A 72089-nucleotide genomic window follows, 5' to 3' on the forward strand; every position below is an offset into this window, starting at 1 on the left:
GACCATTTTCTCAGCAGCTGTCTGGCCTACGCCTGAGTTGGGAAATTTTTCGGATCTATTGAGAATGGACGCGTAGAATATCTAAATTCTCTTTTCTTCAACGAAGTTGTAAAATTCATTAAAGAGGCTGATCAGTTTGCAGAGGTGTAATGATTTCCCATGACTATCTGTTTTTCTCTTTCCTTTGCAGCCTTTGCTCTGGGCTCCAAGTACAATGGGCAACTTAACTTATGAGTGCTTGGAAAATTAACTTCGAGTAACTGTGAGTTTTCAGGTGTACACTGAAAATTGTGTACACTTTCTCATTTTGCGATTCAGCAAGTATGAGAATGAGCTTTAACTGTCAAAATTGTGAACACTTCTCTTCCGTAAAACTCACTGAATTTTATTCGGTGAGTTTTGCACTAGGTGTACACTACATTTTCTTGCATTTACAGAATCCAGCCCCAGGTTTTCAATGCCAACTATATAGATTCGGCAAAAATTTAACTCGCTTGCTTATTGTCGGGGATTTTATTCCTATATGATTCTAAAATGACTTAGAACAGCATTTAATGAATTTGAAATGCAATTTTTGTAGTTACAAACTCTTTTTTTTTAATTTTGCTTTAAAATACATTATTTCAGTGCTTAAAGCTTGAGATGCCACTTTTCATTTCAATTGTTTTTTTTTATTTAAGTTAATATTTCTTTTCAGCTGGAAAATTTACAAAATACCAATATTTTGCATATTTAACCACATTTTTATCAGACTCTTTTAACCCTTTCACGACCATGCGACTATATGCAAAGAAATACAATTTTAAATAGCAGACTACAGTTCAACTCGGATAATTTTACAAATTTTAAATTAAAAATTTTGTAATTTTGAATAAGTTATACAAGGGTATTTATGAACCAGTTCTATAGCTAAAAAGTTACAAATAAATGCAAACCACTAAAGTCTAACGCAAAATTTTTGGTAAGTAAATTAATGTTTGCTACAACTGTATTACTTGGTCGTCAAAGGGTTAATGAGCAAATTTTTCTTTTACATTCATTATTAATATTATTTAAATTTCGCTAAAAAATATTAAAGATCTTATTGCTTAGCTGCTTGCTCGTGTTAATTCAACAAATGTGGCAACAACTAACTTAGAAAAAAAAAAACGTTTGACTAAATCCAATTACAGCACAAATAAGGAAGAACAAAGTAAGTTTTGAATTAGTGTGAATTTAACATAAGAGTTGGTTTGCTTGCTTTAGTTCAATTTGTTTTAACAAAAACAACAAAAAAACAAAAACATATGAAAGAAGGAGGAGCGAGCGATGAGCACTGAACTATTTAGAAATATGTAGATGAGAAAATAACGAAAATAAATGAGAAGAGAAGGAGAGAGCATAACGCGCAGCAAACACACTTGAAAAGCGCAAAATTAAATAAATTTGATAGTCAATTACGTATTTACAAAGCGCCATGGAATAAAAATATTTCGCGCTGTATTAGAATTTTGTGATCCGATCAGTTTTTTTTTTGTTTTCAATTGCTTTCTCTCCATTTCCAAATTTTCTTAATTTAGCATTTAGCGACTATAAAAATGTAAATCTTTTTTTTTCTTTAGAAAAATTAAAAACATCCATAGATACGATTATTTAGTATGTTTTTAAAAATATGTATGTACATTTTTTTTTGTAAAACATTGATGTTTCTTTAATTTTTTTTTGTTCTCGCACCTTGAAGCCAAGTAAGCAGATGGCGATGCCGTTGTGGGCGATACGGGCTCATCCAAATCGTCGTCGTCATTGCCGAGCGCATGTGACGAGCGACTGCGCGCCAAGCGGCTGCGTCGCTCCTTCATTGCCAAATAGCGCGAACGTCCGGTGCCATAGCGTGAGTCCGAATCGTCGCCAGTGCCGTTGGCATCCTCATCGAAGGAGGCGGTGGGCGTGGAGAGTGATGGCTGTGATACAATTGCGCTGCTTTTGCTTTTATTTAGAAAGCGGCTTGTGTAGCTGGAAAATTTCGTTTTACATAATTTGATTCGTTTCATTTTTCGATGCAATTCGAATGCTTTGTTTTATGTAAACTTATGAATTTAAATTTTTGAGTTTCTTTTTTTTAATGAAATGCTAGCATAAATTTAAGTGAAAGTTTCAAAGAATTTTTTATACTTTTTTCTTGTTACAAAATCAAATAAATTTGCAGATGATATCGTTAAATGTTGGAAATTATTCGAAGAAGAAAAACAAGCGAGGAGTTCAGCTAACAACATGGAGGGGAAAGTATTAGTAAAGCGATAACGAATTTATAATTTGGTTAAAACACTTACATCTATGCATATAATGTATTGTGATTAAGAATTACCTACTGGTGCACATACTTAGTTATACTAAACATTTAAATATTTAGGCTGAGTTTTAAATATTTTAAAGTTTTTATATAACAAAAGTTTCATGCAATCAACTGTTCATATTTTTTCATTTTCTAATCAAAATATTTTCGTCCATTTTAGAAGTCTAGAACGAGCTGAAGTTCGAAGATCATTTAGGGTTTGAAAGAGGCACTTCCGAGAAAAAGGTTTCAAACAAAAGTTACATATTTTTATCGTCATAATCCGTATCAGTAGTAAAAACGTGTATGTCTAGTATAAAAATATGGATTTTCGGTAATCTATTTTTACTTATTTTGAATTGTAAGATTTTAATCCAGTTCGAATAGTTCACATCGGCCCCTAGTACCAAGAGTATGTATCTACGCCACTGCCTTTCGCATACACCAGCCATCATTCGGGCTCTCTTCAATTGGGCGATCGCCTCAAAGCTTGTGAATGTATGGTTTGATGCTCTCAAAATTGTGACGTTGAAAAATGCTTTAACAGTGCTGGGTAAATACCAGGCCGCTCTTGTATTGAGCAGTGTGACACACAGGTTAAATTTTTGAGGCTAGATTTAGTATTTAGTTTTATGTCATTGCACTTATTCATAATTTAACTTGGACCGGAACTGAACTTATAGAAGCAACTCAAGTAGCACACTGGTATATAACCTGGTGTAAATTTACGAATTTTGGTATAAATTTGTTTAATTATACCAAAATTCACAAATAATCATCAAGTTGTACACTAGTGTGCTACTTGAGAAGTACGCAATGATCATACCAAAAATCCCCAATTCAAAAATTACCATTTACCGTTCAAAAATAACAATGGCTATGCAAGGTACCAGTTCTTTGAGAAAAGCATTTTTTTCGTTTTTTTAGGTTTCCAAAAAAAGGTATTTGAATTTATATTTGCTTTAAACTGTAAAAAATAATTTTTCTTTAGTTGAATGCCCTACGTTATTATTTTCGTAAACTAACTTTCAAAAACTAATACGGCTACATATGTAGAGAGACATCGAGCACAACCTTCAACTCCGTCTAAATTTGGAAGGACCTAATTGCTCCGTTTGAGGTCAAACGAGGTTTCACACAAGGCGACAATACTATCGTGCGACTTTTCAAAACTAATGCTGGAGAGCGCAATAAGAGCGAACAAAATGCAAGTACCAAGTGCAGAAGTACCTGTCTGCTCCAAATATTACTATGGGAAGAAGCAGAAACTTCTTCCATATTTATTTTTTTTTAAATTTGTGCGTTTTTCTTATCCTTACCGAACTCCGTTTTGAATACCTGATAGACGATTTTTGACGAGAAGGATTTAAAGAAAACCGCTCTCGCTGAACTTGTCGGATTGTTGAAAAGCTTTTTAATTATGAACTCACTGGCTTATTTTTATTTTGTTTTTCATTGAATATAACTTTTTCCGAGCGTTTTTCAAAATCAATTTAGCTTCGGTTTTTATGTGGGATCGGAGGCATTTTATATAGTATAGGAAGCATTGCGTTTAGATGGTCTTCTTAGCAGTAAGTGCTCGTGATCTTCCACCGGCGGCGTTAATACGGATCGACTAGTTAATTGGGAATTATCTCGGGAATTAACTGCAGTTGATCCGGATTATGTCATGCAGCTAATCCTTAAATATAATGAGGATCAGGAGAATTTTCGATGACAATACTGCCCAAAACGGCCAGCTTTTGTCTATAGCTCAAGTAAGCCAGCAAAGCAGGCGGTTTTGCCATCCGCTGGGGCGCAGTGATGAGAGCTGCATACTACAATTTCGTAGCGTCCAGGTTCGATTCTCGATTCTAGAGATTGTTAAAAATTTTCTTATATTTTTATTTTTAAATTTTTTTATTTAATTTGATTTATATATTTTATTTTAATTTATTTTGTTTTCTTTTACTTTATTTTATTTCACATTACTTAATTTATTATTAGTTAATCTAAATTTTTACAGTTAAATTTTAAGATTAAAAAAATCAACAACAACTAACCAAAAACAACATTAAATAAATATATTAGTTAGTTATAATTGAATGAATAAAAAGAGTTTAAGAAAATTCTTCTGGAAGTGGAATTCGAACCCATGACCTCGCGGCCTATTAATTCGCATTACTGTCTTCTGTCAAGGCACAATTTTGATCAGACCAACTCTGCCGTTAATTTGGATCAACGTTGCCGTCTGTCTATGCTTTTAGGCCGACCAGGACTTTAGTTAACCTTTCGCTATGAAAGACGCATATATATTTTAAATGGCGCTTAAAGCAGTTTAGTCACTGATTTGGTTGGTCTACGCTCTTCAATTAAGGAATTCGTGAACTCAGCTTAGGATTTGTTATTTTTTCGCAGCACTAATTTTTTTTTTGATAATTTTTTTTTCTGCTTACTAACTAAACTTTCAGCCGGTTTCGCCAGCAATTTAAATGGAAAATGAATTTTTATTTTCTGCCAGTTTCCATATAAAATTCAAAAAATTAAAATTATTTTTGAATTAAATTGCTTTCGTTAAATTGGCTTTTGATGTTTCAGAAGTTTTAACGATTCAATAAGCAGTTATGTTTCAGCATAAGGAAAACTTATTTTTTTTTTTTATTTCCACTTAATCACAATACTCCTTTGATGGGCTACGTATCAAATCAATATTTACAATCAAACTTATTTTAAGGTGTTAGTACAAAATGTGTATTAATAAAAAAAAAATCAAACAGCATGCCATATTACATACAAACATATGTACATTTGTCACATTAGATTCCATTGATTTAGGCTGAATGGTTTAGACATTCATTAAACTTAACACTGAAAACATGCTTAGGGGTCCTTTGACCGATTTTCATATATAAAATTTCACAATATTTTACAGTAAAATAATTAAATGTCTCCTAAATTTTTAAAGCGGAAAGAAATAGCATTTCCTTGATACAAAAATCGGCCAAGAAATGGCTAAGCTATTGAACACTAAAAAAAAAGCTTTTAATACGCCGGTCTTTTAGTGCTAATACAAGCAACTTTACAGTGTTTGGTGTTTAAGCTACATACTTATATATACTTACATAGTACAAATATATAGGTGTACATATGTACGTACACTTGCTCGTTTTAATGTTTTGCTATGTTTAACACGTTCGGTGCATAAAATTGACTTAAGTATAGATGAAAGTAGGCATTCAGCTGCAACCCGAGTAGGAAAAGCTCATTTTAGCAAACTATGTTTATTATAAGTATACATGTACTCCTGTGTAAATTTTCTGAATGTGCGTCTACTATGTGCGTATAAGCGGCATTCAAGGTGTGCATACATACATATGTATGTACGTATGTAGTCTTCTACAAACAAACAATTCTATTTTGTATGCTGTGCTCAAATTTCACACTTTAGCACGTTTTGTTTGTGTCAAAAGTTGGAGAAAATGTTAATCCTTGTTTGTATACATACATCGTTTTTCTTACTTTTTTTTTGTTTGCCGTGACGACTTAAGCCAAAGGCTAAGCCAGGAATTTACTCAGAGCAGCGAAGCAAACAAAGAACTTAGCAAGTACAAAGAACTAATTGAATAAACTCGCAGTTAAATGGAATATTTCTTCTAACATTTTTTTTTTGTTGCTATTGTACTTTAATTGGTTTACTTAGACTTTGGGCAAAAATTTACTTAATGTCGCGACAATTACCACCAAAGCCAACTAATAAACGCACAATATTTGTGTAGAAACGTGACCGAAACCTAAGTAGATATTTGATTGTGCCTGCCTACATAGTAAAATCTACGTGCGTAAATTCGACTTAAGATAAGCAAAGGTAAGCAAAATGGTAAGCATATTACAAGTATCCAGCGAAAGTATCAAATCTGCTATGAAATCTTAGTAAATATATTTCGAAGTAATTTCACGGTGGACTGTTAACTAGAAAATAAATCAGGCGTATTTGAGGTGTAATATAAAAAGTACGATTAGAAAATGTTTATGGATGAAAATGGTAGTACATTTACAAACATATCTACATATGCATGAGTATGTGTGTATGTACAATAGTGCAGCGAGGATATGAAAATCGTTGCTCCTAAGTACTTGGAGACTGGTTACTGATAGAGCCATCACTCTAACGTGTTATCGATTACATCGTGCAAAAAAAACATCAAAACACACACTACGGGTTAAATATAATAAAACTGCGTTTATAGTTTGTCAGCCTGACGGCAGGATTTTATTTTAAGGAATTTTAAAAGATGTGATTAATTAAAAAAATATATATATATTTTTTAAATAATCAGTGCAATATATGTAGAATAACAACATGAGTACGAAATGAAAGAACAAATGCTCTTGAATTTAAAAACATTAAAGATTTCAATTTACAAGGACGCTTTTAGTTTAAAAATTAATAAGTAAAAAAAAATTTTATCAAGAAAAAAACGAAAATAAAATTAAATGAAATTTGCAAAAAATTTTATTTTTTTTTTTAACAACAAGGTCTAAAAATTAAATTAGAAAAAGAAAGCATTAAATCAAAAACAAGGTGTTTAAACAGAATAAAAGAAAAAATATTTTCTTTTTTGAAATGAAAAGGCAAGAAATAAAACAAAACTAAGATCCTAAAAATTAAATGAAGAAAAAATATAATATTGGTTTTGAAATAATAAAATCTAAAATTACAAGAAAATTAAATTAATGGAAGAAAAGTAAATTGAATAAAAAACTTAATAAATGAAATAAGTTTCAAAAAGTTAACTGAAATTAAAAAAACAAAAACTTTTTTAAATAATAAAAACTAAAAATTATGCGAAACTTAAATCAAAAACATAAAAAAAATTATATTTAGAGAAGAACTAAATAAAATAAGTTCCTAAAAACTAAATAAATTAAAAAAAAAATATTTTTCTTTTCAAAAAAATAACATTTAAACATTAAAATTAATTTAGATTGATAAAGAAAAAATATTAAATTAAAGAAAAAATAGTAAAATGGGTTTCTAAAAATTAAAAAATATATCGAGGGCTTACATATATTCAATAGCCTGCACTTTTCACAAAAATTAGATTCTGATATAAAAGTTCACCTAAGACTTAACTGTCATTGGTGATATTAATGATGACCTTGTATAGCGCTTGACAGAAGAATTTACCATTACGGTCATTACGATTGTTGGAGCGACGTGAGCTAAATGACATACAAGTGCTTTCTCTCAAAGTGACATACAAGTGCTTTCTCTCGAGTAGTGAATGAGACAGCTTTTTTCTGCGACTTTTGTAGTAGAATAACTAAAGTATCCGAACTGTATTGCCTTCTGTCTTTCATTTGTCTTTCGAAAGATTTGTTAGTATCTTAGAAAGAAGCCATAGGCAGTAACGGTAACAATAAATGTCAATACCAATGCCGATAGCCATACAGAGAAGGACACTGATAGATGAAGGCAAATAAATGTATGATGACATCATATTTGTATCTGTGGCCGTGTCTGAGAAAATAGTATTATTTATGATGGTTTCTTATAGTTAAAGATCTTAAAAAGAAAGATGGATTAGTCGCTAACATCCTTCTCTCAGGCGCGGTCACATACATATGTGTACATGTATACGTATATTGATAGCATTATTTTAAGATTTTTTGATATCGATAAATATTGATATTATCGGTGAATATATCGGATAACAAACGAACTAAACCGTTTACATATTTGGCACAATTCTAAGTAAAATAAATATGTTTACCATATATCGACGGCTGAGTGGAAGATCACACCCTATCTCAGAAAATGGCTCAAAACCAACCTATCTCAACTGAAAATATTTTGAAAATATGTTGATATAGGGCGTCCTTAAAGTGCCAGCTAAAATCGGGCGTTTTTGAACCGAGTTCTGAAATAGCGCGTACTTGAAAAATTTTCTGAAACATGGCGTTTTTGAACCGGCTGCCAAGATACACTGGCGATCAAAAGTGAGTGCATGATAATTTATGTTAAATTATTACAATGTTTTTCAAGCAACAAATTTTTTGTTATTTCTTTACAAAAATATGGTTCATATTTTAACAAAAACCATATACAGTGGTGGAAGAAATAATAGAAACTTTTTACTTTCACCAGTTTTGGCTATATTACTTTGTTTATTCGATGTCTAATGTTTTTGTATAAAAGACTAGCGCAATATACAACACACACTATATAAATCCATATTTCAAAGTTTGGACAAAAATTATAAAAATTCAACAAACTTTAACAAAATTCCCCAAAAATTTCAAACTTTATAATCAGATTTTTTTTTTTTAAATTTTGGGTATGCAGTTTCATAGCCCATTAAATTTTAGGAGGTAAAAGTGCAAACCGCAAGACGCCAGAAAATCGCATTGATTTTTAATATTTTTTTTTTGCAGACGCTGCTAGGCATTTCCTTCCATATAAAAAAAATTTTGAGCGTGGGTGAGCATACTTTATATGGAAGCAAAAATGCACAACACCGCCAGCCAAATAAATTATTAAAAATCAACGCGATTTTCTAGCGCCTTGCGGTTTGCAGTTTTACCTACTAAAATTTAATGCATACCCAAAATTTTTCAAAAAAAATTTGATTGAAAAGTTTGAAATTTTTGGGGGATTTTGATGAAATTTGTTGAATTTTTATAATTTTTGTACAAACTTTGAAATGTGGATTTATATTTATGTAATTTTTTCCGACGGTGTTTGCGGCTTTTGTACCAAGTACAATTTATAAAAATTTGCGTTAATTTTTTTAGTTTTGTTTGCAAACGGTCTTGCGCATTTTATTCCATACGAAATGCACTCTTATATGGTAAAATGTGCAAAAAGCCGCCAGCAAAAAAATCATAAAAAATAAACGCGATTTTTTAACCGCTCAAACTTTTTCTAAAAATTCAGACTAAAAAGTTCGAAGTTAAGATGAAAATTTTTTGAATTTTTCTAAGTTCTGTATAAAGTTTCAAAGTTTGATCTATGTAGTTTTGATTAAAGCAAGAACCATATTTTTATTAAAAAAAAATTAACTGCAAATAATAAAAAAAAAAAATTACCATGCACTCACATTTGATCGCCAGTGTAGGTCGGTCAGACCTCGATGACTGTTTTATTTTTTAAATGAATGAAATTTATTTCTTAAAAAATAAATATTTGAATATTGTGTGAACGAAATAAAAAACAAAAAAATCCTGAAGCAGTAAATAGTCTATCAATCGCTACTGTCATTTGTTGATTCACGTTATCCACTAAAAAAATTCGAATCAAATTGCTCGATCAAAAAAGCATTCTTCAAAAAATCAAATACACTTCATAGGTTTTCGTTTGCTAAATTGCATATTTAATTAATTATTTTAGTTAACTTATTAGTTGTTACATTAATTTTGTATGTATGTAGATATTTCGAGATTTTATATTTATCTAAAATTTTCGTTTAAAAATATATCGTATTTTGTACAGAAGCTCTCTTTTTGCACTCAACAAATATTTAAATTACAGAAAATCACAATTCAGAAATTAAGTTGTTAGCACAAAAACAAACAAATATTTATTCATGTATCATCACAGGTTAATACGAACACTTATTTAGATAATAAACTATGCCATTTCACAAGAAATGCATTATTAGCGTTTGAACAAAACAATAACAGACGATTATGTAAATGTGTAATTAATTTCAAAACGAAAAGACAACAAAAGTTTGTATTGAGTATGGAAGAATTTCGAAATGGTTCGAGTGAGTTTGTGTGCGCGTGCGCGTGTGTGCGTTGTATTGTTCAACTGATATCTCGTATAGCATCCGCAATCCGCTTTCGGTAACGTGTCCGGGGTCTACTGATATATTGCAAACTAAACGTGGGCATACTCGTACTACAAAAAGACATAAAAAACGCACAAAGACACAATGGCGGTTGGTTGGAGGAAAACGAAAACGGAAACGAAAAAAAGAAGAAAACAAAAATTATTAATTAAAAACTTTTCCAATGAATTTAGAAACTGTGGTTTTTGTTTTCAATTAATTATCGCTTGCAGTTGGTGGTTTCTGATCGATTACGAATTGAAAGCGATTTAGCGGGAAAATGCTGATTGCGGGCGACTTAAATGAAATGGCAAATGTTGAAGGAGTTGAGTAGAATTTTTTTGTTTTTTTTTTTTTTTGGTTTTTTTTTGTGTTTTTTAAACTAAACAAACAAAATTCGCAAACGATGATGACATTTATTGTACAAAATGGCAGTTATACAAAAAAACAAAAAACAATATTAACGATGACATGATCGACATACATACATATTGAGAATTAGAGTTTTTAATATGTTTATGCATTAATATAATAATAATTATTATTTTTTTTTTATTGAAATCTTCGTCAAAAATATAATGCTATTTCAATAAGCTCTCGTCCTTTGGTGTAAATAAAATCTTGTAAATTGTTCGAAAAATGACGCGAACTATGAAGAAAAGTGCCAAAATGTTTAGTCCGAAATCACGCAGATGTACAAAGCTACAACAAACAAGAGAACGAGAATACAACACATTTGACATTTGACAAATTGAAAAGTGATAACAGTATGTAAATTGTTTACAAAAATACGCATACATATGCACACGAAGTTGAAGGGTAGTACTTATTTATTTATGTATACGAATATGCAAATATTTAAGCATAGAATGCAATTTGGGTAAATTAACTGGGAATAGAGCGACCATTAGAGGTTGGAGGCAAGAAAAAAAAAATTAAGGCTATTGTAAGTATTGATTGCTGTTTAGTGCTGGGATTTCTGAATAATAGAGGTCTCAAAATATTTGCAACCGAAGAATTGCAAATTTCGTAACGCAATCGACTTTCGACTCGATAAGTCGCGAATATTTAATGTCGGGTGTTGAGAATGATCAGACGCAAAACTTATAGTAATCATTTACTTTTATGCAAATTAAATGTTTGATTTTTTGTACTTAAGATTGTGTTTTCTTTAATAAAATTTCATATTCCAAATCTAGTTAGCCGATAATCCGAATTTATCTATAATTCGAAACTCGAAACTCTGCAATCATTAGTTCGGATTATTGGGTTTTGACTGTATTTTGAAATGGATAAAGTGAATATAATATTTAGGTGTCCGCAACCCGGCGACACAAAAACACCGAATAAATATAACTTAAAGAAAAATAACTGAAGTATTTTTGTTTTTAGCTTTTCTTCTGTGAAATTCTTGAGCAATTTTTACTACTGACCACAAACGTATAAATAAATAGGAATTAAACCTGATCGTATGAACAATGATCATTGGTTATCTCTGTTCTCAAACAGAAGAGATATTGCCAACCTGAAAAAGGCCGTGAGACTACTGTCAGAATCCCTTAGAAATTGAACCAGCTAATGCGCTTTACATAATAAAAAAACAATCTATAATATTCGCTGAATTGAAAAATCGTTGGTTGGATATCCCAACCTCTTTCCAGACGTACCCTTAGGACAGTGTTCGGTACTACCCCGAATAGTAACCTAAAAGACCAGCAGTAAAGCCAAGTGAGAGCTTTGGATCGCTTTAGATACAGCAACTTTTCTGGCAGATGGGTTTCATTGCTCATCTGGTGTTTACCTCCGAGATGAGTGTATGTAGACTTCAATCTATGAGAAGGCCATAGATATTTCCCTCCCTTTCCTTTCCAGCGATTTCTAAGAATTTCCATCTGCTCAGGGACCCTTACAATGGCCAATGAGCATTTGAATGCCACCTGGTTGCGAATTATTCTGCATCGTGTGGCCACTTTTGACATGGTTCCATTCGATTTTAGATATTTAATAGCAGCCTGGCTCTGGAGGAGCAGAAAAAAAAACGCTATAATGGTCCGGTAAATGGTAGTTTTTGAACCTTTGCTTATCCGCTTTTCAGCTCTCTTCATAGCTGGAACGAATTGAACCTGACATCATTACATTGACAGAAATTTGTCATACAGTTCCCACGGTGGAAGATTAAAAATTAATTCCAGATAATTTTTGCTTGTACAGTGTATAGGGTAGTGCTTGCGTAAAATCATGCCATCCGTCCGCTATATAGCCGCCTTAGAGGCGCACAGCACGTTAATGGCTTTTCTTGAACGATTTTCAATGTTTCACTTCCAGGCGAGTTTCCTGTCTACAACAGTCCCTATGTACTTGACCACGTTATGGAATGAAAAGAGGAATTTTATATTTCCTCGTAAAGAATACCATCTCGGTCTTGGTATTATTGATTCCACATTTCTTACACCAGATATTTACAAGGATGAGGTATTTTATAGTAAATAAGTCAGAACTTACAGATGTTTAGCCGTTGTTACGATTGCTATATTGTCAGCATACGCTATGGCTTGACAAGTGGCCTTGAGATTTTAAGGTATGGCGTTAGTGACAGAGTATAGTACATAGAAGGGAGATTCTCCCGGTTATGAAAAAAGTGTTCTCTGTACGAGAGGGAGCTTAGAAAATTCACCAGCCCCCGATGGACCAAAGCTAAAGGCGGAGCTTAACAACAGATTCGGGATTGAAAGTATAATAATTGGCGGCCGAACATTTTTTAATAGTTGGTACGAATTCCTGTAGCGTGGTCTCCATGGATTTGTCCTTAGAATATTCTTAGGGAGGTTATCAATCTTTAACTTCCGCCGAATATATTAATCTGTAATCTTCTCTAGAGTGAAGCTGCCCTGTTATTTTCGCTTTTGTCCACTCGTGTGTATAAAGAATTTAGAAATCAGATGTCACCGTGTATCCTTAGCGGCTTGTAATTGGGAGGAACATAATCGATTAAGTCGCTCAGCTTTGAATGGTTGGAGCCCATTTCACTCGGTCATAAGGGAAAAATTGTTTATAGAGTCGTCAGGCAGAGCACCTGGGGAAGTGAGTGCTCATAAGGATTTCCTATACTCCGTAATGAAGTCTCCGGATTCCACTAATTAGGTTTCATTTTACCCTTCGGGCCTTCGGGACAGTGAAAGCCCTCAATTCGGAAGATGAGGGGGCGTATTCTGCGATAGAAAGACCATATGAAAAAAGATTTTGGCGTCAAGTAGACGCTGTTGTTTAATTAAATAATGTATATTCTTCCTCTTTTTCGGCTCTGTAACCGCCTAAGCGATTTTGGCCGAACCCAAAACAGTACAGCAGTAGTTTCTCTTCTGTGCAAACGGACGCCAATTGGAAATGCCAAGTGAAGCCAAGTCCTTCTCCACGTGGTCGTTCCAATACAGAGGAGACCTCTTCCTCTTTTACCAGCACCGACCTGTATTGAATACTTTCAGAGCTGAAGCGTTTCTGTCCATTCGAATGATATGGCCCAATACTGCCATACCGGTCTGCCAATACTTTATTTAAATTATTTATATAAAGTCCACGTATGAATAACCTGACTCGGGGTATCAGCAGGCACTTTTTAATAGCCCACTATAAATGGTGGTTGGTTGGTTGTAGTGCCTCCCAAGTTTCACTCAGGATTCAATTAGCTCATAATGGTACCATTTTGGGTATTCCAGTACCACCGCCTGCGAATCATCCAAACAAGCTCCCGCCTTGGTAAATTAGTCTGATCTCTCGTTGCCGTCTATATTGCTATGACCGTAAACCCATACAAGAGAGATAGACACTTACTGAGATGCTGATTTTACTTTTCTAGTAGTATTATTATTTATTAACCTACAAGCCTCACATATGCCCAGGACTTTGGCCTGAAATATGCTGGCATAGTTCCATAGCCGCAGGAACTGAGTGGTATCAAGCTCCTCTGAATATACTCCTTCCTTCACACCGCAGTCCATCTTGGATCCGTCAGTGTAGATACAGATTTATTCCTTATCATCTGCTTGGCCTCTTCTCCATTCCCTTCTGGATGGAAACCGCACCAATACATTCAAGCCAAAATCCTGGATCGATACCGTGTAGTCCGTAGCCTTATTTTCTATTGGACCAATGCTCAGGATTGGGCTATGCCCGAATGTCTTCGTTTTCAATAGTACCTGCTATTGAGTCTTAATTCTGAGTACATCACGATTTCTTTCAGGCATAGAATCAATCGAAATCCTATTGGGGACGACACTCAATGCTTCTGAGGGAAAGGATCTCAATGCCCCAATGATTCCCGAACAACTATGTAAGTCGGCTGAAGTACTAATCCCCATTTGTACAAGCAACTTTCGGTTAAAAGCATCAATCGCCTGGTGTGAACAGCCTTTCAGCTAATCGCTTCCAATTAAGTTTTGATGGCAGCCAACTATTGGTTCAACTATTGATGCCTACAAGTCCAGCTTAAAACTCGAGTCGTAAGGAAGAAAAAATGTGTACTATGTACTATATATTTTAGTGAACACGCGTGTATGTAAGTAATTATATAAAAAGTGAAGTTCGAAATATTTTCATTAGAAAATATTAGATAACCAGCTGTGGAGTTATAAGATTTTTAAGCACTGCTCGTAGTATTCCTGTTTTCTAACATATTTCCACCAAAGGCGTAACTGCAGTTAAGACTTGGTGGAAATGAACTATTAGAAGAAACTCGTGCGGAAACAAAAAAAAAAAGGATATTAAAAAAAAAACTTTCTTTGGCCATTCTGTTTATACACACACGAGAAATATTATTGTTGTAGTACTTGTAGAATATATACTCTTCCTTAGTTCCGCACCAATTAAAAATGAATGTATGTATGTACATATGTGTTATAGTATAAAGGCGACTAAGCTGTTATTCTGTATTTTCGCCTTTAGTGCTTTTTATTAGCTACATAGTAATTCACTTAATACAACTTAACACTTGATAAATTTCAGCGGTCATACATGGCACATGGTTAGGCAAGCAGACGGAAAATTTGTTAGTAGGATCAGCGCAAGAATCAAACAGAGAAAACATCGAAAGCAAATCGAAATGTGAGCCAATCAATTGAATTCAAAAAAGTATATAAATCTTAAGCGAATCTGATAACTTAATTTCAACATCAAAACATCAAATTACCTGCTGCCTGTGGCGGCACTGCTACTGCCACTGCCATAACGATCGTCCGATTCGTGAGCGTGATGTGATGCTGGCACGGGTCGTTGGCGCGTAGAAGAACCATAACCGCTGGTGCCGCTGCTGGACGGAGTTGCATAGCTCGACGAGGTACGCGAAGAGGCGTCATCGCGCGAATTGCGTCTAGCTTCCAAGCGAACGCGATATGAAGATGCGCCACTCGAGCTGCCTGCACCTCCCGATGAGAGTGCACTGCTGCCCGCTGAGCTCTTCGCGGCATAGCTTGAGCCGGCTGTTGCGGTTGTTTTCGACTTATTGTCAACTTCGTCCTCGGATTCTTCTGTGGAGGTTTCTTCCTCACTACTCGATTCACTTGCTGGCTTCTTTTTATCGCTGCTAGCAGCTGCACTGCTATGTTGTGGCAGGAAACGGCTTACGAAGGGTTTCTTCTCAGTTGTTGCAGTTTTGCTGCTGCTGCTGCTGCTGCCGGCGTTGGCGTTGGCCACACTGCTAGTGGCGGCAGCTGCTGCTGCTGCTGTGGCACGCGTACGTGCGGGGCTCTCGCGAACACGAGAACTGCTCGGTGCTGCAGCGGCAGCTGAGCTGGTAGAACTTTCTGTTGACGCTGTCGAATCGCTGCTGCCCGAACGGGTGGTCTTCTTCACGGCCGCTACCTGTGCTGACACTGGCGCCTTAGACTGTTGAATGGAAGAAGAAGTGGGTGGATTTGGAGTTGTGTGAATGCCTTCAACAATAGATTCATCAGCGTCAGAACTATCGCCGCTATTGGGCTTTTGCCGAGCCGATTGTAGCGGCGATTGCGGCGGCGGTGGTGGTGAGTGCTGCTGCTGCTGCCACCGCAATTTATAAAATAGGCGGCAATTGCGACAGACAATGTCAAATTAATTGTTGATATTAACGTGCAGTGATTGTATGCGTTGATGGACGAAATTAATGCAAGCAACAGCGAACGCGGAGCGAAAGAGAGCGTGCATGTGTGCGTGTGCGTTTTTTTGTTTTTGTTTTTTTTTTTTTGTTTTATATAACGGCAGAAATAACGATGCGCGATTATGTATGTATGTATGGATGTATGTAGAGTGAGATGATAGGAGAGAGAAAGAAATGAGAAAGGTATAGAAATAAGATTTGGTAAAAAATCGAGAATGTCAAGTTCAAATAAAAGATTCGCTCGCAACAAGAAACGATGAGAAATTTAATGAAAATGATATAAGGTACTCACTCGTATGTAGATGGGATCGAGCAACGCATTCACATGGCATGAAAGGTAATGGAATTGCCAAATGAGTGGATGGCATTCGTCAAGAAATGTGAAATTTTATATTTACAGTAACCGGGGTCAATACATGAGAACAAACCAGATTTGGAGTCATTTGATTTTTTAGGGGTTCAGTGGATGGGAAGTGTGCATGAATATGTAGGTAAGTGAATATAACACGAAAAAGGACATCAGAAACTGATAAAAATCGAAAAAAATGGCAAAAAAAAAACATAAATTAAGTGAAAGCAATCCAAGGTCCCTTTCTAGCGCTCTTTCAAATAAAAAGCAGCGCTAGAACATACGTAAATTAACATCGCGCCCAAATCTTTTTCGCATTTAAAGCAAATTTTTCGTGGTAGGAATATTTACAAAAATGTACAATTTTACTACGATTACAAATAAAACAGTAAATTTTTGGCGGTATTTTTTTTGCAGTATATGCTGCAAAATAAGTTTTCATTTTATTTCGTTTTTAAATATTTACCTTAATGTGTAATAGAAATATTTTGCAAATCTACTTGAAACACTTTTTACGAACATTCCGCTATCGAAAAGGTACGAGATGTTCAATTTACGAATTTGTATTAATACATATTTATTACATAGTTAGATATAGCACAACAAAATCTAGTATAAGAAAATAACAAATGTAGGTATGTGGTAAGTATTTCTGATGTCCGCTTTTTAAAGGCATACAAATCAATTATGTAGTTGCGCCGTGGGTTAAAATTCAAGCAGCTTTTAATTAGGTCTTCCATGAGAGGGACTAAGTATAAGATAACAGGATAAAAGTAACACGGTGCCGAGAAGTCATTAGTACCCAGAAAAGTTTTATTTTTTCGATTCATTTAATTGATGTGTATGCCTTTTCATTAAATATAAATTATATGTCAGATTATTCAACCAAACAAAGAAAGCAAAATTATATATGTATGTAGAGTATTATTAAAAAACACATTCAAAAAAATTTTAGTGCAAAAAATTTTAAAAGAAACAAATCAAATAAGGTGAATATTAATTATTAAATTAAGGAAAGTGGAAAGTGTGAATGAAAACAAAGAAGAGGACAAACAGGTATATAGGCTTACTTCTAAGGTTTTGGGTAGAAATTGCAAAACGTACTATGTAACAATTAAAATTGAATTAAACAAATATCAGAGACAGTACACGTAAATATACTTTGAAGATGGCCGTGCTAGGCTGACAGCAGGAAGTATAGATAAATGGGTTTAAAAAATAAAAATTTATATTAGGCCGGGTCAATTTGTTTGGAAGATGTTTTCGACTATGCCCTTATAGGATTCTACGTGTGATTCTAAGCAAATTTTACAAAGCAAACATTGGTCTACAATCAATTTGAAGTGTGCCAATTTGCGAAAATATGTTCTACCTGGGGCACAGCTGTGAAAATTTACACATTTTCTTCGAAACCTATTTTCGCAATTCGGCAAAAACCAAATTAATTTTAGGTCCGTGGTTTCTTCGGCAAATTTGCTTATAATTACACGTAGAATTCTCCTATGCTATACGCGCATAGAAAAAAATATTTTCCCGCCCTTATGTACCTATATACAAGTATTTAAATTTTAAAGGATTTTTTCTCGATTTTTAAACTTTATTGTGCAAAACTGGTACTTTCTTTTATTATTGAAAGTATTGCATCTCCCTAGGTATGACTGGTCCATACTTTTCTAGCCCATAAAACTGCACGTCTTTAGAGACGAAGAAAGTATCAAGCAAATTTTTGGTACCTTCAACTGAACTGACGCGTACTGCCGTAAGGGCGTGCTGCATAAACCGCAACAGATGGTGGTCTGATGGTGCAAGGTGTGGGCTATATGTCGGTCGAGCATCGTCCAGACAGCATCGGCAGATCAATGACTCTTGTCTGGTTGCACAGTTCTGCCGCTTTTCCGCAATCTCTTGCTTCAATCGCATCATTTGTTGTCTATAGAGAGCCCCGTCGATCGTCTGACTACTTTTCGGAAGCTCATGTTGGGGTATTCTCTTCTAGTCCCACCAAAGCATTGCATTGCCCGGTTTGCCTCGCCGATGACATAACAATGCAAAAACCACTTCGCTTTGCTCCATTGAATGGGCATTTGGGAAACAGTGACATGCCGTTCGATATCTACTGGTTTGAGCTCGTGAGGCACCCAGTTTCCGACTTTCTAGTCACGCGTAATAATTCCGCAAGCTCTCCTTGATGCACAGTTTAAAATTTATCGAGGTTGCCCTCTTCAAATCTCACACAACAGCCGCAAACTTTCTGTTGCCCCTTTTCTTCAGATGGAAGCAAAATACTAATTTTTTAATAACTAAGTGCTATAACTTCGAAACATATTTTCTAATCTCCTGCACACTTTTTTTCTATGTACAATATACCGCACGCTTAGATACCTTATCTTAAAAGTCAACCTAATTATTTTTAGCTGAAAACTTTCTTCAGCTGATCTTTAATTAAATCCTTCTTCAATTTGTTATCAAAGACCTCCCTCAATCGCAATATTTCTAACTTCCCCTTAACTGCTATTATCATTATGCGCAACACTTTCTTCCTCCCCGCTCTCTTCCTCTTCCGTCTCTTCGGTATCGGTTTCCGTTTCAGTTTCGGTCTCCGTTTCCGTTTCGGTCTCTGTATCCTCTTCTGCGTTCTCGCCAGTATCTACTTGATTGGCCTCAGTTCTATCTTCTGTCACTCCTTCCTTACTTCCACTTGTTATTGCTTCTTCTTGCTTGTCCCCAACTTTTACACCTTCGTTTGCCTCATTCACTGTTCGGCCTATTCCTACACCGTTCTTATCGTTGTGTTCAGTTTTTTCGCTTTCTACTTCTTCCTCCTCTACAGCGGATTCATATTGCCCTTCATCACTCTCATTTGTTTCATCTTCTGTTTCTTCTTTTGTCGCTAATTCTGACACAATAACTTCACATCCAGAATTAGGTACTTCTTCCCTACTCTCCCCTATCTCTTGAATATTATCTATCTCTTCCTCCTCATCTTCTTCTTCATCACTTTCTTCCTCGTCTTCTCGACTTCCTTCAACATTCTTTGCCATATCGTTTTTGTGTCTTGCTCTCTCTTCATCATTACACACTACTACATCATCTTCACTTTCCGTTTCCTCCTCTTCTGTATCCTCTTCTTCCTCCTCTGTCTCTTCATCTCTTGTTTCTTCTGTTCTACCACCAACTTCCTGCTGTACGGCCTCAATCCCAGTCCCTGATGTCAACCTACTTGTACGACTACCGCTTGGTTGTTCTTCTTCATTTGCCTCATTCACACTTACCTCAGCCCTTGGTGGTGGCGTCCTACGCACTGGTGAAGCATGATTAGAGCTGTCACTCTCTTCGCTGGTGCCTTGTGCCACTCCAGTACGCTTGAGTGCGGCTACACGGTCCGCAGGAGGTCGCTCAGATTCAGCGGTCTGAACAGCCGTACTGCCGGTATTAACTGCCGCTACTGCTGCTGCAGCGCCACCTGGTGTGCTCTTATTCTGGCGCTTAATGCGTCCAATTTCATCGTCTTCGGATACTTGTCGTTGCGCGGCCGCCGCCTGTTGCCTCGGACGCTGCATCGACGCTTTTTGTGCTTGAATCGCCGCTTGTACAGCTGCCTGTGCGGCAGTATCCACCTTCTTCTCTTTTTTCTCCTTGCCAATATCCGCCAAACGTTGTATGACACGCGCACAATCACTCAAGCGAATAATGCCACTGAGTTGTCCCCGTGACACATCTTCGCCGGTTAGTACGCGATCCTTCTTCTTCTCCAACTCTTGCTGACGTTGTGTTTGCTGTTGTTCACTGTCAGAATCCTCATTCTGATGAGAGCGCACGAAACGGGAACGAAAGCGCGAGGACTTTCCTGCGCGGGATGTTGGCTGTTCGTTGTCAAATTCATTCTCGTAGTCGTAGTCGGCACCGCGACCATAGCGACTATTGCCGCCATCACCATATCGCTCGTTGTTGGCACGCACTGGTCGTTCGCCGAATTTGCGACCACCCAAAACCGGTTCGTCATTATAGCCGACACGATCCTCTTGTTGACGGAATTGCGTAGCAAGGCGGTGATCGCTCTTCGAACGCATCAAGCCTGGTTGTAAGGCAGATGGTGGCGCCAAATGTGAACTGCTCAACGAACCTGCGGGTTGTGAGTGCGGTGCTATGTTCAAGTCACCAAAAGTGGCTAGATTCATTACAAGCTGGTTGGGGTCAATGGACACTAGAAAGCGCACACGACGTGTATAGTCCGCATTCTCATATTCGAAGTGGCGTAGGAACTCAACCGTCTTGAGGAAAATCTCTTTCGTGTCCATCAATTCACAGTCATCCCATTCGACTGTATCGTTCATGTACTTATCGACAATGTCGCAATTGCTATTAATATTCTGTATCTCATGGTCAAGATTTTCCTTGAGCGTTGTCAGATTGCGCATCTCGACTGTCAAATAGCGGTCGACTTCGCCCCTTAGCTGGTCAGAGCGATCTTTAATTGCCTTGGTTATACGTCTATAGATCTCGTCGATCTCCTCGCTCACTCCCACGCAATTGGTTTGCAGGCTAGTCGTGTTTTTCTCAATAATAGCAAGTGTGTCTTGCAAGCGGTGCAAACTGCGGCGAATCTATAGAAGGAGGAAGAAAAAAATTTTGAGCAAATTCTTCATGAATTTATAAGAGTTTGTATTTACTCACTTGTGAATTGAATCGGGTTATCTCACGACGCAATATGTCCATATGGGCGCTCTTGCAGTCTTCGCAAATTTTCTTCTCGCAATGCGCGCAAAATGAGAGATACGATTTCTCTGAACAAACACTGCAGCGCTCCATAATTTGCCCTAGAAGAGGAGTGTCAATTGGAAATGGTTATTTTGCGTGAAAGTTTTGTCGTTTTTTAAGGAAATTTTTAATTATCTAAGTAGTAGTATGTAGGTTAGAGACCGTGTCACAAAAATTTTTTTTTTTCTGCACCCTGTAAAAACTCCTGAAGCACTCTCATAGTGAGTATTCAATATCTTCTATCTCTTTTACCCATAAACGTGACAAGGTCCAATGTGAATACATACACATTTATGTACCACATAAGGCAATGAAAGTCTACTAACCTGATGTCGGATCTGGCAATTCACCGGTTATCTCGATGTGTAACTCAAGGAAACGCTGCAAGGTGACATTCGTTGGAAATGCTTGTACTCCATTGTATGGGATGCGATGTTCTGCACGGCACTCAGGACACTTTACCTAAAAATTATATACATGCATGAATGAAATTTTTTAATCAAAGGATGGTGAACAAATTTATATCGGTTAGCATTAAAATATATGGAACTGATGAAATCACGCAGAAACGTCTTAAATGCAATGCACCGTGAGCCCCAAAATCAAAATCATTTCATTTTATTGCCAATGCATGAAAACTAAAACCAAAACAGACAGACGGCCGGTTATTTTCTATTGAAATAATTTAGGCCAAATGGCGATTTTAAAATTTGCCTTGAAAAAAAAACAAACAAAAAGCGTCCATCTTTTTTTTCCTACGACGATTTTGAAGGACCTACCAAAAGCAGCGATGACAAATAAATAATATTTTGTTGACTTTTTTCCAGCACTACTACAAAGTTAGAGATGCCAGATCGAAATAAAAATAATCATGCAGGGTGGAATCGTCAAAAAATAAATCGATCCCTCAAGACTACATGGGCAGCACTCCATATACCCACACAATTTTAATAAATTTCTTGTAAAATTGACTTCATAATTCTACAGTGATAATTTTGTAATGACAGGCTTTTTCCATGTTGTCAGTGACAATTCGATGTGTGGGTGTTTTGTTTCATAAAAACCATTTTCACCACCTCTTAAATTCCATGAGAAATTCCATTGGAAAAGTGACAAATTGTCATTGTCGGGGTTTAAAATTGTCGCTGACAAAATTTTCGCCAGTCATATGAAATTTATATGTAAATCATATGTAATAATAATCTATTTCTTCTTTGTCGAACCTGTCACTTTTATGATATAGGCCCCAGGTCAGTCGCCTACCCAATATAACTTTAAAATTTTGGAATAGTTAAAAAAAACAAAAATTTAAATACAAAATTTTTAACTCTAGTTTTCGTAACTCAAATTTAAAAAAAAATCGAATCTAACAGAAAAAAGTACCTCTTAAATAATATTTTTTTACGTAGTGATACATATATTTATAAACATAATTAATATTTATTTGTATGCATCTATAAAAGCCAAAAAGTCATAATATGTCCGACTTAAAGGTATCTTGAATGCAAATTTGTTTCGTCCCTTCACGGGTCAGAAGTTACAAAATACTTTAAGATAAATGCAACTCAAAAAACCTGGGGACATACATACAAATATCTACTTACAATATTTTCACCAATAAACACAAGAGAACTGATATCGAAAATAACCAAACATCGGCATTTTCCGTTTTTCTCTGATCAAAAAAAAAAATATTTATCATCAACTTCTTACTTAAACTACTTGGTAATCTTAAATGCGTCGAAGCAACACATTGGGTCTCATGCATTAAAAGTGAGCCAAAGCTCCGACTTGAGCTTGATCTCACTTGATCAGCATGCAAAATCTAATATGTTATTTGACTTAATCGAATGTTTAATCCTAGGAACTCACATCACCATGAAATTCTAAATAAATTAAAAATGTTACTAAATAGCTCGCAGTAGCGCCCTCTATATTTCTTTCTCTATTAATCTGATTAATTTAATTTAATACATACTTGTCGTCGAACATAATCCACTAGGCCTTCCATACATGGCTCCATACAGAATGAATGTTGGCATGGTAACAGTTTTGGTATGCGATACCGATCAAGGCATACACAACAGGTCAGTAATTGCTCAAATTGCTCCATTTTTCACTGTAATTAAAAGAAAAGAAATATTAAAAAATTAAGCTCAGATTCCTATTCAGCGCATCAAAATAAATAAGGAAATTATAGTCTCAACCCCGAAATCCAGCACTGTGGACGTATTTAAACGCCGATCTACTTCCACATGTAATCTGGAGTGCCAGTACCCGAGAAGGCATTGTTTCTATTCGAATTTCCACGAAGCTCATCAAATAGACATAGATCATTACAGTATAACGTAAAAAGGTCGCCGTACACCCCTGAGTCTAAAGTATTATTATATTATTTCCCTATAAATAAATAATGTATTTGCATGTCATTGAAAAGGATTATTTGATTTTCTTAAATATTCATCTGCACATCTTCTCGGATAGCCAAGTGGCCATTGCGGTACTCTCTTCTACCTCTATTAGATCTCAACTAGTGGAAGACTAAATTTGCAAAATGTGCACTAAATGTGCCCCACGCGGTGGACATGGGTGCTTCGCTCAGGGACATAAAAGCGTCGATTACCGAAATTTATCACTCGAAGGCTAAGCAGAGGTGGAACCGTACAGGATCGTACAGGATTACCCGGCAGTTCTGGGTGTCCTACGACCCACTTAGACCAAAGCTCTCTTAGCAATGAGCAACCCTATCACGTCAAGTTCGTGGTCAGTTGAAGGTCAAGTAGGGAAAAATTCATTGAATAAACCTAAAAATGCAATACAGTTCTTCTGAATTTAATTTTGGCATGACATATAGATAACCTTGAGGAATTATGGGGCCCCCATGTTGGGATTCAGCGACAACAAAAAAAAAAATTTATTTGTTTTATTGAATAAATTTTTGGTCTTATTTGACCCTCAAATGAACGCGAACCTGACATTATAGAGGTTAACGGATCTCAAATGCGGGTTCAACGATTCTAAAACCCCATATATGAATTTTCAGGTTTATTCAATGAATTTTTCGATGGCAAAATACATATGTATTTAAATCTCTCTGCTGTCTTTCCGGAAAATATTGGTAGATTTTAAACCTTTGTTGGTAAAAATGGTAGAAAATATATGAAAGCTAAAAAAGTTGGTAGATCTACCAATAAAGTAATGCAATCAAGCTTTTATTTTGGCCTGTAGCTTGGCAGCTTCACAAACAAAAATATTCACATTAAACTTATGATAGGCGCCGACTTATGAAAATATAAATAAAATACATGCACATACATATATAAACATGAACAAAAATACCAACCGATAAGCGATTGTTAGGGCAAAAACACGTTGGTTCATTTTAACAATTTCAAGAGTTTCTACAAGTGCATTTGTGTTAAAAAAAAAAAACACCAGAAAGCTAAATACTCGCAGTGGCCCTTGAAATTGAAGGATAAAGAAAATACAATTGAATGAATAAAATGAAGAATCAAAGTCAAAATTTTACTTTACACAATTAGCAACGCATTCATTCAGTTAGGAGAAGTGATTCTTCTTTATTGCATGCATAGCCAAATGCATAGATACGTGCATATACATATATGTGCATTATCTTATTTATCATTTAATTTTTTTGCTCACACAGAAAGTGTTTCCACATTTTTTTTTTTTTTTTCAAAATCTGTAAATTCCCAAAAAAAACACTGTATTTTCGGCCAAAAAACTGTAACCTTCAAAAACAAAGAGAAGTCGATGAAGCATAAATGACACAAAACTATTCATTTAAAATAACTAAACAAAAATAAGTTTTATAAATAACTTAAATCACATTTTGTTTTAATGAAGTTCAAATTCAATATTTTTTACATAAATTTCGTTGTTAATTTTTTAACAATTTGAATCGATACGTAAAGATTTTTTATTTTAATAATTACTTCTTAAAATGCCGGAGAGTGCTGGAATTTCTAGTTCATTTTCTTTGTTATTCAATTTGTTTGGGAAATTATTTTTTCCACATCTGATTTTGCAACTAAAATGGAATGGAAACGCCGCTACCTCATCGTCCCGATTCATCCTAAAAATTTTGACTTCCAAAAAAGAAAGAAAAATTTCGAACCACTGTAAGCATGTCGAAAAAAACTTTAAATCTGGCAACATTGCATACAGTGTGCATAAGTACATACAAACATATGTACATGCAGACGTCACAGGTTTTTCTTTCTCTATATCTACATACACTACCACTGATCTACATATATCTCTCTCTGTCTCTCTGCTTGACTCACAGTAATCAAATTATAACACAATTTTCATTTTATATTTTTAGTATTTAATTAAAAGCTGACTACATTTTACTTTAAGCTATGCAAGTCTTATTTTGCCATTTTTGCAAAAATTTTAATTTTTGGCAGAAAAATTTTGCAGTAAAATTTTTAAAGAATCATGAAAAAAGGGAGCATGCCGTAGCAAAGAAAAGCTACGTACAAATTAGAGGCAAATGAGAAAAAAAACATCAGATAGACTTATCTGTAATTATATCTATATATGTATGTATGTATGTATTATTGTGCATATGTATGCACCTACTATACATACATAAATTTCACGTCGGTTTGTGAAGAGTATGTATTTTTAAATCATGACGGACTAGTACAATATGGCAGTGACCGGAAGCTTTCGCATTGACGTCTGCTCTAGGAAATTAACAAAATAAATGCGTTTAAAAGTTGAGAATAAAATATACAACATACGTACAGTACATACATACATATGTATAGATGGTCCCAACTTGTACGTTGGCAGATAGTTTTACTTTCGAACGAATTTTACTAAAACAAACGTCTTTTTTATAGAGCCATTTTGTCTTATGAATCCACACAAATTTTGAAAATAAAACTTATGAGAGTTCATGGCATCACTAAGGGCCGCCGTCATAATTTAAAGCACAATATAGACATAAATTCGTATGTATGCAGCTATTTTTTTAACCTTGCAGACACTGCAGTCAGCCTCTTCAGAGAGTCCCATCTTACGTCATGGAAAATTACAGTGTTTAGTCAGTTAGCAGGTAAGAGTATTCAGGGTCTCCTGGTTAAGTTTCAGAACTCATTCAGCAATTCTCTAGAAGTAGTTATGAATCTCTTCGATCAGTTCTCTTTTTGTTCCGCTAGGTCCAACGTTTTCTGGAGAGTGTCGACCATGTCCAGAATACGAAGATTTCTGCTAAAAATATGATCGGATAAGCTCATTGGTAGCAGGCAAATGTGGTAGTAAGGATCATATGAGAATTTTAAGCTCCGAATTCGGATTGGGCAATGATCCGGCATAACCCCCAACAGAATATATACTTAGTCTTGACTTTGTAAGCGAATAGAGCTCCTTTGAGGGCCTCCGATCTTCACCGGCTAAAAGGACCTTTCAACTGCTCATGTGTTAGTATTTTCCCAGCGCAGGTTAAGCTAAGAAAATGACATCCATTCCAAAAAGAAACCCCGGTAGTCAGTGACGCTCCCACCTGCTCGTTTTCCAGTGTTGTCGTCTAAACATAAAGTCTAACGAGAAAATATTTTGACTAGATGGAGAAAGTGGTCAGCTACTCTCGAGCTAATTTTGAGTTCTCATTTTCGGTTGTTGGTGTTTCCGACAGGGTAAGAGTATTATAGAAAGTGGAACGTAATCGCTTGTCAAATTTGGTTTGGAGACAAACCGGTTTCGGCGTTGTGCCATCTTCAGTTCATTTTTCGTTCTTGTTAATTTTGAGTCCTCATAGCCGGTCTATAATCAGAGTATATGGCGTGTCGCATGCGCAGCGCACAACCAAAAAATTTTCAAGAACGCATTTTGACGGTACTTTGGCAAAATCTCGTATCTCAGAAATCACTACTACTTCGTATCTCATAAAATTAGTTAAAAACAGGCATACAAATACTACGATTCACTAAATATTATTCTTACCTAACTAAAAAGTACTTAATATTTAGTAAAAAGTTACTAAAAATGATTTCGCCGTGCAACAAATACAAAAAAAATTTTCGAAACACATGAAGCAAACAATATACTTACGACATTGTGGGCCACATATAGTAAAACTACGTTTTTAGTTTCTCTTTCTGACGTCAGGATTTTTTAAAAGGACTTTGCAGTTTCAAAGATATGATAAATTCCAAAAATTATTTAACAAACTCATTCCAATGTAGAAAAACCAAATAAAAAAGAAAATTCTGTAGAATTAAAAAAAAATGAAATTGCCTGGTTCACAAGGACGAATAAGTATTGAAAATGTCCTTTTAATTAGTTTTACATTTTTAAGCGAATAAAATTAGAAGGACGAAATTCGAGCATGTGATCGAGTGCATATTAGTCCTTAACATATAATTTCTTCAAAAATAATTATTGTCAAATTTCCAGGATATTCAATAATGAAATGTGAAAAGGACATTTACAATACCCAATCGTCCTTATGCACCAAAAACTATAGTCGGCCTTAATTATATAGAATTTTCTCTTTAATTTGATAGTCATACTTTTTTCTAAATTGCACTGAATTTTTGAATTATTTTTTGGAGTATTTATATTTTTCCAATTTCAAAGTCCTTCAAAAAAAATCCTGGCGTCAGTGGATCCGAATATGTCGGAGTGGTCCCACAAAACATTTCGTACATGGGCTGCTCACGTTGTCCAGAGCACGCGAACGGGGACGCAAAAGTTGAACTTGTGTATAGTCGTACAAACGTAACTGCATACCCAGAAGAACGAACGACTACACCCAGTTGCAACCACTTTAGGCTAAACGCGCTCCAACGTTACAGAAACCGAAACTTTTATGGTTTTTGGATATCATGTGATTCCAAAGGCCTCCACCATCCATTTTCAAACAGCCCTATTTTCAATTATGACTAGGGTAGGTATGCTTGTTGTGATTCCCAGCTGCGTGCGCCATATGGGGAAGCATTCCCAGGATTACGCCAAAATCGATTTGATTTACCTTTTGCAACCAGTCTAGTGCCGCGTATGAGAAAATAGTAATCGGTTCTAATATCGTATTGAATGACCAATATATCAGTTTTCGCGGCGCCCCTTATGTTTTACTATGAAGTCTGTGATATGAGAGTTTCAATTGACTCTTTTGTCCAGCGTACGAAGTCTTCTTATAATAATTAAAGCAGATACTCGGTAAACTGTAGCAAATAATACCGTGTAAAAAATTGTCTGCGCCGAAAACATTTTTTATTTTTTTTGCCTTATTTAATGAAAAAATTTCAAATGAAACAAAAATGGTTGCAGCCTTAAGCTTTACCCAGAATTACAGCGGACGACAGTAAGCGGTCGGCGGTAAGTGAACAGCTGAACAGTTTCCGCAGTGAAATCCGTCAGAGTAAACACAATTGCGGCGCACGACAAAAGTGACTCTCAGCGGTTCTACCTTACTATATTTTTATCATGAATAATTACTACAATCAACACTCAATCAACATTGTGCGGTCCCTGCCGGGCGGTAAAAATATAAATAAATTTAAATCGACCGAAAAACGTCGACGGTAAAAACACTGCCGCCGCTATTGTGAGCCACTTAATATGCCTTTGTGAGTTTTAATTGTGGCAGGGGTTAACCTTCGACCGCTTTACTGTCCTCCGCTGCAATTCTGGGTGGAGCTTTGGGAAAAGAGGTTTTGCTTGGATGGAAAAGAGTATAATTTTGTAACTGGCAGTGAAGAAAAAGTATTGAGCAATGACCTACATAGATCAATTTATAAATAAAAGCAGTTTAGCCTTTTTTAATCGGGTTTCCAAATTATACAAAATGGTGGTCAAATTAACGTAACTGTAGTTGAAGAACTCGGACGAAAGGGATTAACCTTTTTGGAAAACATAGTTTTGTCTCGAACTGCTCGAAAAGACTCTTTTCATAGCCAAATAGCCATAGAGAAAGGTTATCCACTCACTCACTCTATAAATATAAATATTCACTCTATAAATACATTTATCTACTTTAAGGTACAGTTTTTCCCTAAATTAGGCACAATTTGAAAATTCAATATCCCGGAACCCAGAGAACCAGAAACAAACAGCTGATTGTTATTTGTTCAATAAACATACCTCAAAGTAAAAACTAAACATACCCAGCAGGGTTGCATGAAAAAATTCATTTAATTAGCACTCACTAAGCACTTTTAAGGCAACTAAGAATTGAAATGTTGTATGTTAAATGGAGCTTACTTAGCGCCCTAATTGAGAAAGCTTTAAAGCTACTCGGTAGTAGTATCATTTATAACGACAGAACTATGACTCTCCGACGTCTAACTTCACGTAAATTACTTGAGCTCATTCATGGACAAACAAGGGCGACCCTTAAGTTTAGGTATGAGTTTAACTTAATCTTAAGACCAATTGCAACCATACTTTTAAATATTTTTTGAGAAAAGCTGCAATAAACTTTCAAATAAAAGATTCAAGAAACATTCCACTGAAAATTTGTTTTACAACGCTCCAAAAACATTGGATGTGACTATTTTAGGTATATGTAATTCCGCAACGTCCTTATAGCGGGCCCAAGTAGAAGTAAAGATCGCTCGTTGAGAGCTCCAAAAATAGTAAGTTAGGCTTATAGCTTTCAATGGGGTTCTTTGGGATATTTGATGTCATGAGAACAGAAATGGCCTAACATAAAAATTTTTGTTTTTTGTACTAACCATCTTAAAATAGTCTCAAATGTGAAAACTTTTAAAATAAAGGTCACTTATTTTTTGCATAAGGTACAAAGCTACATTGCATACCACAAAATTAAGGAATAAGCGACTTTATTTTTATATTAAAAAATAATAATAATTCGTGGTTTAGTCAACTTCTCATGGCTCTCATGTCTTCATTTTTAGTTAACCGGCATATATGTACTAAATAGTTCATAAGTCTATGTTTACATTACCAAATGTCGTGAAAACCGTCCAAAACTTAATAAATCTACTTACCTACTAAGAGGAAAAAATCTACAAAATTTGGCAGGAAAATACCAAATAAAGCAACAGTGTAACAAACCCATTGGATTTCCGCCCGGTGACGCTAAATCTGTGGTAAATTCTTTCCTATAACGTCAATAAAAATTAGCATTTAAAATGCCTACACTTTTGACTTTTTAAACAGTTAGCTTAAAAAAAAAAATCTACATACGCATGACCAGCATCATGAAAATGAAAATAAATTTCACCACTCATCACTGTTGCATTCTAAACAAAAATAACAGCTTGAAAGAAAAAAAATAATTAAAAGCTTTTAAACTGCAAATTCCTTGCATTGCTTTAGCAAATTAGATTTCAACTTCTGTGCCATTCCATTTTTATCCATTTCAGCGCAGAGGAATTTTTGCATTGCACTGTGCATTGCAAATAACTGCACTAAAAGCAGGAATTTGACACTAATAACTGCAAAAATATTTTTGGCACACATTTGGTAAGCGTATACGTCCGCTAGCTACATAGTCCCCGGCAAACACAGCCGGTCTCAGCAAGTCGAATTCATACATATTTTTGTGGCGCCATAGTCCGATTCAAGCAACTCACCAATTTTAGTGGCCACATCAAAATTCTGCAGCACACTGTGCACGTTCGGTTTTTTTTTTTTGTTAACGCTATGCGGTCTTTATTTTTTGCTCACAGTACTTCAAAACTAAAATTACCGCTAGATTTTTACTTAATTTTTTTTTGTCTAATACTAAATCACAAGTAAATGTTGGCGTTCAAAACGCACTTTGGTTTAATTTTTTTTTTTTGTAAATATTTTTAACTACTTATAACAGTGCATGGGTTTATTTTCGTTTTTAATTTTCGTTTTAATTTTTTTTTTTTCTGAATTTTATCACAACTTTTTAAAGCTTTTAATTTCAAACACCCATCGCTTTTAAATCGATCGATTTTCGTTTTACGTTTCTACGAGTGCATCTCTTATGTTTTCCATAAATAAAGTGCAATATTATTTTTTTTACTTCAGCTAAATTTACGGTTTATTTTTTAAGGTTTTGAAACAAGTATATATATATATAAAAATATGTAAAAATAATTTTTTGGCTTTAGTAAAACTTTACTCGAAAACATCCGCACGCGCACGAACTGTTTCAATTTAAAGCATCAAATGAACTGGTTGGTAATTTTTAAAAAATTTCGAGCGCATCTGCGGCTCGTTGCTACAAAAATATCTTTTTGAAAACGAAAAAAGTCCGAGAAGAACGTGAAAGAAAATGAGGAAATGGAAAATCAAGGAAAATTAATGAAACATCAACTGCGTGTGTACACAATGAATATAGACTATGTAGACGATCCAAATACATATAGACGTATGTATGTATATGTATGTACATATGTAAATTAGGGCGGAGCAATTTAATTTCGAAAAAGGTGTATGGCATATTCGAATTCTTCGTTCGACCCTGCCAGTTTGAAAACTAATATCAGTGTACTCAAATTTTTTTCTGACCTAAAATAATTTTTCCTTTACAAATTTTGTGTGTTTCTTCTTGCAATATACTGTTTTTCCTTTTGAAAATGGGAAGGGTCAAACGTCATTTTTGGTATATAGTTTGTTCACAATTTTTGCTTAGAATTAATCGTAGAATTTAAATTTGCAATACTCGTTGTTTGAACATTTTGCTCCGAAAAAATTACTCCGCCCTAATGTCTGTACATATATACATATATATGTATATATGCGTAAGCATGTGTAAAATTATTTACATACACACCTGAACGTGTGAGTGTGAGTATGGTTGTAAATAAGTCTAAGAAATTGCATAGATATTTACTTGTGCGTATTTCGGGAACAGATTTATGAGAAGCTGGCCCCCGCTGAGAAATAAATGCTTGGAAAACTATTTCTACGCATCAAATTATTTCTCTTTTAATAAAGATATTAATTTAAATTATTAGGAATATGTTTAAATTCTGGCAACTGTCTTCCAACTATACACAGTCTTTCGAAAGACAATTGTCAACTCTGGTAACTATTTTAAAAGCTCTTTACTCTGTTCCGAAAGACTAATTAAAAGATTTCCTACCGAAGAGATCTTAGCGTTATGCTGTTCGCCTTTGAGCAAAAAGTTTTTAATAAAAATTCAATTAAATTAATCAACAAAACATACTTTAAAATAATAAAAAGGAAAAAATAAAAGAAAATTAAGTTAAAAATAGGAAAAAAAATATCAAAAAAGAAAGAAATAGTACTTATAAATTAAATTCGATTAAAAATATTCTTATTTAAAATACAAAAAAAAAAACAATTTAAAAAATTTAAGAAACTCCAAAAAATTGAATGAAGTAAATAAAATATATTTATTTCTTTTTCAAACAAAAAGCTCAAATTTGAAAGAAAGCGAATTTACCAAAAGAATAACAAATTAAATTTAAAAAAAGAGAAAAAATAAATCAAATAAATTGCTAATAAGTAAATGAAATTTATAAAAATTTATATTTTTGCAATAAAATCTAAAAATTAAAATAAAATGTAAAAAGAATGTTAAAACCATAACAACCAAGCCATTAAAGAAAGTTTAATTAAAAAATAAATAAACACAAACAAGTTTCTAAAAATTAAATTAAAATATATATATCCTTTTAAAAATAAAAAATCTGAAAGATTAAACTAAAAAAAGTAGGTTTAAAAAAAGGGAATTCCGCTGCGCCAGCACTGATACTCGGATCTCCCGATTGGCATGCCTATGATTTGCCGCCCACTCGGCCATTGCGACTGTTTCAATCACAATAGCTTTTCACCACGAATGGTGAATGATAGAGTTTTTTCCTAAGACTTTTATGCTAGAATAACAGAAATCTTGTGAACTATCTTGCTATCTGTCTTTCATTTGTCTTACTTAGTCCTTGGAGAGTGCGTATGTGCGAAAGAGTACAGGTTCTTTCAATGATCCAGGCATCTGAGAAAAATCTGACTACATCTAACCTTCGCTTCTTTTAAGTCAAAGAAGGAGTAGAAGGTTACTACTTTTACTGAACGCTTCGAAGCATCCATTTTTACGAATGGATAAAAAATTGAGTTTGGCTTAGGGAGAAGGTTTTTCCAACTGCACTCCAAAATTCTAATTTTTGCCGCGGAGCTGGCTATTTTCCAGACCAGTATGGAACATAAATAGACGGCGAACGCTTTATATGCATATAAAGCTCTAATCACAATAGACGACCAATTTATTCGCCACTCGATCCTCAGAACGTACGTTTCAACAAACCGACATATGCGGGCAGTAGAACGGCATTACCGGCACAGACGTACCGCTACTAAAAAAGTAATCTGATTTAGCGAAAATATGTATTTTTTCACACACAAAGGAAAATTTTGCAATCTAATTTCTTTATGTTGCAAGCTTGTCACTTCAATGGCAATTTTTTAAAGAGTTCCGGATGTTTTAGTTGCTAATCACTACTTCTCATTTAACATACATATGTACATACAAACAGTAAACCATAATAACATTCAATACATACATACATATGTACATAAACTTTACTTTTCAAAAAGAAATAGTGACAAAGAATTACATTCACTATTTCCCTAAGTGATGAGCAGTAATCGAGAGTGTAAATTTTCTTAAATATACCAAGACTTGTTTATTTTCTTTGAACTTACATACAAATGTATGTATAGTAGGGTGGTCCTTAACTGTAGGAAGCAAATTTTTACATCAGTTCTCCTAAGCCTCAATCCCTAAGTCGATGCTACTATAGTCGAAGATATCACATATAAATATTGGCCTCGATTGGAGTCGGTTGAGGCGTGGCGCATAGGGGTATAAAATTCAGATTACCCTATGATGACGCCTTAACCGACTCCAATCGGGACCAAAATTTATATGCGATATCTTCGACTACGGTAGTATCGATTTTGCGTAAGAGTTGGCAAAAAAATTAATTTTAATTTTTTGAGTCTCTATAGAGGAATCTGAAATTCGGCCCCTGTGCGACACACCTTAACCGTCTCCAATCGGGATCATAATTTGTGTGTGACCGTGGTATTACCGATTGAAGGGGTGAGACTGAAAAAAGTCGCATATTTGATTTTTTAAGGACCACCCTAATGTATATACATTAGACCATACCAACTTACAAGCAAACAAAAAAGTCGCCTTGCACTCCTGAGAGTTAAGTCATTAGCAATAAGTAGTAAAGCAATTACGAAAAAAAAGATAGTTTAGCCGATCCTAGGTGTAATCTTTTTAGATTTTTCGATGGCAATTATGTACATACATTCGGAAATAAAAACTTTTTTTTTAATAAACATTTTTTTATATCCGTTTCGGTCCGTGAAGCGATGCGGAAGGTTCGGGAATCGAACTTAGATTTTTCCTCCATTGATGCATATTAAGCAACGTTTTTCCCTCGAAAATCTATAAAATTAAAAAAAAAAAATTGATTTGCGACTGAAAATTACGAGGGCTTGGCACATTCCACCTTTACAACTTTAGAGATGAAAGACGACAGAATTCATAACCTGCCTCTCATTCTCCTCCAACTACGACGTTTCTCAGAGAAGCCTATTGAAAATAACTCTACATAAAATGATGGGTAACCAGATAAAGTAAAACTGCGTTTTTAGTTTTACTCTCTGAATTCAGGATTTTTTCAAAGGACCTTGAAAATATGACTGCTTAAAAAAATTAGGTGCAGAGAAAAACAGTATTGGTACCAAATTAAAGAGAAAATTCTGTAAAAGCAAAATTCCAAATTTTTTTTTATTTCGATCCGGCATCTCTAATAGGTATACTATTTCGTACGCGAATAATCTTGCAATTACGCATTTGTTAAATGGGTTAAAATGCCATACGAAAACTAAATGCAAATTAAAGCACCTCTTCAGCTCCCATCATCACTGAATCCGACATGAAATCACTGTTTCATCGTTCAGTACTATTTAGTACTAACCACTTTGTTAATGAGATTAGCACGCGCGTGTCCTAAGCACTGAGGCCTGAGGCAGTCATTACCCATCAGCTATAAATTCGCAAATGATGATTTTTAAAATGAAAATATTATTATGATTTACGAATATGTACTACTGAAGTTGATAAAATTTCTCGTAGGAATATTCTTGGAAAAGCAAATATAAAACTAGAGTTCACTCTTTAAGGCAAAGCTGTGTGCGTTTGAGCGAAAGTGCGAAATTGTGTAATATTCGACAGTTTTTTACAACAAACATATGGCAACGTTTCGCACAGCTGAAACTCTGACTGAAATTCAAAGAGCGAGAAAACTATGCTGAACTAAGCAACAACACTGTTCACGCTTTTGTGCAAAACAAAGCGTTCATTTTTGCCTTTCGCATTTTCGCATCAAAGAGTGACTTCTAGCAAAATGTCACAATAAAAAGAAAATCAAAACATCACTGATGTTGTAACTTATGATAAGATAATTTTTTAGGCAAGCCAAAGGTTTTTCAAATTACCTCCTAGTACAAATTATAATTTTGTTCAGTCGTTTAGATTTGATATAATTTTTTAGTTAGTTTAGTTTTGTTTTTTCATGAGAGATTTTTACGATAAAACGGGGCAATGGAGGTCTAACCTTTTCTCTTCTGGGAAAAAAATTTCAGCTGTTTTTTTTTTCATTCCAGTAGTCACAACAAATATTGAAAGAATATTTTCCTAAATCAATTTTCATAAAACGAAATCTATACATACTAATGAAAAATAAAATTTTAACTGGCCAATGTCTGTACATTATAGTTATTAAAGTAAAATTGATATAGGAGTCTCCATTAGAGCAACAGAAGATAAATCAACAATTTTTTAAATTTTTGTCTGTCTGACTGTCTGTATGTTTGTACGCACATCACCCGAAAACTAATGCATGAAGTCGAATGCAGTTTTCAGCGGTGCATTATTAAAGGTATAACTTAAAATATAGGAAAAAATAATTAGAGAGTTGCCACTTGTTTAAAAATTGCAGTTTAAGTACATTGGTAGGATAAAGTAAATATTGCAATACGGCAGCCAAACGAAAGCGCTTCAAAAAGGTTTACAGCCAAAACTATTTCTGGGGATGGTTGCCTGTTTTAAAATTTTAATTAGGTTTAATTGATTAGATAAATTATAAATTGCAAGCTAAAGAGGTTTATGAGGTTAAAGTGAAAAGATAAGGTAAATACTGAATTAATATACCTCTGAAGAAAGTGCACTTTATGTGGAATCGAGTTATAAGATTACAAATTAAATTTCCAGGGTTAAAAATCTTCGAAAATATATCAACTACAACACCCTTATTAAAAAAAAGTAAAAATAAAATATGTTTCATAAATGGAAAAAAGTTAAAAACTTAATTAAAAAACGAATTGGAATTTCACCAAAACAAACAATTCTATATACAAATGTTGTTATTTGTTTTACAGTTTTTTGTTGCAAATACAAGTTTTTGTAGGAAATTCACAGTTTTTTGTAAAAAAAAAAACCCTCCTATTTTCCAGCTGAGTTAAGCAATGAAAAAGCCATCGCCAAGCCATCGAAAAATCCATTAAGAGCCATCGTTCTCTGAAAGCAAAACATCACAGTCAAAGTGGGAGACATTAATATGATGCAAAGAGAGAGTATGTATAGTGTCATGCTGCTCCACGAGGAGATCGGACTACAGATTCCTTTATTTGAGTGACGGCTCTTGCAAATGTCAGCGATCGGAAAGCGATGATTTACCAAGTCATGTCAGTTATTGATTTCCAATTGGGTTTTGTATACATAAATGAAAATTCCCGTGAATTTGCTGGTGCAAAACGCCAAGTGTTGCACTAAATAGACAAGCAACAAAATACACAGACATCAGGCAATGTGATGATCTACAATTAGGTGGATATAAATAGACGCAGATAATGAGTGTGCTTAAACGTGTATATGTATACACTTCCATATGTACAGATGTATGTATGCATATATGTACTTACGCAAATGCAGATATTTTAAAAATGGTGCATTAAGGTGCTCACTTTTTGGATATACATTTCTTTTTAATTTCCCTTTCGGTAATTTGTGTTAAAAAATCGCTTTAATATTCCGTTAGCTGGCCATATCTTAAACAAAAATCGTATTTATTTACAACTTGGTAATAGCTCTGTAGGTATTTCCTATGTAAATTTAAAAAGTCAGCCTTTTGCTCTGATGATGACGATTTAAGTGTTGCCATAATTTCCCAAAATAAAGTAAATTTTTTTCAAGATGGATCGACTCAATTCATTTAGCCCATCGAGCAATTCCGTGAGTTGGCTTCGTGATGAGCGAATTTGGTTGTACAAATTTAAATTCATTCAAAAACTTTATGAATTGTATTTTTTTTTTTTTAATAACAGATGCAATTTTCAAGTAGTTAGTTCATTTATAAGTTTACAGAGGTTTTTTGGCTCGTCATTCTTTATATAGATGAACATGCATACATATGTATGATAGGGTGGTCCTTAAATGTAGGAAGCAAATTTTTACATCAGATTTCCTAAGCCTCAACCCTTACGTCAATGTAACTATAGTCTAAGATATCACATATAAATTTTGGTCCGGATTGAATTCGGTATATATTTTGGGTATTAGATGAAAAAATAATAATTTTAATTTTTTGAGGCTCTATAGACGAATCTGTACTTTTCTCGCTGTGCGACAGTGGTATTACCGATTGAGGGGGTGAGACCTAAAAAAAAAATCCTTAATATGATTTTTTAAGGACCACCCTTATGTATATACATACATTCATATTCATACATATCAGCACGTTTAAGTTTTTAATCTACATACATACGTACTTACATACATAAAGACATTCGGATACACATACTTATACATATGTGCTAAAACCGGCAAGCTAAAAGTAATGCCTGCGCAAATAGCTCAATGTAATTTTTCTTTATTGTTCTCTGTGTTTTTCCTCTCTTTCGCTTTATTGCTTTTAAAAATATGTTTTTTTTTTGGTTGGGAATAGTTTTTAGAATTTTCAATGTCTTCCCATGTTGTAATCTGCTATCACGCATACTTAACATACAAATGAACATATACATACGTACAAAGCCATATATAATCAAATTAATGTGTATGTATGTATGTACATATGTATGTACGAAACAAAATTAAATTTTGTTGCGGTTTTACGTTATCCGTAGCTTTAGTTAGCATGGTTCCTTCATTTCCTTTTCTTCTATTCTTTGACTGCTTACTTTTGAGAATCTTCAAAATTATTAAGTATATTGTTTATTTAACTGTTTAGCAAATTTCAAATGAGAACTAAAACAGTGCAGCATATGTTTATAAAACTGGCGCGAAAGAATATCTCTTTGTGTGTTCAACAAAATCAATAAAAATAATAAATTTCTCTGAAAAATTTTCAATTTATATTAATGATCTGTCAATGGCTTTTAATTAGTTTTTGCTTCTAACATACTGTTCATTTATACTTATATTATATACAATAACAATTTTATAAAGCCCATACAAAAATTCATAAATAATCGTAATTTAATTACTGTTCATTTTTAATTGCATAATTTTTATTGACAGCCAAAAATTGCTTGTGATCAAAGGGCAACCATAATGTCATATGGATGAGCACCTTCACTTAACACTTGTATTCAAAAAATAAATTGAATATAATGTGCACAAATGTAAGCAATTTTTGGCATTCGTTTCTTGTCAAATGAAATGCAGCTCATTTAGAAACTACAGACCAAAAAAACAATAACAATTCCATGGAGATATATATACATGTTAAAAATAAAAAAGGATAACTTTTAGTATTCGAATCAACTTCCTACTAGAAAAATTACAGTTCGTAGTAAAAATCCATTTGTTTTTATAAGAAAATTAAAAAAAACATACATAAAAAACCTTCTTAATTTTGTGAGTTGTCGTTTTGATTTTTTGTTTTTTACATTTATAGTGATCGCTGCATACTGGGCCGGGAGCCGTTCATAACTGTATGTTCACGTTGAGCGATAAACTCGAGTCTAAAGTTTTTGAGTGTTTAAGAACTCACGAGTTGTTTGCGGCTTACAAATATAAAAAAGCATATGTATTATGTACACCAAGTGGAAGAAAAATTAATTAACTTTTTTGAAATAATTAATTTTTTTTAATGAGTTAAACAATTCAAAGGATTAATATAAAAAAAAATTATAAATTTTACTTTAACCTTTTATATGTTCTTTCGTTTTTACTTGCGCCAAACAATTATAGTATGATTGAAATCAGCGTAAAAAATCATATCGTGCCACATTTTTGTTTGTGCCTAGCTGGACTTATGTGCATGAAATGACTTCGGACTCTCTTTGATTAAATCTTGTAGTTCTAAAATTCACCAGTGCAGCTAAAATGTATACTATTGGGCCATAAATTCAAATTTAATCAAAAAAAATTTTAATTTAAAGAAAACTTTTTGTGTGGTAAACCCCGAGCTTAAAAGAGTTAAACTCCAAAGGGGCCCACAAACTCGTGACTGTAAGACCTTCTAAACATACACAAGGCGACAAATGAAAGTTATGTAGACCTCATTCTGATATAAGCAAAATTCACAATTATTTTCATGAATAATTTTTCGCATTAGTTATTTATGAAAATATAGTTCATGCTATAATATAAACCATATAATCCAAAGTTTCACACTTTATATAAGATATAAAAAAATTCAAAAAATTTTCATCAAACTTTCAAAATTTGTATTCAGAATTTCTAAAAAAAATTTCGATTTTGCAGTTTAGTAGCCCATTCTATTTTAGTGCAAGTTCAAGTCGCTAAAAATTACCGTTGATTTTGGAGGATTTATTTTTGTGGAGGGTGTTGCGCATTGCATGACTTTTATATAGAAGAAAATAAAATGTGCTACGAAACTGCATACTCGAAAATTTTCCAGAAATTCTGAACACAAATTTCGAAATTTTGATGAAAATTTTTTGAATTATTGTGAACTATATATAAAGAGTGAAACTTTGATTTATATTATAGAATAAACTATATTTTCAGAAATCATGATTGCAAAAAATTGGTCGTGAAAATAATTGTGAATATTAATTATATTAGATCAAGGTGTATACTTTTATTTGTCGCCTAGTGTATGTATATGCTATGAGTATTAGACAGAAAAAAAACAATTTTGATAAGGAGTTTTTTTTTTAATTAAAAAATCATTGAACGAGCGTTGAATTTGAGAAAATGTAAAACTTCGTAAAGAAAAATAAAATTTCCAAAAATCTGAACTTTCACTTTGTTCTACTATGTAAAATTAATGTTTGACTGGGTTTTGCTTACTGATGATCAGAGGTCAGTAAAAAGGCTATACATAAATTTTTAAATTTTCGTCTGATGCCATTTAATGCCATTTATTACATTTTTCACCTAACCTACTTGAAGTAAGTATGTAATGTATTAGTAAACCTTCCCAAAACAAAATAAATAATTTTGAATAATAATGACAAATTTGATTTACCACAACTTAAAATTAAAAATTAAAAAAAAAAAACGTTTAAAATCGCCAACCTGTGAACGCTAAGAAATTACTTTTCTATATACAATCCAGAATTTTAGAAAAACTTAGTTTCATCAATACTCCAGAAAAAATTAAATTGTCGTACTGTGTAACAGATCGGATTCATAATCAGCGACTCCAAAAACACCCCTGAGTAAGAAGTATCGAGAGAATTCAATTAGTTTTTTAAAATTTCTCCACTACTTTGGATCCGACATTTTGGATTTTTGAAATCTGACTAAAGGTTTGAAATCAGTGCCCCATAAACCAGTAAATACGAAGTGGTGTACAAATCAATCAACGCGAGATTCTCTTTCAGACCACTCTGCGTCTCTGTGAGAGAGTTTTCCTAATGGTGTTGGCCTTTCCAAAGCTCTTCGACTTGTTTATTTAGGTGGTTCACAATGTGTCATAAAATGCGTATTGTCGTATGTCGTGAACTTTTTAATGACTAAATAAATGCTCAGCCAAACACTGAGCTACATATGTAAGCTCCAAATATTATTATTTTGGTCAGCGGGTACTAGTAGTATACCGTCTGCTGAGCTGCAGATAGTCCATGCAAGCCACTCCGAACAGCAACGGAATGCAGTCTTACATCGCCGGAACACCATCTACCTAGCGAGGCCTCCCCTTTAGGTAACACAATTTTATGCTTATACCCGGCAAGTAGGGAAAACTCGAACAGGTGCTCGCTGGAAACACAGCCACTGCAAGGACCAGGTGCAGATCGACATCTCACAACTCCTGACGCCAACACTGTACAAACAGGAATTCATTCCCGTCATCGGAGTTCAACCACCAGCCATCACAGTCGAAAAGCTCCAGCTGCCTCAAGAGATTCTGAGCAAGGTCTAAGAGAGAGAAATTCTAAGGCTAAACTGGTACATGTCCAAACACGCCCGGAACTTGCCAAGGCACCTCATGCGGCATCAACCAATTTTTCACTTGCCTTCTTAAACCCATTTAGGATTAATTCTTTAACTACTCTTGTTTACAATAATATTTAATTTTTTATTAAATTTACTGTAATTGAAGTTTGAGGATTACTCTCGAACAAGCATTTGTAAAGGAATAATGCAATTTTATCCAAAATATATGTACGTTATATATACTATGTAGTTTATGACTCAAGTGAAGGAGACTGTAAGGTTTGAGAAATGCCATTTCGATCTTTCAATCTGCTGATCTTTGATACACGGCAGCCTTTTCGAACCTCTTTCAAATATATCTCCCCGTTGGTTGAAAATAGAACGGTACGAACTTCTCACCGGAGCCATTATAAAATTTAGATTGAAATTCGACCCAATGTAAACGTAAAGTGTGCAGAAATGCCGATAGTCCCTCCATAACCACAAGAATGGCCATCGTAAGAGCAGCCCATATCCAAAACACCAAATACAGTGCAATGCTGCCAATGAAACCATTCAGGCGTACAAGTGGTACGTGTAGCACCATATTCCACAGCACTGTGGACAATTGGTCGTGCGCCAAAGATAGCGCCCACAGCCGCAAATAAGAGGCCGTGTGCGAGACAGATCCCAAAACGCTCTCGATGCAATGTATGCCCTGATGTATCCAAACTTCAGTCATATCCACAGTTTCCTCTTCCAAATCGCGAAATACTTGCGATGATGAACCAGGTTTTATATATTCCACATTGTAGGTTTGTAGCGATCTTCGCACGTTCTTCAATGTTTCTCGATTCACCATGCGCTTGCGCTCGGCATCCTGAATTGCCTTGATTCTCTTTTGCTGATGTTGTATATGTATTGGTTTGCCAAGCAATAAAACCGGAATCGAACACAAAGCTATGAAAATCAGCATGTATTGTAAGCCCATTTGGAATGTAAACATTTCCAATTGACAGCCTTTTTGCACATCCTTCGAGCCGTCTTTGAAAAGCACCATATTAATGAACATAATCAAAATGGAGGGAGCGCAGGCGCTGTTGTAAGGCTTCGCGTAGTGTCCTCCGAATATACTCCATTTAATAAATATTAGCAATACCAAATAGAGAAAAAGGCAAGCAAAGAAAACAATCTGCGGCAAAAATACCAAATACAATTCGATTGAATTCTTAAAGTACCTGCTATTCCATGCTGACAACGACAGTCCGAACAGCATGTGGACCACACCCAAAATAATAGCAATTTTCATTTTCAGCGAGTTGAAGGTAGTGATGGAATACTGGCCGGCTATGTCCCATATTGGATCCATGCCAAATATATACGGTGTGCCATGGTAGTGTGCGGGGTCTTGTGGATCCAACTGTAGGTGGTTATTAGCCAATACCTCAGTAGTTGTATAGTTGACACGCCAATGTGAGCCAAACAAATTAAGCGGCTTCGAAAACACATCATTGTATATCAACCCCGTGTAAATTGAGAATATACCCATCAGTAGTATGACATAACGACCGGCGAAAATCAAGCTGAAGACTTCGTTAGGTTCTTTCTCATTCCTCATCCGCTCTTCTTGTTGTTTCTCTTTAATGCACATCCATCCAGCGAGTGCAGTCATTATAATACCATGGCCCACATCACCAAACATCACCGCAAAGAGAAAGGGAAAGGTGATAATAGTGTATGGTGATGGATTGAGTTCCTTATAAGAAGCAATGCCATAAGCATCTACAAGATTTTGAAAACCCCTCGTAAACTTATTCAATTCAAAGTAGGTTGGCGGTTCGCGCAGTCGCGGCTTGTATTTCAATTCGGTTATAATAGGCGGAAAAGTTTGTGCGCCTTTCGAAGAACGCAATGCGCCTCTGAACAGTGTCTGGCGCACTTTCGGCACACTGTTCGTCGGTATCCAGCACTCGGCAACCAAATACTTTTGCCTATCCAATTGATGCACATTCGCCATTTTGTTCATAGCGTCGTAAATCATAAGTGACTTAGTGATTTTTGAGTGCCAAATAAACAACTCCAATGTAGCAATGCTGAGTATTCTGCGTCGCTGCGCCTTCATTTGCTCCAACACCAATTCGATGTCAGCCAATTCCAAAGAGATTCGCTTGCGGTACTCAATGCGATCGTTGGCGGTTTCTGGATAGTCGTGCAGTTGTACGGAGTAAGCTTGACACAATTTCACGATTTTCATACGCATTGCATGGCCAACGAATAAAATGACAAAAGCATACTTGCGTATGGTGTTCTTCCCTTTGTTTGCGTCCGTCATGATGTGCGGCATTTCGGCGCGTCGTATATAAACATTACCATGACAAATGCGCCAGCAGACCTGCTCGAAGGCACGAAATTTATCAACTTGTATTGTGCCGGTTAAAAAGCCCAGATGTGCTTGAGTGTCTCGCGTATCGCTTTGCATACGATCGCGCAGCAGATTCATTATCATGCTGTTAGTCCAAGCCATGACAGGCTCACGGTTGCTGCTGCCCGTGAAAAATGCCTCGGTGCGCGTGAGCACGAAAAGTCTTTCCTTCAATACGGTTTGCTGCAGCTGCAGCACTTCTCTCTCCGACAGCACATCTGCCAGTTCGGCTTGTATTGCCGCCAAATTAGCTTCGATGTTCAATAAATCACTCTCTGTGGGCACTTCTTCTGTGTCCACGTTTGGATAATAGATAGTGGTCAGATGACAGTCATCGATCTCAGTCTGCAGAGTCTTCATTGTGTTGAGCAGTTCATGGCAAGACTGCACTTCGGAGACATAGCTCATACAGGGTAGGTAGTAGCCTTCGATGTGTGAAATAAATTGCACCTTACCCTCCTTGCCGACTTCGTAGAGACAATCAAAGGCTGTTTCGCGATGCAAAAGCATTTGACAAAGTGACATTTTTTCACTACGGAAGATTGAGGGCATGAAGATCTGTCGTAAGGCTGATTGGTCTCGAAGGACATCAAACGGATTGGGACCCTTTTTCTTCTTCTCTGCGTTAGGTTTTGTAGATGTCATTGGTAACAATTCACTGGGAATGCCTTTAACAAAATATGGATCGTGAAAAGTAACGAAGAAATGTGGTTAAAATATTTTTTTTTCTTTTAACTGGCAGACAAGGAAAATATTCAAAAAAGTATTTCGAAACTTAATTTTGAGTGAGTTAATACAGTGCAGCCCATTACCAATAGACGTATTTATGAATATAGTATTACCAAATTAATTATCAAACAATTCCTTTGCCCATGCGAATATGCTTTCTATTTGCTTTGTTTCGAAGAGTAAAAATTATAAGACTCCTCATTTGCCCTTTTTCTAGTATATCCCAATGCACATTGAATAGGTAACAACAATAGGGTTGCAATTTAGATTTTTTTCATTCGAAGTAGTACAACGTACATATGTACATATATAGACTTACCGATTTATTTCCTGAGCAATCTAATATATGAAAACTGTTCCTTCCGGTGTACTTCTTCAGCTGCCTTTGTTTTGAGGCTAAAGCAAGAGATGTTTATCCGAGGCACCCGTTGCGGGGCCCTGTGCGCTTCGTTAACTTCTTATCCTGCAAAAATTAAAAAAATAAAGAATATTTAGAAAAACTAAGTTGACATACATAGATATGTATTTTGAAATCCCAAATTGTCATACGGTGGCTGAGAAACAAATAGGAGCGCGATATGCTAACAAGTTTTAGCTAATTTGCTTTTGTTATTTAATGTTTCTTATTTTTTTTTTATAAAAACATAGCCCGCTATCTAATAAAAACCATGTAAGTCAAAATTTCGAACACTCTGTTCAGAATTAAAAAAAAAACATCTGGATATGAAGTTTTTTAAGCGCAAGTTTGAAGTATTTAGAACTTACCGTTCAATTTTAAAATTTTTTTTCGCTGGCGGCGTTGTACATTTTTCTTCATATAAAAAATTTTTCGAACATACTTTGTGTGGACTAAAATTAATCGGACTACAGAATTGCATACCAAAATTTATTTTTATTCTGATTAAAAAATTTGAATTTTTGACGAAGCTTTGTGGATTTTTCCTTATTTTTGTTTTGTTAGTTACCGACCTAAACTTTCGTAAAAATATAATAAACCTTAAATAAACAAAGAAAAAATAGCAGAAACTTGTTTAAATGCCCCTTCCCTATTTATTTTCCCGCCATTGTACACAAGTTTTTAAAGTAAAAACTTAACACAAATTTCGGGTTATTTAAAACCCAAAGTTATAAAAAGGACACGGGAAAGAGGGGCCAAATCCTTTGCCATTGAAAAGTGATAATAATACTCTGATGGGTGAAAAGTAGACTCGGACCACCTCCGTCAACGTCAATTCTATAAATTTAGTTTATAGCCCCAGGTTCCGGTCATAAGCTGTGTAAAGCAAATTTCCAATGAAAAAGAACAAAAAGCTTCGGATGAGACCAATACATATCTTTGGATGAAGACCTGATATTCCACGGCTGAAAAACAAATAAAAGAATTGTGGAGCCTGTCAGCTAAGCTATTGCATTACAGCGGCGAGGGGTTGATAAGATGCATGTAATCTTATGGGAATTCTGTCACAATTCTTTAAAAAAATGATAATTGCCGCGAATGTCATGTCAAGTAAATTTTTGTTCGAATGATATTATAATTTATCCTCAACATAAGTAAATGTGAATATAGGTATCCATAAATGTTGTCCCAGTTACCCTCTATGGATGGTGGGTACAAAACGGAAACGACTCAGATGAGTTTTTATATCCTATTTTAAAACAACACAGACAATAGTTCCACCTGTTTAAAAATTTTAATTTAATTTAATTGATAAGATAAAGCAAACAATGCAATATGGGTATCAGACTAAAATTTAAGAAGGCTTACAGCCGAAAATTATTTCGAGGAGGGTTGCCACCTCTTTGAAAAACTTTATCTAATTAAATAAATAAAAAATATTACAACAAAGAATATTAACTGTCGAAAATATTTTTTATGAATTTGTATGTTAAATAGAATTGTTTAAAAGGTATTAACAGGTAGGCAAAATATCGACTCTCTTCTAGAAATTCAATTTATAAAATTTTAATTCAAATCTATACATCGCGCAATTTCTTCAATGGTGTATTAATTCAATATTTGTCGCTTTTGATACTGTGGGCAAAAAATATTCAAAGACCGTATATTTATCTTCCATGAAAAACTGAAATCAAATTTGTTTGTAATTTGAAAAAATCTGTCTACAAATAATACTTTCACAACTAAGTATAATAACTAAGTGAAAATTTTTAATGGAGTGAGAGGGAGTAACAACACAATAAAAATACTTTGAAGGCGCAGCGAAGTGCTCGGGATATTGGTTAGTTTTTAATAAAAATGGACGAAGTTGCGAAATTGGCAAATTTTTAAATATAAATATCTTCAATTTTATTATATGTAATTAATTTTTACAATATTAAGTCTTGTGTGCTTATGTTACAGTGGCCAGGTGGAGAAGGTTTTGGCTTCACTAGGCATTTCCAATCGGTGTCTATTGGCATAGAGGAGAAACGAACAGTTTTATTTGAGATTAAATTTCGCAGATGCATCTTTGGTTTTTGTAAAAATATTTTTTCTAGTAAACTCATCATAAAAGAACACTTAACTGAAGTTTATCAAAAAAGCTTCAAAAAAAAAAATAAGTGCGCCTGGACCACACTGGAGAAGTGAAACTTACGTTACCTGTCTATTTTGTTTCATAACGAATATACATACATATTTCCATACATATATACATCTGCTCAAAGTCGATAAATAATCGATAACCAAATCGATAAATAATCTATAGCAAAATCGATAACAAAAATCGATAACTAATCGATAACCAAATTAATAAATAACATATAACAGAATCGATAAAATATCGATAACAAAATCGATGACAAATTCGATAAAAATCGATAATAATATTGGTAGCAAAATCAATTAGACAATCGATTAAAATATCGATAATAAAATCGATAAATAATCGATAACAAAATCGATAACAAAAATCGATTAGAAAATCGATAAAAACATCGACATAAATATTGGCAACAAAATCGATAAAAATATCGATTATTATATTGATAATTTCCGATTTTATTATGGCAAGAGGCGCTTACGGTAACATAGAGTTTTAAAATATATTAAACTTGTTGAAACACATGGAGTAGAATTTAATAGATTTAGTTCTTTATTTTAAGACATACTACTATGTATATGTATACGCCATTCTGCGTTGAGTAAAAAGTTTTCAAAACTAACCCACGCAGTGTGATAAAATTATCAGCTTTTGCGCACGTCGTATGCCCACGCCAATGCTACCGCGCCGACATGAAATTTAACAATAACTCAAAAATAAAAACATTAAAAATAATACAAAAATATGTGTATATGTAATTCGTACAAAAGCACAAAACAAGAAGTGCATTCAACGTCAGGCAGCTGTCAATTCTACCTCTACATACACGCTGCAAATGAAAAATATATTCGTACGCGCTACCTACCTTCGTCGCATATGTATGAATTGAGTCCAGCGCCCTTGTGCCGAAAAATGTCAAAACAAAATAGACGAAGACAAAGACGGAAACCCATTGCTTAAAAAATATATTTCGAAAAAATAAAATAAAATGGTGACCCACTTTTAAGCAACAAAAAAACGCAAACTTGCATTCAACATTTGCAAATATTGAAAGGGAATGAATATCTCAACGTTCTACAATATGTGTGTATATACATATGCGCAATATACATATGTATCATACTCCTTCAATCCTTCGCATAGGTCTAATGTTAACATCTTCCAGTGGACGCTTTTCAAATAAGCGCATAATTGTCCCTTGGCAATTTATGCGAAAATTAAATATAAAGCTAAAATTACCAATAGCCCTACCAAGTTTTATATACGTGCCTAAAATGTTTTAATTGTTATTACTATTTTAATTCTCTGAGTGTTAAAACACAAAAATAATTTCCTACTAATAAACTTACTCACGGGTTTTGAGATGAACACGAGTAAATCGTTTGTTTTATTTTTAAATATTCGTACAACGTAAAGTGCAAAAATAGCAAATTTATGTGCTACGCAATTGTCCAATACACCAAAACGTTGGGAAGAAACAAAGACAACTTAAGAGACCAGCTCTGGGGGAGGAAAAATACTATAGAAACAAAAATATTGAGAATTCCTGGCAAAGTAGTAGTGTATGAGAAACATCAAACGCAATAGGTGCACATATTCAACTGAACGCATTAAGGTGGATCACTCTGCATTAAAAAAAAAAAACAGTACGGTTTTTCCACCGAAATTTTAAAACGCATTATATTTTAAGACTTCTGCCAAAATATTTCGGAAAAATATTAAAATTTATCGAGCTTTTTATAAATAAAATAAGTTTTTAACAATATATTGAGACAGATCACCTTCGACTCAGAATAAAAAGAGAAATCGATCAAGCCATGTTTGTCTGTCCCTCCGTCCGTCTGTCTAATGGGCAAAATCGACAACAACCACTACCTCCCATGTAACGGTAGTTAGCAGAAATAAATACATAAACTACCAATCTTGACACAATTGTTGAAAATTGTTTAAGTCACGTAATATAACGGTAAATTGCAGATAAGATATCTGTGATAAATCAGTAATTGCTGAAGATAATTTATTAAAAAAATTTGGGAAAAATGGAAATGACACCGCCCACTTGTGACCACATACGGGTGTTTCCATAAAAATATGTACCGAAAATGCAAGTAAATGGGTTCAAACAATTTTATAACTTTAAATTTCATATTCAGATGGCGAAGAAAGGTTATGAAAACACAGTGGAAAGAAGAACTAAACAATTCAATTATTCATATATGTATTACTAGGCAGCCTCGTACGCACTCAATGTGTATATCAAAAAAATTAAACCTTATTACACACCTGATGGCCAAGCCCTTTCATTTAAAATCTTATGTTTTTAATGCAACGAACGGACCTTATACTATTTTAGACAGGTGGCAACCCTATAGAAATTCTAAGTAATAAAGATAATACCTCTATCGATACAGATTACATTAAGCAAAATCTCGTCCAAATCCACTAAGTAGTATCAATATTAGTATGGCCAAAGGATCTCGACGTTCCTTAATAATATGTGAGGATAAAATAGTAATTTTTAAATATGTGGTAACCCTGCTCAAACCAAGTAAAAGTTTTTGTACATTCGAAGGCCACTATCTTTCATTTGGTATCTCACTTGTTCTATAACCTCAGAGGTAGTCCCATACTAATTTGGTTTAGATCCGATAATCGGATCATTAACGGTACTCTTAAAGTTTTATAAGATGTTGCTGTAGCGCCTATGACAACCCCGCCGAGATCGGTTAGTCCCTCAATCGTTGTCGGCAAGCTCTACTAACGGTAAACCCAGGAAGCGTGCAGCCTCGATGGGGTCTATCCATAAGGGCACGGGCATTAGCAGGGTGGGTTTAGTGGGCATGCTGCGAGTCATTCGGCGTCTCTCCGCATGCCGGGCATTCATTTGGCACTTCTGCTCAGGTATGAGTTTAACCTGCTGCAGTAGCCAGAGCAAAGTTGGGCTATTGTGATCCGAGTCGCAAGCTCTGTCTGGTGGTCAACGTCTGGTGGTTGCGTACCCACATCGCCATTCACAGGTCGAGACTATATGTAACTCGAGACTGACTCTCTGTGAATTTCGTCCAAGACATGTCGATAAGCTGAGGGGTCCAGAGGTTGTTCTATGAACCTCTGAACTTCGTCCGTCAGTTCATATGGACGCCTTGTCATGTGCCGTGGCGAGGGTTCTTCCGCAAGCAGATTTCTCTTCGGGTGCCCATGATGGTGACACCCTACTAGGAATTGCTTGCAGAGCATTGTGTTACGCTCCTTAATCGGGAGCAGAAGGCATCCTGCCGCTGTCCTAAGTACCGTGTTTTGGCAGGTCTGCAGCTTAATCCACTGCGTCCTCCTAGCCCTCGGCGACCACACAGGCGCTGCATAGTTCAGAACCGGCCGGCCAATTGCCTTATACGTTACCAACAACGTTTTTTGTCTTTGCTCCTGGTGCTGCCGGCTAGCGACTTGAGGACCTTGTTGCGGCTTTGCACTTTGTTGACAATTGCGGTTTTATGCGCGGAGAAGGAGAGCAGACTTTCGAAGGATACTCCGAGGATCTTCGGGTTATTCACCGTCGGAATTGGTTCGTCATCGACGTGAATACCCAGTTGGAGTATGACCTCCTTCGTCCAAGTGGCAAAAAGCGTTGCTGAGGATTTTGTAGGGGAGAGATTTAGGCTCTGTGCAGTGAAGAAGCGGTGCGGCTCTGATTTTTATATTATAATTGAAGTGGGTTTGGTTTTTTGCTGAAAAATTACTTTTTCATTTCTAATGAACTTCGATCCCAACTGTATTATACAATTATTCATTTAAATTCAAATAGTGTTTCAAATGAATTGCATAAAATTACATTAATATAAACCTATTTAATTCTGGATTTTTTTACTCGAAAATAGTTGACAGGACCGGTTGCAACAATGGAATTCACGCAAAATGAAAACGGGGAGATAAGTGTTTTCTAACAGTGGTCCCTACTCGGCAGGCAATGGGAAACCTCCGCGTGTATTTCTGCCTTGAAAGAGGTTCACATCAAATATCTACTCTTGATAAGCAAATCGTCAAACGCAACCTTTTCAGCGTTCTTAACCCTAGAGTGCTATTTTACAAACAACACATTTGTAAAGGTTAAGCGTTGTTATATACAACAGTAAAACTTTAATAATAATAGTTGCTATTTCGCTTAGTTTATATTTCACTCTGGCTTAATAAAATAATTTTTAATTCATTTGACTACAAATTGCAACACAACAGCTTTTTAAATATGGACGGCAAAATGCTCCCCACGCGATCATTCACGCTTCACGGAAGGGCACGACTTCTCTTGGGTTAAGCCTTTTTTGTTAGCACGAAAAAAAGCTGCATCTGTGACTCATCCCCTCAACGTTTTTCGCAATCCAAATTAGGAAAGGCTTCACCGAGTCGTTCAAGCCCGAACGAGGCTTCAGTGGTAAAGCGATTCACTTTCAGCTTTCGTACAGGTGATATTGGCATCGCCGACCTGAACGCCAGTGCCTTTTTCGCAGTGTTCTCCGAGTTAGAGAGGCAAGCAAAGAATGTTATTCTAGCTATGAACTAAAACAAGAGAAAGTAGCTCATAGCATCACACAAAGCGCCCACGCAAAAGAGAAATGATGAGGTTTTTTTACCTCAGCACAAATCGGTAAACGGTATACCTAGTGCAATATAAGAAGAAAAAGGAGTTGCGTAACCCAATAAATACTGAGAAATATTTGGAAATATTTTAATTTTTTAGCAAAGCTTAATGTTCTAAATACTTTACTGTGAGCTAACTTCCTCCGCTTTGGTCTCCCAAAATACTAAACAAATCCGTGGACCGACTCAAACTACCGATCTCATATAAATAATTCACTTAAAGAGCTAACTCAGTGATTCATGAACCTTTTATTTTCGCCGTTATCCATTTTTCTCTGAACTGAATGGATTAACATTCCACATGACTGCCTGCTATGTATTTATATTAAACGGCTTTATTATCGCTTATTTGCGGTGGTCTCTTTTTCCAATTAAACACATCCGCCTTAAGTTACCGTTTACAACCTATTGTATGAGAAGAAATGGCTTGCATTATGAAAACTGCGTGCAAATGACGGAAAAGAAATATGGCAATTTAATTGAAAGTTAAATGTGGCCGAGGTGATCAATTTGTGGTGGCCATGGTAAGAAGAAATGTCAGACAATTAAATTAAAACGACACCTATATATGTATGTATGTACATATGTGTGTATATCAACATGTGTTCATACAGACATACATACTGTATACTTAAATATGTACGTGTTGCCATCAAAATATTCATGCATGCAATTAACTGGATGAGAGTATGTATATTGTTTAAATAGCACATATGCATATATACATACATATATTCACGGACATGTCGGTAATCTCATCACTTCCTTGACTTTTTTTAACGTTCAAGTTTATCTCGTCCTTCATTCGGACACCCAACTCAAGCATTTTGTATACGTTTTTATTGCGAGGCATAAATAAATATTACTTGCACAATCGTTTTTTTTTTTACTTAAATGCAATTAAAACCATTGCATATTCCGCAAACTGATTATTAAATTATTGTACACCTTAACTTAATAAAAATTCATTTCGGAACACCAGCAATTGGCAATCATCAGGAAATGTGTTTAACGTCACAAGAACTATTATAGTATGTACATTAGAGAGGTCCAAAAAAAGTAAAGTCGGCATTTTAATGCTCTCACCACCTAGAAGCGTTCTATATCGAAAAAAGTAATCCCCTATTTTTTGATTTTGAAATCGAAAAATATTTATGTGTTTTATATGGGGGTAAAATAACTTTTCGTAGAAATGATATCGAATTCTTGAAAATCAATATTTTTCGTTCGGAAAACTCTGATTCTCTTCAGGAGACTTCCAATAAAAATATCTAATTCTTTATTTAACCAATTTATAATACTAGAGATTCTTTATTTATCCCCCGCCATTGCATTTTCTGGCATTTTCTGGGTGTTTTGGCGGACCTATAAAATATACACCCGTATGCTGTATTCCGAATGTTCGTAGTTACGAATTCGTAGCTCCGTTCCGAAAATTCGAAAATTGGCATGCTGTAATCCGATCGTAACTATCAACGGCGTTGTCAACTAAAATAGTGAAATTCGAAGTTCTTAATCAGCTGCTTTGACACAAACAAATCAAAATAAATATAATCGCAAGTGAACAGTGAAATTAAAAAAAAAAAAATGTTTAATCGTATTTATTTATTTGTTTCAATTCAGTTAGTCTACAGAGTATATACATATTCTTATAGACTAACCCCCTTATTCTGGAACCCGAATTTTCGTAATTCGTAATTAGTAGCTACGCTACGAAAAACGAAAAATCCATATGCTGCAACCCTTGCGGAAACATGTGCAGCATTGCCAGCTATCAGTTGTTTTTCGAAGATATCTGACTGAAGGAAAACAAAGTGGAAAGGAATTAAAAAAACACTCATCATGTGCTTGTTTATTGTAAAATTGGTTAATTTTACATATTTTAAGGAAAATTATGTATTCTGATGTTTTTGCAATTATAGCAGCAGATTAAGCGGGCGCTATGGCAATGGATTCACAAAGCTATGCGGAGCTGTCGGGCATAGTAACCATGGGCGCATCTAAGTCAGCTTCTGGTTGAATTGTTGAACCACAAGCCAGAACTCCTATGCCTGAAGCTCTGGTTCTCAATCCAGTTAATGCAATAACCGCTTCTTCCAAGCCATTGAAAACATACACTTTGTTAGGTCCACCACCTGCTGCGCTTGCTTCTGCCTTCCGCCGCGCTTAGGGATTATAACCCTTACTAAGTAGAATCCGAATACGAAAGAGTTGCAGAATAGGGGTGATAATTACTATGAAAAATTTGTTAAATAAATAATTGAGTATTATTATTAAGTTGCTTTTCAAGAATTCTATACCATTTCTACGAAAAGTTGTAATTTGAAAAATAAAACGGTTCCCGGTTTTCTAATTAAGAAAAAGCCGGATAAACCGGGTTTATTTTACATAGTTTACATACAGTGGAATTGCTTATGTTGGTATGGAGTTATGGCTAAAAATTTTAAATAAAATTACCAACAATATATACAGCTTTTATTTAAAAAAGGAGCAAATCAAAATAACTGAAAAGTTTTTTTAAGATCGAAAATAGAGCAAATGAAAATTTCAAGTTTGGCCTCATTTTAACTATTTTTATCATTTAAATCAAAAAATTTTGCTTGTTTTGTAAATTAAAGGATTAACGAGTAAATATTTTTATATCAGGGAAATTGAATTATAAAATTTTGCAAAATATAAATTGCATCCAAAATTAATGCGTATATATACCCCCAAACATGCATGCATATATATGTATACATATACATATGTACATATGTATGGGTGTATTTATTTCCAAACTTGCAAGTAAAATTTTACACATGCTTGCATATTTGAGCAAATCTGACGAGTTGTTACTTTTTTCGACAGTGCATTACCTTCAGTTTTGCGTAAAGAAAAAGATTTGATTGCGAAATTGTATTTATGTAAATGAAAAAGATATACTTACAAGTAATTTTAAAACAAACCCGACTTCAATCCTCATATAAAAATTTAGGATACCGTTAATTTTTTCATGATCCAATGATCGGATCTAAAGCAGATTAGTATGGAACGTAACACTTTTACTTAAAAAAAAAAAGAATTATAGAAATCGGTTGACGTGGTGCAAAGTTATGCGGTAACATACATAAAAAAAATCTGACGAATTGATAACCTTCTCCTTTTTGTGAAGTCGGTTAAAAATAAGTCAAGATAACAACAACTCGTGCTCATATACATACTCGTAATTGTGTATGTAACGTATACGCCCCATAGCACCATACACAGGCAGCTAATACGTTTACTCGCACGCCTTAACTCAAAAGTCATATTATTTAAAATTAATTAAATATTGCCGTGGAATATTTTCCTACAACATTCTTCACGCATGCCTTTTTTTTAGTTTAGGTGCACACTTTTGAAACTTCACAGATATGTTGTATTTGATTGCCTCTAATAAGAACATTCTACCCGAAAACTTTCTAAGGTTATCAAAAAAAAATAATAATTATGATTTTTTCAAGTTAGAAACAAAGAGGCGCTCGTTAATAATATGTTTAAAAGATTTCCGTTATGCAGTTTTGTAGCCCATTAAATTTTGGTATAAAAAAAAATTTAAGTGCAAGTTTCAAGTGGCTATAAAATACCGTTGATTTTTAAAAATTTCTTTTGCTAACAGTGTCATGCATTTTCTTCCATACAATGTATGCTCAACAAAATTTTTATATGGAAGAAAATGCGCAGCATCCATCAACAAAAAAAAAAATTCAAAAATCAACAGTATTTTGTAGCCACTTTATACCAAAATTGGCAACAGAACTGCGTAGCCGAAAATGTTCTAAAAATATTATTAACGTACATATTTACTGCATGTCGTTAGGATAGTGCACCCCTTTGTTGACACTTTTCTTTTATTTGCATAAAAAATTTAAAATCAAATGTACAATTTATTTTTATGCAAAATTAATGAATATTAAATAAAAAAAAAGGTAAAACTGTAAATACTAAGGGTTAAAAGGGTGCGCTATTCAAATGACAAGGAGAGCTAATAAAATCTATTCGCATATAAACTCCATAAAATTCATTTAAGCGGATTTTTTTTTTAAATAGAAAAGCGTGAAATATTCTTAAAGTGAAAATTAATTGCTATTCACAATTAAAATTAGAAATTTTCGTATACCGATGTGTCTGCACACAGTCGATGTCATAAATACTGAAATCAACTCAAAATGGAATAAAAATACGCAGTGGAAATAAATTGGCACTTCTTTAAACAAAGAGGAAACAAAGTTTGCAAAATAATCAGAGAATGTATTTATTTTTATTAAAAGCAAAATGTTGTAAATACTTTAACAATGCAGAAGAAAGAAATCTAGAGAAACCAAAGCAGAATCGTGAAAAGGTCGAAACAAAGAATCGCAGACGAATGCGAGAGTAACGCAAAATAAAAGATGGTGAAATCAATTAATAGCAAATGTGAATAAATAGAAAAAAAAGCTAAAAGCGCATATGTACATACATATGTATGTACCTTTGAGCTATACATATGTATGTATGTATGTGTGTAACTACGTGTAGCACTACATCAGTGCATCTGCACAACGCTTATTTGTATTTATTTTTTTTAATATATATGTATTTTTTATTTATTTAGCTTTTTTTAATTTCGCTTTGAAAAAGTAAAATTGTGTGTTAGGGCCTTTTGCATTTCAACAACAACATGCAAATACAGACTTGTTCGAAAATTGGACAAAGAAAAATATGAAAATTCTTTGCTTCACGTTCACTTTGTCTTCGAAATACATACCACAGGTGTAAATGTGTAGCCTGAAAGTAGGCAAACAAACAGTTGACTAAAAATTTTAATATTATAACACATACACTTAAGATTTACTTGTAGATTAGCCCAGCAGGCAATGTCGTAGCCAAATGTTTTTTTGATTTTCCATAATGACAGTTTCTATTACTTTGCATAATGTAAAACTCGATTTTCGATACTAAACGGGTTGTGGAATCGCCGAAGTTTCGAACAACAAGGGTGATTCAAAATTTGTTTGTATAAAACACTACAAGCAGGAAATTATGTTACTACGATATAAGATTCCGCCCATCAGAGAGGATTTTTGGGAATAATTTCTGTGTGACGTGGTGCAGTTGCAGAATGGAAGAAGAAAAAGAAATTTTGTAAGAAAAGCGTTAACAAGTTTCGCAAGTGTGGCGCCAACAACGATTCTGTCAAATTCACTGTGGACGGAATAGCGGTACGAGATGGGCAACACTTTTGTTTTGTACATCTTGGAAAACAATAACTATAACTGGAAGTGTCTGGCAATATTTTGAAAACTGATGTTTACCAATATTCTGTTCAACATATGTATGTATATAAAAACCCGCACTTCGACTTTACCAAAGGTAAGTAACGTGTTTACATATCTTTCTACCTGCCATCTGTACATTATTTATTTCTTGAATTTGGTAACATGAAAATGAGGCACTTGAATCTTGGACCATAGTAAAATTTGTAGCTTAACCTTTCCGTGGAATGCTTTATGCCTTTATCTGGCATTTCTTTTTGTCCAAACGCGCTACCGCTGTCCTCATTACAAAGGATTGAAAAGTGCGCCTTCCATATCTCAGGGGTACCCTGTTACAAGGTGTACAGTGACTCAAACAAATGAGCACGTGTTGTTCTTTTTTAATATGCGTAGATAATATTCTTCCAGCAATTTTTTTTTTGTTTTTTTTTTTATATAAAAATATCGTCTAAGCTTTAACCAAAACCATGTAAATCACAACCAAAGTACAAAATTACATACAAAATTTAGGAAAATTCAACAAATTTTCATCAAAGTCTCAACTTTTTGCCCTGTAAATCACAGTTTAAAACTTTATACAAAATTTAGGAAAATTCAACAAATTTTCGTCAAAATATCAACATTCTGAATTTTTAGAAAATGCAGTTTGAGAATTTTTATTTTTTGCGTTTTTTTAAAATAACAAGCGCAATTTACAAAAACTTGCGTTGATAGTTTGAAATTTTGTTGCTGACCGTCTCCCACGTTGTATTTCGTAAGAAATTCATAATTATATACTTATACTTCTCAAAAATCGACGCGATTTTTTAGCCGTTTGAGACTTCATCAAACTACAATTGTGTGGGCTATAAAACTGCATACCCAAAAATTTCTAAAAATTCAAAATAAAAAGTTGAAATTTTGATGAAGATTTTTTGAATTTTCCTAAATTTTTTATAAAGTTTGAAAATGTGATGTACACGGTTTTGGTTAAAGCTTAGACGATATTTTTATATAAAAATAACAAAAAAATTTAGCCCGAAAAACATTGCGAATATTGGAAGAAAATCAACACGTGGTAATTTGTTTGAGTCACTGTACATGTGAAACATTTGATTGCTGCCTTGTTTCTGGTGAATTCTTCGCGCTACATTGCTGCCCACCAGTAGTATTCCAAGCTCTTTCTGCATACATTCATCGGCCTCTCATTCTTTTCTCTTGAAATAAACACGGCTCTCTCATTGGAACATTTATCCCAATGCAGCTCCGCACACATTATTCTCAAGATCCTCCACTCTGCACTAGTTTTATTTATACAAGTATTCAATTTGGCGCACTCGAATTTTCAGAGATAAATTTCCTAATTTTGCCTTCTTCCCTCTAAGAGTCTCTCTTTGTTTTCCCTTTCTCTGTTCTGTATGCTTTTAGTAAACTGTTTTTTTCTCAGTTTTACCTCCAAATAAGCAAGTCAGAAAGGATGTACGGCGACAACGGAGCTCAGTCCCTACCGATTGTATAGGAAGCGCTTCAGCTGTCAAGGGAGATTCGCGTTTCTCTGGCACAATTACGGCCTGGATACTTTAGCAGGTAAAATTCTTACTTATCCAGTTTCTTGGGTACACTATGGGGCCAAACTGAATGAACACTAGGGATTTTTTTTTACAATATTGGCAACGTTTGTCATGTTAAATTTTGTCATATATTTTTTTATAAAAATAAAAATCATTTACTATAAATCAAAGTTTCCAATTTTGTAAAAAATTAAAAAAAAATCAGGATCTTTTAATCAGAATCTTTATAAAATTTTCGAGTATAAAGTGGTTAAAATTTCACCTTGTATTTAAATTTATTCAATTTGCAAATTCTAAGTAGCTAAGACTTAACGTAGATTTTTTAGCATTTTTTACTTCGTATTGAAAAAATGTGCGAACAAAAAATTTCCAAAATCAACGGTAAGCCCTTGCTATTCAAGCTTGCACTTTCCTGTGTAAAATTTAATGTGCTACAAAATTGCATACTCAAAAAAATTCTTAAAAATCTGTTCAAAAAGTTTCAAATTTCGATGAACTTTTCGACGCCTGAGTGGAAGACCGACCTATCACGGCAGCCAGTTCAAAAACCGCCTATCTCAGAAAACTTTTCAAAAACCACCTATCTCAGAATGTAGTTGAAGAACGCCTTATCTCAGAATTTGATTGAAGAAGTGTTTTTTTCGATAAAATTCTGAAGTAGAGCGTTCTTGAAAAGTTTTCTGAGAGGTCGATCTTCCACTCAGGTGTCGATTTGTTAAAAATTCGTCGCATTTTTATAAATGTGCCACAAAGTTTGAAATTTTGATAAACATGATTTTCTTAGATAGTAAGCTATATCGTCATGGAAAAAATAAATATTTTTAAACAAAGAAATATAGCCCAAGCTTGCAGAAATGCCTCTTCCCTATTTACATTCTCGCCACCATATATACCAGTATAGCAATTCATATCGCCTGAAACTATACAACGTCGTAATTTTTTTTCTGTTGAAATGTTTACTTCGTTCAACATAGTTTTTGTATTCGCACATGAGGGCTTTTCTTTTCCTAACTAGGCACAGTGAATATAAAAGTCGACACTTAAACTCTTGGTCAGGTGTTTAACAGCGCTCTGACTCTGGCCCGAAATCGAAGCCGAAGCTACAAGTGTACATATTCATATACGTATGCACATTAGGGTGGTCCAAAAACAGTAAAGTCGGAATTTTTATGCTCTAACCCCCTAGGATTGTTCTATATTAAAAAAAGTATACCGCTATTTTTTATTTTGAAATCAAAAAATATTTCGGGGTCGTTCAAAGCACTCAAGGTTTTCCATGTAAAAACAACTTTTCGTAGAAATGGTATAGAATTCTTGAAAATCAATATTTTTCGATCGGAAAACTCTGGTTCTCTTCAGGAGACTCTCATTAATAACACCGAACTGTTTATTTAACCATTTTTTAATACTAACGATTTCTTATTAGTCTCCTTATTGCATTTTTCGGGGTTTCTGTGGGTTTTTGGCGGACCTATAAATTACAGTTGCGATGTAAAAATTGTTAAATAAACAATTGGTTATTATTATTGGGAATCTCCTGCAGATAAGCAGGATGATTTTTATGAATCCTGTACCATTTCTACCAGAAAAGTTGTTTTCCCCCATATAAAATACATAGAAAACTTTGGGCTTTTTGAGCGACCCCTAAATATTTTTTGATTTCAAAATAAAAAAATAGGGGTATACTTTTTTCGATATAGAACAATCCTAGGGGGTGAGAGCATAAAAATTCCTACTTTACTTTTTCACATGCAATTTTGGACCACCCTAATGCACATATTTGTGTATTTTTTCGCATTTTGTTACGCAAAATTCTCTATTGGTTTTCGTACTTTCGCAGTACGGGCAGCATGAAAGTGAAAAGTTTTTATGACATTTATAAACAATGCGCAACACAGCCTTACTCATATTTATTTTCATTTTCCTTTCAATTGTATTCTTTCTTTTTGCTGTTATTTCTAAGACCTATAAATAACCATACAAAACACTAATGTGTTAAAAATGTGTGAAACAGCGCCGAAAATACACGTACACACATGCACACTACATACTTATGTATATACGACAAGCGTTGTGCTAAAATTACTTTCATTTTATTTTCGTACTTTTTGTGCTACACTTTTTTTTTTTAATTTTGCTTCACACACCTAACGCGTTCCAAGTTGAAGGATTCGCGTGGTAAAAAATGAAAAACATTTCATTGGATTTTTTCCACTTACATACATACATAAATTCATGATTCTTATACATGCTTATATACTTATGTTTGTACAAGTTTTCAATATATTTTTTAGTTTGATAAATGTAGATGGAAAAAGTTGCTTTTCGTTTAGCGCGCAAAAAAAAACGAATAGATTTTGACGCTGAACAGTGGGCGTATTTCACAGAATTTAACCGTGCACTTTTACATAATCATTCAGTTGAGAAATTTTTCTGCGTTTATTCTTAGTTTAAAAAAGCATTTAATTTCACTTATTGTGTTAGAGAATTCTTTCATATTTAGCTTACTTCTGGCGGCGTGTTGTGTGATCCTTTATAGTTTTTAACCGGTTACTCTCACTGGCGATACAACGCATTCGTAGAATGCGCTTACAACTCGGGAAAGAGAGGTGCAGATTTTCACTTTTTTTTAATTTTTGTTGTGGCTGTTAAATAAATTTAATTACGTACAAATCAATTGCAATATTTTAATTTTAGTAAAAACATTTAATTAACCACAATAATTTAGTTATTTTGAGTAATAAAAATACCACGTAACGCACACGCGCCTAGGGCCCGGGATCACAAGAATTCTAAATTCTTAATTTTATTTTTTTTTTTGCTTGCTTGCTTTCTCTTCACCCGAATTTATCTTTACAACGATCACCAGAGTGCGAACTTTCGTCGCGCAGCCAAACGCGGCTGTTCGTACACTAGAAATGAAAAAATATCACAGACAGAAAAGAACTCTTCGGAAAATTTGGACACCCCAAAATATGTGGAAGCGTAGCGCATAAAGCTTATTCGTTCGATATACACCTTCATATGAACTATGCCTGTATAAACATATGTATGTACATATATATATATATATATATGTATGCATGTTTATGTGCAGCATCTTGTTTAGAGTCAGACATGTGAATGTATATGTATTATTAATTATTATTATTTTATTTTAATATTGTTTGTCATAGCAAAAATAACAAAAATAGGACGAACAGCTGAAAACAGAGGGCGAATATAATTCTTCATAAGAATATGTCATATGGCCTTTTAAAAATAAAAATAATAAAATAAATTGTGAGAATTCTGACCTTCCTGATTGCCAAGTTAACGGGTTGATTATTATTATTGTTCTGTGTATTTGACTGTTGTAAACTCTAGTAAAATAAATGCTAGTTTTAGGCGGCTAAAAAATCGCATTCATTTATAAATTTTTTTTTTTTTGTTTGCACTTTTTTCAATATAAACAAAAATTTCTTATGGTAGAATATGCGCAAGACCGTTTGCAAAAAAAAAATAAATAAAAATAGTCAACGCCAGTTTTCCTAAATTTAGTTATTTATGTACATATATGAAAAAAACCGTAGAAGCCGTCAGCAAAAAAAAAGTTATTAAAAATCAATACGATTTTTAGCACTTCTTTTACCAGAATTTTATAAGCTTGTTAACTGCATACCCAGAAAATTTTTAAAAATTCTGCTAAAAAAGCTCGAAATTTAGGTAAAATTTTTCTAAGTTCTGTATAAAGTTTGAAAGTGTGATTTGTATAATTTTTGTTTATTTTTATAAAAAAATATCAAAAAAAATTTTAGCTTGAAAATTGTTGTAAATATTAAAAACGAAACACCATTCATCAATTTTTGACCGCCACATTTTATTTAGACTTTACTACAAAACTTTGCATGGTATCTATCGATCATAAGTTTGCTGCGGTAACGAACGCCACTCTATTAAAATCAGTATTAATCCACACTATGCGCGTAATAATGTAATAAATAATATGAATTTCTTTCACGTTTTCCTCATACATACATACATAACACAATAGTCTGTTGATGTATGAATGTAATTATGTTGTACATATGTACACTTTTACTGCTGTGAATATTACTCATACGCCACCGGATCACTCAATTAACTGTGTGTATTAATATGTATTCGTACATCGTTTGAACGTCTAAACAGTTTAAAGTTATGTAGGCGTAAATGTTTATGTATTGTGTTTTAGATATTGTGTGACTAAAAAATTCTTTATCTACTTAAAATTGATATCCACAATGGCTATTTAGAATAAATTGGTTTTTAATACAACTTTTGTCCCACCCTGTTCATCCTTAGTATGTACAGTTGCACTTTTGTTTCTTTAATATTCATTTTTTTTTTATAAAAACGTTGCATATTCTACGTGTAAATCCGATTTTAAATATTTACACAAATTAAAAATACTCAAAAAAGAGGTGCGCTATCCTAATGACCTACAATGAATAAGTTAATGATATTTTTAGAAAAAGTTGTCATTTTCAGTTTCGCAGCCCATTCAGTTGTAGTATAATAAAGTGCAATTTCCAAGTAGCAACAAAATATTATTGATTTTTTACATTTTTTTTCTTTTTTTGACAGTGTCATACATTTTCTTCCATACAAAATATGCTCGAAAACTTTTATATGGAAGAAAATGCGCCGCACCGTCACAAAACAAGTTCAAAAGTCAACGGTATTTGGTAGCCACTTGAAGCTTGTACTTTATACTGAAATTTAGTGGGCTACCAACATGCATATCCGAAATTTTTCTAAAAACATTATTAACTTATTCACTGCAGGTCATTAAGAAAGGCCATGCCTTTGTGCTATTCAAATGACTGAGAGTGTAAATATATCAGATATGTGTATATCGAAAACCACTTCACCAATCTGCAGCAAATTTCATAAACACGCTCCGCTTGACCGTCTTGTGCACCATATTGAAAGTTGTTTTTTTACGAGGACGATCTCCCACATATCGCAGTATACTCTGGCGGCCTTCCTTGACGTAGAAGGAGCCTTTAACAATGTCCGTGTAAAAGCTATACGAAAATTATTAGATTAGCTTGGTGTCGTGGAGGTGATCAGTTTATTGTTAGTGGTGATGCAGCGCAGTAGAACGATTTCATCAGAACTGGGAGTGAGCTCTCCATATGAATGGCTTACCGCCAACAACTCAGTACATACTATAAAAACCACGATGATTTAATAATTTATTTCCATATGTGGTGAGCAGCAAGCTTGTTAGCCTTGATATAACATTCCCAAACATTTCACAAATATTTCATTTCCGCATTCGGCTCCTTTTTAGTAATCGGTCAATTGCCGGAAGAAACTCTGAAACCTCGAAAATAATGTTTAATATTTAGTTTAAAAGGGTGTTTTTCTAGGAAGTTCAATAGAAAATAAATCAGAAAGAATTTTGCACAAACTCTTGATTAGTTCTTACCCTAACATATTAAGAAGAACTAAAACTACCACAAAGAATGAACGGGTTTTGCCGAGAATAGCAATAGAAATAAAAATAATTAAAAAGATCAGAAATAAGGCTAGGGTTAAAGTGATAATTATGATGACGGATGTGCTGATTATCACCTTGATTGCGATTTTGGTGAATAAGAAAGATTTTACTTTTCATAAATGAGTTGATAAGCTGAAATGTTAATGAGGCGATTTCTAAAATTTCGTCTTTTTTGTTATATTAAAAAAAAAAATCAAACGAAGAATATGAAGCACATTGACTATATTTATCACTTTCTTATGAATAATCAACTGAAAGAAAGTTTTTACGTAAGTTAAAACCCTGGGAGAATTATTCGCCTTTTTTTTAACTGTTTACCCCACTCCGCGAAGCTAAAATAATTCGAAATATTTTGATAGAATAAACATACGAAGACTTGTTAAAAAAAAAAAATATGGTAACATATGCACTTCAATTTTGTCCATATTAACTTAAGAGATTAAAGCTTTTCCCAATCGATGCACGCATACATATGTATGTATAAATCAAACATACATATAGATACCCAAAATGCCGAATTTCCAACAGTTACATAACGGCACTAACGGATACCTTTGCATCACCGGACTTCCGTTCATAATTGCGTAGCACTAGCACGCTCACGTGATTACACCGTCATACTGATACATCTATGCGCATACAATTACCGGTGCATTAGTATTCAGATCTGTGTTTGTTGTTGCTTAATAGATGCCAAATGGGTGTCGTTGTCGCTGCGACTGTTACTATGATGCCACCCTACCTCTCGTATGCTACCGGAAACAATTTGTTAACTTTGCACCAGGTATTCTGTCAAGCAAGCACTTCAAGCGGCCACCTCAGAGCAGACTACGAGCCGTCATACATATATATGTATATACGTTTCTATGTTTGTATGTTTCTATGCCACTTTTAAACGACTTCAAAAAAGGAGGCTATCAGATCGTCGGAATATTTTTTTTTCACAGGTGGTCCCATTCTAATTTGATTTAAATCCGATCATTGGATCATGAAGAAATTCACTATAATCTTAAATTTTTACAGTTGTTTTTTCGCCATAAAAAATATATGGAAAACTTTGAGCGCTTTGGGCGACCTCTAAATACTTTTTGATTTCAAAATAAAAAATAGGAGTATATTTTTTCGATGTAGAACAGCCCTAGGGGTAACAGCATTAAAATTGCGACTTTATTTATTTTGGACCACCATAAAGTGCATACATACATGCATACATATACAAATGCATACATACATTCTGCATATTACACCGTGCGACAGTCAATTTTACACCCAAACAAATCAATATTCTCGTGAAACTGCGTTTTTAGTTTGCCGTTAGCGATGGTTTGGGGACTAATTAATATCCAATAATACCCGTTTGAGGTTAGTTGTGCCTATTTAATGCCTGGAATACCTACTCTTTTTAGAGATTAGTCGCACAATTTTTGGCAAGAAACAAATTTTATCTTTTATTTTATACGCGTCTTATTATGCTACATTACACGGACTTCTTCTGTTTTTTTTGTTTTAATTAATCACTTTCCTGAAATTTCAAAGTGCTTTTAAAAAATCCTGACGTCAGATTCGAAAAACTTAAAACGCCGGTTTACTATATTTGGCTCCTAGTCTGGTGAGTATATTGATTTTTTCGTGTGTTTTGAAATTTTTTTAGTCTTTGACGCACGGTGTTATCAATCGTTGCATAATGACATGCCTACTCACAGATGTATGCACAGCAATTAGCGTCCTACATGTGTTACCGTTAACGTACATATTTACATATGTAGATATCATAATTATGCTCATAGTATACATATGTATGTATGTATGTATGTGAGTATATTCACATATCGGGTATCGTTAGGTTTTTGCCGTTTTGTCTGCCAATCATCTCGACTATTTGTCTCTCTTCATTTGACTGTCTAACTGTCGAAGCATCCAGCAGCGCTCAATCAGCTATAATTAATCACTGGTATAGCAAATTATTTTTGTAGCTGCGATTGTAATACATACATACATACATACATACATACATGCAACAAAGCCCCAGTAATTAGCTCGTTAATGAGGAAACCAGATGACTGACAGGATACTTCTTGGTTGAAAGATTTAATAGTTCGCAGTGAAATTAGCAAGAGAAATAAATACCTGATAATTTTTTACGTAAGTATTTGCTATTTACTTCATTTATCTTCCTTTTCGATTAATTCTGGATATTTTGAACTTCTTGTGTTTAAAGAAATCGACATTACATTCGTTGTTTTTGTTGTTGAAATGTGCATAGTAATTAATCTTTTACAAAATCGTGTTTAAAACTCATCTACGAGAATGATATAAATAATATTGGTAGTCAATTTACAACTTAGGATAAATTTACATATATGTAAATGCTTCTGCATGCATTATAGAAATCCCTTAGCGTGGTGCCAGGGTATGCGGTAACATACATAAAAAAAAATATTCCGACGAATTGATAGCCTCCTACTTTTTTTGAAGTCGGTTAAGAATAAAACATTTTACTGAGAGCAATATCCAAAAATACATATATACATTGTATGTATGTAAGTACATACTTGTCAATTTGAAGAAAGATCGTACGCTTCGAATTCATTATTTTGCCTCCTACCTCTAAGGTGGACATAATTGACGCTCATAAACATCGCCAATAATGTCTGCACTTCTTCTCAGAAAATTCAAATGTACGCAGCGCAACGCAATAATTTTCCATTAAAGTTCACTTTTACTGCCAACTTTACTTAAAGACGCCATCACTTTGGTAAACTTGCGACCAGTGATGGTAATGTAGGAGCAATTGTTTTATCAGCTCCTTCTTTTAGAATTTGAATTCGACACAAGCGCGCCATTTTAGGTACATTTGGAACATAGCCAAATAACTTTTCAGGAAATATTTTCTTATATATTGGCATTTTAACGCATTTTCTAGTGTCCAGGCAACTAGTGCAATAGCCTCTCTCCTTTATGAGTACTTTAATAGTAAAACTTTTAAAGCCCTTGGCGGTTCCGATAGGCAGGAAAATGATTCGACTTTGTTAAAACATGATTTTGTTTTAAACTTCTCGCAGATATTCCTGCCAGCTTAATTTTTTTATAGCCGAATTCGAGAAAAATTTATACATGCATATAAATTACACAAAGGTATTTTCTCTTCAGGTACATTTGTGTAATTTTAGGTACAATTTTTCGGTAAATATGTAGTACAATTTGAAAATTAAATTTTTCATCCCTGCTTGCCACTTGGATTGACATAAATTTTTTCACTTCATTTGAATCGCAATTTCTTTGCTTTTGTGTCTAAATATTGCATATTAATCTAGAACTAAGTAAGAAAAATATTGCACGTTGCGCATTTACAAAGGAATTTATTGCGTCAAAGAATGTGTCAGAGGGCAGGCAATGAAAAAATACTAGCTGACAAAAGATTTAATAAAAATCCAACTACGTATTAGGTGTATACTGTGATAAGAAGTAAATTTATGTTATGAAGTCGGATACTAAAATAAATATAGAGATTTTACAATGCACGCAGCTCTAAGTTAATGTATTCGAAAGGAATGCAATTTTTGCGCGTTAACCGTAGATTAAATTATCCAAACTTTGAGTTAAGGTTTACAACAGTTTTTATATTTTTGCTAAATTCTGTGCATACATACATTTGTACGAGTATTAGGCTGGGTCGAAATGGGATAATAGTACATACATATGTTGTCTTAGGTCCAAGCAAATGATAAATGACCCGTGGATATTAAATTAAAGCTTATCTTTAGTCCGCGCAATGGATTCAAAGGGTCTACATTAGGGTGGTCCAAGATTGTTCTACATGGAAAAAACACCCCAATATTGGTATTTCGACATCAAAAAAGTTCGCTTAGACTTCACTCGAAGCGTTAAAAGTTTTCCATGTATTTTATATGAAAATAAAACATTTTTTCGTAGAAATGGTTTAGAAATCTTTAAAATCAATATTTTTCGATTGGAAAACTCTGGTTCTCTTTAGGAGATCCCAAAAATATCCAAATATGCAATAGTTTGTATTAAAAAATTTTTAATAAACAATTGGGTATTATTATTGGAAATCTCCTGAAGAAAAACAGACATTTCCAATCGAAATATATTGATTTTCAAGGAGTCTACACCATTTCTACGAAAACGTGTTTTTCCCCATATAAAATACATAGAAAACTTAGTTTTTTTTACAACAATACGGGTATTTTTTATTCCATTTACAAAAATTCTAGGAGGTGAGTTCTTACCATTTTAAACTTTTTTTTAGACCACCCTAATATGCATACTCTGAAAAGAGTGGGAGAGATATTTACATCCATTTTGAGTACATTCTCTGATTCTTTTTATGTAAGCTATAGTAAAAAATTTTGCAGAATTACTTGATAAGTCACCATAGCAACACAAAAAGGATGCATTCAGATAAAACGAAGATAATTTGATGATGTGAAAAAATTCACTAGTCCTTGAAAAATACTGGAAAGTTCCTTCAATTAATCGCAAATCGAACAGTACCGAATTTTTATGGGCTGCAGTGAAACAAATGACAACACAGCTAACTTTCCTCTTACTTATATTTTTAAGTCATTTTTTCAACTGAAAACACTATTTTGTTAATAAAACTAGAGATGCATTATATTTGTTGGCTATTTCTTTGACATTTAACATTCGGTCAATACGTTGCATTGAAAAAAAATTAAGGTATTTAATTAAATCTTTTTTTAATACTATAAAAAATTAACCTAGTTTTGACGTAGTTTAAAATTGGAAATTTTAAATAACAGTTCTTTCGGCGGAAACCCTAAATATATAAAAAGTAGGCGAATTTTTATTTTTCATTTAGATACTTCGTTAAGAGACCTAACAACTAATAGGAAAAAAATTCAAAATTTTCTGCCGGCAATTGGAAATTTTGTATTTTTTTAAACACCTAAATTTTTTTTATTTTACAAAGCAAAAAAATATTAAGTTATACATATATAAAAATCTCGTGTCACAAAACAACAAAATTCAAAACGAAATTACGGGGATTGATAGAAAGTCTTATTGATAATTTTTGCACAATATTAAGATTTTTAACCTGCGGAATCCCGGTTAACGTTAGAACGTTTAGTTACGCGGTTTTGCAGAATGACGATACGAAAAAAATATTAAATTATAAATTGTATTCAATAACTGAAATTCATAAGGGAGGTAGTCATTTCCTGATACAAAATTAAACAATATTTTCCAAAGAGTTAAAAAGTTTAACTTCATAAGTTATTATTAGTTTGTAGTACATTCTAATCACAAATGTAGTTGAAATCTAGTTTTTGAGAAAAAGGATATATGGGAGGTAGTCATGTCCTTGCATCGATAGTGCCGAAACATTGAATTTTTCCTAATTTACATATTCTGAAGCAGCACACCAAATTTCATTTTTTTGCCATAACTCCCCTAATTTTGCCGGTTCACAACGACATACTCATTCCGAAGCTTCACGGCCAAAAGGCTGCGAGTGAATGTTTACACGTCTCACCGCACTTACTCAACCTTTCTACCTCTGACAGAGCGTATTAGGACCGGGAAGGGGACAAAATGCAGACCTGTAATTTGTTTATATATGTACATATGTATACGTATTTGTGTACCCTGAAAATTTTACAACAATTAAGATGCATATTTCCATTCCGTAGCACAAACATCTGCGTACTTAAAGGTATTCGCTGTTTATTTAGACATTTGTTTTCCGGTAAAATAAGCGTCTATGTCACAAGCAAATGTTGGTGTAATTAAATAAAAGCAACAATTGTTCATGTTTTTTCAGCAATCATTCAACCAAATATACATATGTACATATGTATGTAGGAGGCAAATGAAAAACACTCGTCGACACATGAATAAAATTTATGTTTGCCATTTGCTGTGGTCCTTTGGATAGTAGAATGCTTGTTGATTAAGGTTGCTAGAGGTCATGAGGGCCTAAACGTTTTGTTGAATATTTAATATAGACATAATATCGTATGTGTGTATGTAAGGATACGCATGCATTTGTAGATTTAATGATTTAATCATTTAATATTAATTTCCAGTCTAACTTTAATTTTACCACCAGAATGAAAGGCAACAATACACAAGTACAAAAATGTACTAAAACCCTTAAAAAAAAAGGGGAACAGGAAGTAACGAAACCATTTTAAGTGCCTGCGGAAATAAATTTAACAACTCCGAGATTAATCACAACAAATATCTTACCTTAATTTAGAAATTGTAAAATGTTGACCAAATATACGCAAAATGGCAGCTGCTGCCTTACAGCGCTTTAAATTAGTGCCGAGTAGGCTCAATACGGCGCCAGATTGGAATATAAATTATTTTTATTGCGCATGAAAGTGAATGTTGTGGCAATGCTAATGGCGGCATAGGCCTCAAAATTTGTACAATGTATAAGCATTTGGCTGACCAAGGACTCTTTTAGCGAGTCTCGTTAAGCTCTCTGAACATACTTCAGGAAAAATTGCATGCGTCGTTTGAGAACCGCATAATGAAGACCATTTACAGTGAACCTGATATTTAAAGTGATATTTTACCATGGCATACATACATACATCTCGGCGTAATATTTACTTACTGCATTATAGCAAATGCAGCTGAAAGTAGGAGGAATGTCATGGCTAAGGCTAGTATGCAGCTCTCAAGACAACGGTCAAGAAAAAAATTGCCATTATTTCGTGTGTGTGTGTGTCCAATGAATTTTGACATCTGATACTTCACAGCCTGTTGTCTCACTCTTTACTTAAAAAAATAATGGAACGGGCATATATATTTCTGTTGCTAACATGGGTTGCCTTGTGCTCTTTTTTCACAAAAAACTTTAGAAAACCGTAGTAGAAAGCGCAGCAAATTTCTTAAGAACTGCGTACTGCCTCAAGCAAAATTGACACAAGAAAATTCCTTAGCCATTCCTTGTACTTCATTTTATATGGAGTTTTTGTTTTTCTTGAGTGCTACATATAGGAATTAAAATAATCGATTAATTAATCATATGATTAATCACAAGCCAAAAAAAAAATAATTGCTCGAATTTTTAAAGGCACTTTTTTACAGTGAGTACTCACACAAACACTTTTCCATAAAAAATTTCTAATTCTCTTTTTAAATTGCTTTAAATAAAATAAAACGACTATTTTTAGCGGTATCATTGGTCCAAAGAAATCCAATATACCTAGACTTATTTCAGACGAATAACCTTAAATATCTTACAATTTTATTTGTAGGTACTTATTAAGAATTTTCTTTGTTCTGTTTAGTCTCCGTAATTTGACTTTAATCCCTGGCAGTGTTGCCAGTTTTGCGGGATTTCGCCCTTTTTGCGGGATTTTATGACTAAAAAGGACGAATGGGATTTTCTGTCGAAAAAAGGGGTATTTTTTTGCATACCATACTAATTGTGCGACTTAGGGCCAGTTTTACTGTGCACGGCTGTGGTTTGAACATAGTTTAAACGCCCGAGCTGGCTGGTTTAAACAAAGATTAGCCAATGAAATGTCAGCCATCTGATCAATTTAAACGCAAAAACGAATGAAAAGGCTGTTTGTGTAAAATATGTAGGTATATAATGGCGGGTAAATTTGTATGGGAGATTTTTTCGACTATGCGCGTATTGTACATACATACATACGTGTAATTCTAAGCAACTTTGCCGACGAAACCATGGCTCTAAAATCAATTTGG

At 34.1% G+C, this 72089-nt stretch overlaps 2 protein-coding genes across 2 annotated transcripts; both read right to left on the reverse strand.

Moving 5' to 3' along the window:
* Positions 1-9808: 9808 nt before the first annotated feature.
* On the reverse strand, positions 9809-31482 carry LOC118742858. The gene is made up of 7 exons (XM_036475259.1): positions 30932-31482; positions 23335-23475; positions 21683-21818; positions 21273-21415; positions 19871-21202; positions 15305-15999; positions 9809-10193 (listed from the first exon to the last, which is right to left on the reverse strand). The coding sequence occupies exons 2-7, from the start codon at positions 23467-23469 to the stop codon at positions 10100-10102; spliced, it is 2535 nt and encodes an 844-aa protein (XP_036331152.1). The 5' UTR covers positions 23470-23475; positions 30932-31482; the 3' UTR covers positions 9809-10099.
* Positions 31483-41953: 10471 nt separating this feature from the next.
* Positions 41954-44706, reverse strand: LOC118742857 (V-type proton ATPase 116 kDa subunit a1-like). The gene has a single exon (XM_036475258.1). It carries the CDS (start codon positions 44672-44674, stop codon positions 42071-42073), a length of 2604 nt encoding a protein of 867 aa, XP_036331151.1. The 5' UTR covers positions 44675-44706; the 3' UTR covers positions 41954-42070.
* Positions 44707-72089: the final 27383 nt, after the last annotated feature.

This window comes from Rhagoletis pomonella, unplaced genomic scaffold (genome assembly GCF_013731165.1).
Source record: "Rhagoletis pomonella isolate Grant_MI unplaced genomic scaffold, Rhpom_1.0 Rhpom_scaffold_00007, whole genome shotgun sequence".
NCBI lineage: Eukaryota > Metazoa > Arthropoda > Insecta > Diptera > Tephritidae > Rhagoletis > Rhagoletis pomonella.

Bases quoted from the DNA above. Each gene is read 5' to 3' on its own strand.
- LOC118742857 (XM_036475258.1), bottom strand. From the start codon at position 44,674: ATGCCCTCAATCTTCCGTAGTGAAAAAATGTCACTTTGTCAAATGCTT.
- LOC118742858 (XM_036475259.1), bottom strand. From the start codon at position 23,469: ATGGAGCAATTTGAGCAATTACTGACCTGTTGTGTATGCCTTGATCGG. The intron at 16,000-19,870 runs GTAAGTGTGAAT...TCCATTCAACAG, and splicing joins CGCCACCACCAAGGGCTGAG to TCTAAGGCGCCAGTGTCAGC. The intron at 10,194-15,304 runs GTAATTTGATGT...GTCTTTTTGTAG, and splicing joins AGTGCCGCCACAGGCAGCAG to TACGAGTATGCCCACGTTTA.